Below are 71717 nucleotides of genomic sequence, written 5' to 3'. Positions count from 1 at the left end.
CTCTTCGCCGTCACCATCTTCCGCCAGGAGTTCTCCCTCGCCTTCCTCGCCATGGTCGCCGCGCTGCTCCTCGTCAAGGCGCTGCACTGGCTCGCGCACAAGCGGGTCGAGTACATCGAGACCACGCCCTCGGTGCCGGTGCTGTCGCACGCCAGGATCGTCTCATTCATGGCCTTCCTTCTTGTTGTGGACTGCATCTTCCTGTGGAACTCGCTCGGCTCGCTCATTCAGAAGCGGGAGGCATCTGTTGCGATCTTCTTTTCCTTTGAGTAAGTTCTGAAAACATACTTCTAGTTCAACTTTCAACACTTAACACAAACTCAGGTAGGTAAGTTCATAATTCGAACAAACAGCAAAGCAAAACTTCACATCCAGTTTCAGTGAGGTTTTATTTCATTGATGCAGACTTTTATGATTTTGAGAAATTGAAGGATGCCAATCTGTTTGCAGTTGGTCATATCTGGGCACTTTATAACAATAATCTGGCCTGCCAAGATGTTATGCTACAATAAAACATTTAGATGCCCCTGGCTTCAGAGTTCATCTCACTTGGCATTCATGTTTAGCAGAATGAGTACAATGCTTAGCAACAGAAGCATTATCACTAAACATTTCCTCTTATCATTACAGGAGTCCATGTATATTTTTTTCTCTTATATTTACCGAATCAAGCTTATTATCCCTTTCATTTATATGTTATGGTTGTTTATATGCCAAGATCTGCGTCCATGAACTTGTTAAATTATCTTTGTAATAATTCTAAGCAATACTTGTAAGTGAATGCCACGCAGCTCATTTGCTCTGAGTTGTTTAAACTGCAGTAAAAACTCAGCTATAGAACGTCTTTGCCGAGTATTGCTCTTAAAGCATAGGACATGCCTTTTCAGATAATCTAACAACCATAATGAGTTATTGACTAATGTTGCATTTACCTCAGGTTAAACTTCTATTGTCTACTGTTCTCAATATTTGTAGATGATTCTTGTCAATATTTTATAGATGATTCTTGATGTATTATATTTCTACATATTGAGGTACATGGTAGCTCAAACATGTTTAAATCTTGTTTCAGGTATATGATACTAGCAACATCCACAATATCGACATTCGTAAAGTATGTATTCTATGTCAGCGACATGCTAATGGAAGGTCAATGGGAGAAAAAGGCAGTGTATACGTTTTATTTGGAGCTTATCAGTGACCTTGTGCACTTGTCTTTATATATGCTCTTCTTCATAGCAATCTTCCTGTAAGTTGTTCGAAGATGTTCATTCCCATTAGTATACTGTAGTTTGAACTTCTGTGGGTGATCCTCTATACTGAAATCAGGAACTACGGAGTCCCACTGCACTTGATCCGTGAGCTCTATGAGACCTTTCGCAACTTCAGAATCCGCATATCAGATTATGTACGCTATAGAAAGATAACTTCCAACATGAATGAGCGATTTCCAGATGCTACAACAGATGAACTCACTGCGTGAGTTATTTGATATTTTGATTCCATTGGCACTATTTCAGTTGATTCGGCAAAGAACTTCTCTATAATGTAGATTCTTTATATATTCAGGAGTGATGCCACATGTATTATTTGCCGTGAAGAGATGACCACAGCAAAGAAGTTGCTTTGCGGGCACTTGTTCCATGTACATTGTCTTAGGTCATGGCTAGAGCGCCAACATACTTGCCCCACATGTAGAGCTCCAATTGTCCCTCCGGACAATGGACGTGCAGCATCATCAGCACAGCAACATGGAGCTCAACCTGGTGAGCTTCTGGCCTTTTGAATTTCGCACTTAACCACTTTTATCAGTTAGTACTAGATGAAGGCAGTTCTATATGTCATTCCTGATTCAATACAAGGAAAACAGCTGCAGGCACTGGTACTTCAACTTCAGGAGGAGCACCAAGTGAGAACGTGAACATGCGCCAAGCAAAACTTGAGGCTGCTGCGTCAGCTGCTTCTGTGTATGGGAGATCATTTGCTTATCCTCCAGCAAGCACTTTGAATAGGTATATTTTTCTGGAGTAGCTTAAAAGGCAAAGCTTGTCATGATCCTGTTAGAGATCCATTAGTTATGATAATAAATGATTATTATTTTTGGTTAATTTGAAACTTCCTTAGTTTATAGACATGTCATTTGCAAGCTGGCGACATTGCTAACTTGGAACATATCCCCAAAATTTGCCAGTTTGGTTATGAATTGTTCAGATTTACCTAATCTATGTTGTTGCTGGTTTAATATTCTGCATGAAAATGGCCAAATATGTTGTTTTTCCTTGATAAATGCTCTTGGTCTTTGGAATAATTTTCTTTTTGCCACTAAGCCTTTTGGTCTGGAATAATGTGTGGGTTGTGACATATTTATTTTGTTTCTGCACCGGTTGTCTGATTGATCTGTTGACCCAAACAGTGCAACATGGCAACAATGGGATGAACACTCAGCCTTGTGCTTTTTTTGAACTTGGAACACATATTAACGGTTATGGTATTCAAGATTAAGTTAACATGCTTTATTCAGTTTTGGGCTTTGGTTTTTTTACTAGTTATTATGTGGCATACATAGAATCTGCTAGGACTAGGTGGTTACCATTTTTCTAACTTTTTTTTTTTGATGAAGAACTGTGGGGCAAAACCCCCACAGCATTTTATTAAACCCTCAACTTTACATCAGAAATATGTACAGGAAGAAAGAAAAAGACTATACAAAAATTACAACAGGGTGTCTATCCAGGACTTGAAAGAGTCAGAATGCTTGTCTTTAATCCTGTGAGCATGCAGTGTAACTTCATGCTTGAATTTACTTGTCCATGCCCTGAAAGAAGGTCTCACATGATTGAAAATAAAATCATTTCTCACTTTCCAAATATGCCAGCAGGCCAGAATCACTATCTCAGTGAAGAAAGGTTTGGCAAATGCTGCTCTAGCCCTAATAAACATGAGTTCCACATTATCTGCTTGCTCCCAGTCAATCTGTAAATAAGTCCAAATTCTTCTGCTAAAGTTGCATTCAAAGAAAAGGTGAATCCAGTCCTCAGTGACATGACATGGACATAGCACACAACTGTGATCATTGGTAACATTCCAATGTTTTCTTCTCAACATATCCTTTGTATTCAGTCTATCACTCACCAGAAGCCAGGCAAAAACTTTGATTCTCAAAAGCACTTTGCATTTCCAAATCCATGTGTAAAAGCACTTTGCATTTCCAAATCCATTTTTCTAACTTAGCTACCTGAGTTTGTGTTAGTCACTGTGTTTCAGCTACCTGAGATTGGGTTAGTCACAGTGTTTACCAGTTTTTATTATTTGACTGATAGAGTATGAAACAACGGCATTTACTTTGTACGGTGCATGCTAACACTGATAACACAAATTACTTTTCATTCAATCCTCAGACATTCAGGACCTATGCATGCTGCACCAAGTACTTCACAGTCAGGAGAAGCAAGTAGTTCCACTGGCCATCCTTTAGAACCTCAGCCTTTTTATTCACATGGTCCAGTTGGTTCTACAGCAAGCAGCAGGGACCCTGAAAATGCTCTACAAAAGGCATATGAAAAAGCTATCAGGAGCCAGATAGAGGTAATATATGAGCATCATTTCTTATAGCAATCTTCTGTAACTTGGTATTTGTATAGCCAGTGCTGCATATGAAAATGCTGCAAGGAGCCAGCTAGATTATTTTCTGAATAACACGTATGAGAATGCCCTTCTCCATTTTCTGTTAGAATCCCAGTACAAAGCAACTGTGAATTTGGGATGATTCTTAATTTATTTGATATTCAAACCAAAGTGGCTTTGCTTAATTGCATATAGTAAAAGATTTGCACTAGATATATCCCAACGTTTCTGTTATCTATGGCTTATTACCCATATTTATGTTAGTCAATAGCAGCTGCAACTGTCTGACTTATAATAGTGTGAGATCGATAGGACATCAGCCCATTTATTTTGTTATTCTAGTTATTCAGTTCCATTATTAGATTGAGATATCCTTGATTTTTGTAGAGAATAATGTGCAACATTCCAGTATATCTTATACTTTGTTCACTAATGTAAGACATTTTAGATATTTCAAAGTGAACTAGATACAGACCAATATTTGTGAATCTACACACTAAAACGTGTCTAGATACATGCATTCAAGAAAAAAAGCTGAAAGGTCTTACATTAGTGAACGGAGGGAGTAACATTCTTGATGGGAAACTATAGATCTATAATAATTATGAAACAGCTTTAGAAAGTAAAACATAGTTCATCACCTTCAAAGGATAGTCTTCTTCATTGCTTCATGATTATAATCTGCCACAGTTCTCAAGATATAAATGTTTGTCTAGTGGCAAGAACTAACAAATGCAGTGAAGTAACTAGATCTTGCTCTGTGTAAATGGCGTTGTGTGATATTTATTTCACGTTGATGCTAGCCACATGTCACTTTATCTCCAGGTGTTGCAAATCCAATTGCAAATGGTGCAGCAAAGGGCTACCACATCGGCGGCAACTAACAATTCGAGTGTTGAACATGCCTGAAATAGGTGAAGCGCTAAGTAGGCAAAGAGGGTTCTTGGATATGCAGATAATGTAGATGGAGATTGTGATAGACAAAGGATGTAGATGGAGGTTGTGCAATACCTGATGTGGAACTCTGACGAGATGTCTTGTTTATTTTGGTAGGCTCTGTCTAGTTATTTGTATATTAGCAGCCTCGGTGTCGACATCAATGTCTGTTTGTTCTATCTGGTAATTTATCTTGTTGATGAATCAAGATTATACATATGTTTGCGAGGGATAAAGATGTGATCCTCGACGTGCCATCAGAAGTTTAGACTACTCTGTTTGCCTTCGTTATGCTACTGGAACAGGGAAATTTTGGCTGCTGGGATTGAAAATGGCATTTGGATTGGTCGAGCTCATATGATTATATATGCTAGTGAAATCCTGAAACTATTGTATTGATTGATGAAGAAAATATTTTTTCATCACATGGTGTTACAGCCTAGAATCAGTACCCCTGCTGGGCCTTTTTGAACAGAATCTCACTAGCTGCATTGCGAAGCTGTTTCAGTCTAAATTCGTGTTCTTTACCGCTGAGGTTGATAGGCTAGTAGCTCCGTGTCTCCTGTTCCCTCGAGCCAACTAACTAGTTTGGAAGTTTTCTGTAGTCATGACATATTTGGCAGTAGCAGCAAAGCGTGTTTCAATCATTTGCAGGTCATCTAGCTACGTAGAATTATTTCAACACCGAGCTGCATTACCAACAAGTATAGCTCTGTCGGCAGGGTGTTTCTACATTGTTAAATCTGGAGCGAGGACCCAGCTCAACCAGTAGAACATGTTTATTCCGCGACGTCTCCCACCCCTACTGCACTCAACTTGTGTATTCCGTTCCTACTTAATTTGCTCTCCCGAGAGATAGAAAAAGGAGTATGCCACACAAACCTAAGAATGGATTTGTATGCTCATATATGTAAGGGGTCAAGGGATCGGTAAGTCTAGGTTGGTTAGGGCCCTTGCCCCTTAGTTGTTGAATAATTATGTCACTCAGCGTGGACAAATAATGAATCTTGTAATAGTACGGAACATTTCACCACTAAAGATCTCAGCTATTCATGAATCATAATTCCAGCACATGTGCACTCAATGTGCAATGGAAGAAGATTACATGTGGTAGACACACCTCTTTGAGTCCATGACACATGCCGAAAATCAGGTAAATGCATGGGTAGGTGCGTCAGATGACCCGTGTCCATGTGAAACTGCAGATGTTTGCCTCCCAATGAGGTTTGATAATCTGAACTACTTATTAGAAGTAGATTGTAGACAAACGGAGACAATCGGATTCAACTGTTGTTTATTTCATTGATGAGCATCGCTTATATCCATGGAGAACGGGCGTGAGTGAAAGAGATGTCAGTTCGAGGGGGTGCAAGGTATGACGGTTGCCATATTGCAAACCGACACAGAGAATACATGGGAGGATTATTCCTTTAATCAATCTAGTATTAATTAAATCATAACACTCTCCCTAATCCTTCCATGTCCTCGTGATTGATCATCTTTAGAATCATATTTGGAATTATCTCCTCTAAAACCCTGTGGGGTAAATGTGAGGAGTATGGTAGGATATGTCGTTAAAACTCCTTCAAATCCAGTGTGAAAAAGGAGAAAATGATACTTTGAACATGAGTAATTTAGGAAGATACTTCCCCTGATTCTTGCAAAATTTTGAAGCTGTCACATACCAATTCTACGAAAATACTTCTGGAATGTTGAATCTGGTAGAGACTTCGTGAACAGATAAGCGAGATTATCGCATGATTTGACTTGCAAGATGTTTATTCCCGACTAGAGTTCATAGAGATAAAACAATTTAGAGTCAATATGCTCAGTGATATTGCTTTTGATATATCATGTTTGCATCCATGCAACACAAGCAACATTACTGTGTAGATAATGGTTGATGATTCAAAAAAACCAATACCACGTTTGCGAGGTAGAGGGCCAGGAATCAGTACCCCTGCTGGGCCTTTTTGAACAGGAATCTCACTAGCTGCATTGCAAAGCGGTTTCCGTCTAAATTCGTGTTCTTTAGACCTATCTCCAGCCGTCTGAGGCCTCCGGGCGGAAATCTGAACATAAAATACGTCGAATTGGATAAAAAAAAGGGTGTGGGGGCAATATTTTTCCAGTCGCACCCCGTCATTCGCCTATCAGCGGGGATTAGTTTTAAAAAATAGTCTTCCCGCTACACAAAAGCATTGCTAATAGTTCGGCGATCGGATCAGCCATATTCCAGCGATCGAAACAGAAACTAGAGGACAACAGGCTCATCGGTGGTTCCTTCATGCGCCTTCTTTGCCGCGGAATCGGGCGGCGATGCATCGTCGGCCGCCGGTGTCGCAGCGGCGGGAGTGGACGTCGAAGGGGAGGATGAAGCAGTCGACGGAGGCCGGAGAATGTCTTGGCGATGGGCGTCGTACCAAGCCCTCGTCTCCTCGTCCATCTTGCCGTCGTTGCCGCCGATCAGGAACGTCAGGTCGGTGTTCCTCTTCTTCGCCGTGGAGGTTGCCTTGAGCAAGGCGATCCGGACGTCCTGGTTGGCGAGCATCTCCTTCCACCGCACATCGTACTTGTCGTACCTCCCGGCGGCGTGCGCCCTCGCGTCGGCCCAACACTTGTCGAAGGACGCCAGCAACCTTTCGGCTAGATGGCCCGCCTTCTTCAGTTCTTTTAGCTTCTTCTCGCCGAGCTCGGGGCGGCCCACCAACGCTGCAGGGGCTGGAGCGTCGGGGTTGTACTGCTCGTCCTTGTTATTCGTGAGGTTCCAGCGTATGTCCGCCCACTTCTTGCAATTCTCGATGCGGGCGAACACGTTGAGGAACTTGAACATCTGGCCGTCGGTGTCGTTGATGTACATGTCGAACACCCGCCACATCTGCAAATACAGGCCGGCGAATCAAAATCAAACCTCGGCGATCCAGGGTCCACGGACTAGACACGGCAACTGAGAATACCTTGGCCTCGAAGTCGGCGCCAAATAAACTGGGCGAGCTTCGATCTCCTCCTGTATGCCATGCCACTTGCTGCACGCTGCCTACATGATCCCCCAATGGGTGTCCATGGCCTTGTCGCTGTGTATCATCTAAATCTTGTTGAAGTAGGGATCGACGATTTTGCGCTCGTCGAACGCCAACTTCACCCGCTGCCAATACGTCTCATAGTTTTGATTGGCGCCGGTGATGCCGTTCATGGAAACGGTATTCCAAGCTTCGGCGAGGCACTGCTCTTCTTTACCCGTCCATTTGATCCGCGGCTCGGTCGACGGCGAGTTCTTCTTCCTTTTCTTCCTCCTCTTCGACATCGCCGTGGGCTCAGGCGTGTCGTCCTCCTCGTCGAGGTTGGCCTGCTCTACTTCTTCGTCGACGTCTTGGGTGCCGTCTCCAAACCCGTCGTTCCGATCGTCGATGGCACCCCGCGAGGCGACGGTTTTCGTCGCCCTTGTCTCCTCTTGTGTGAAGAAACCCGGGCTCGACGCGGCGGCCATGGACCCCGACGTGATCATCTCGTGCATCACTCTGTCATTCGGCGGCGGCATCCCGGGGTTGGAGAAGGAGAGCGGCCCACGGCGCAGGGCAGGCGAGATGCCCTCGTACTCCGGCGGCGACAGCGTAAACCTCGACATGCTGGCGATGTAGGTGTCCTAGAACATGGCCGGTGACGCTGGCGAGAAGGTGGAAGGAGAGCCGATCCTACCTTCGGTCAGCCATGGACCGGGGAATCGGCCGACGCGCGGCTGGCCCATGTTCATGGACATGGAGACATCCTCGCCTGTTCGTCCGCCGCCGCCGTCCTCTTCACCACGAGGTTCTTCTCCCTCTCCGCCCAACCGCGAGTTTTGGTCCGCCACCGCTCCACATCCGCAGCCCACCTTGCGTTTGTCCAGCCCAGCGGCCTCTCTTTCGGCGCTCGCGGCTTCCTCGCCTTTGGCACGCCGTCATCGCCGATCTTCTTCGGCGGCATGGTGGTGGAATGGAAGAGGAGGAGCTGCAACTGTGGGGGAATGGCAGTAGCTCCTCCGAATTTCGGCGGGGAAAATGTGTATATACGGCGCATTTTGGAGGAAAAACAAAATAAATGACAACGTGGGCCCGCTCGACGTTTCGCTCGTTTTTGTTTCGTTCGGAGTCCCCGACTGCGCCTCGGGAAGCCGGATGGATGAAAGCCCAAATCCGAGCGAAAACGACGATCCAGGGACGCGACTGGACTGAATAACCTGAATGAAAAAAAAAAAGACTGCCGAGGGCTTCGTCGGGAAGACGGCTGAAGATGCTCTTACATTGAGGTTGATAGACTAGTAGCTCCGTGTCTCCTGTTCCCTCGGAGCAACTACTTTGGAAGTTTTCTGTAGTCATGACATATTTGGCAGTAGCAGCAAAGCGTGTTTCAACCATTTGCTGGTCATCGAGCTACGTAGAATGCTTCAAGATAGAACTGCATTACCAAACAAGTATAGCTCTGTCTGCAGGGGTGTTTCTACATCGTTGAATCTGGAGCGAGGACCCAACTCGGTAGAAGCGTTTTTTTGAGTTATGGGGTGGCTTATCCCGGCCCAATTCAAATCCCCTGGAAACCACGACCAACCCGTTCGGTAGGCCGGTTTCGGTTGGTTTCAGCCCGTTTGACCCGTCGAATACACACCTGGTTAAGCCAGGTTGTCAGGGATCAGAAACGCTCGCCCCATCTAGCTTTTAGGAAAGGGATTGGCGTGGGATAGAATCGGAGGGGATTGGGTGGCTGGAGTGTTTCCACCAAAAACACGGTGGGTAACACTCAACAATACTCGTTGATCCCCTCCCGTCGAACAAGGCCTCAGGTAGTAGAACATGTTTATTCCGCGACGTCTCCCATTCCCACTGCACTCAACCTAGGATTGTGAATATCTCATCTCCGTTATCGTGTATTCCGATGCTACTTAATTTGCTCTCCCGAGAGATAGAAAAAGGAGTATGTCACACAAAACTATGAATGGATTTGTATGCTCATATGCAAGGGGTCAAGGGATCGGTAGGTCTGGTTGGTTAGGGCCCTTGCCCCTTAGTTGTTGGATAATTATGTCACTCGAGCCTGGACAAATAATGAATCTTGTACTAGTACGTAACATTTCATCACTAAAGATCTCAGCTATTCATGAATCGTGATTCCAGCACATGTGCACTCAATGTGCAATGGAACAGGACTAGATGGACCTAGCGCGTTCTGCTGCGCCACCCTCCAATGCCTGCGTTTAGATTTTGTGTCGCGACTCTTCTTAGGCTTGTACAGTTGTAGCTGAAGATGCCCGCCCTCCTCCAATCTAGAGCATCAGATGTGGCTCCATAAACATATCTTTGATGCTAAATAAACAGGGCATGATACTGGGCATTGTCTGCAGCTCTAAGCGTTTCTGTACTCCTGGGCGCGGGCTATCCTCTTCGGGAGAGGCAGGCATCAGATGGTCTTAGGACAGCTGCCAACCTAAGACTAAAGCACTGCGCTGCAAATCCATCGGATCCCTCGACTTCCGCTCAAAAGCTAGGGAGCTTAGAACTCTTCTGAGATTGCAGATTGTTTGATAGCATGTCAAACCTGACAGTTTGAAAAACACTTAATTAATACGTGTGGACAGCACATAGAAATCAATGTGTTCCACAAAATGATTGTTGTAAGAAACAATAACAATAGATCTAGCATCAGGGTACCATCCATACATTCTGGGATGCATGATTTGGTATTTTGACAATTTGATCACAACACATTTGACATTAGCGATTGCAACTGCATCTTTTGTTCGAATACCTATCAGGTCTCACCAGTAATCAATGTTGGTATATCTTATGTTAGTTTTTTTCACTTAAAAGCATTACATCGCCTCTCACATTCAGAATAATATTTAAGCTAAAAAACCACATATGAATTCCATCATTCACAAACAATGTAAGAACTGCAGTCCAGTTCCAGCTATTTTATCAGAGTAATCCTCCAGTGAGTTATGTGTTACCCAAATAAGGAAAACATCTAACCTCGACTATATCAGTACACAAGCTGCTTACTTTTTGTAGTGCTAAGGAACTGTGGATTATAAGCAACAAATAATTGTCTCCTGAACCATGTACCTTTAAAACATACACTGAGTTTCAGTTCTATGCACGCCTTCAAAATGGAAATATGATGCAAGAGGGAATGTGTTGAAACTAATCTAGGTTACCAAATATTATTTAGTTACTTCAGATATATGGGTATCCATCCAATACCCCTTACCTCTCTGATCTTACAGATTCTCAAACTCTTCTTCCAAGTTGTTAGCTAAACCTGGACCTTCATCAAAACAAAAGAATGACCAGTCCTATGTACTTTGTATCCTTTCCATGAGTATATCATGGGTACTTATGGTACTGTTGCTTAAAACAGCCTGTAAACTTATATGAATGGCCTATGCTTAATAAATTGCAGAGGTCGACATCACAAGTACATATACTGATGTTGCTTGAGTAGGGTGTTTTGTGTTCATTAAGAAAAACAAACTAGCACATGGTCGACTGCAGGCAAGATTCGAAATTAGTTGACATATACATTCTAAACTTCATCTACAGTTTTATTTCAGATATAACTCCACTAAGTAGTTAAAGGAAGAGAAATTGATACATTGGAAGGGGACAATGACGACCAGCAAAACATTAAGCAGGTCCTTGATCCTGCCTTAGACCGTTACTTAACCTTCCGCAAGTAGTATCTCGAAATGTTTTTGCATCTGAAAAGGTTGCCTCTGCCATGAAGCTATTTCTATTACAGTATCAGTGTCTGGTGCCCTGATAGCAGTTTTTATTTCAGCCGATATTAACAAGGCGGTATTTACCATTAGCGTTGTTACACACTATATTGTGGGATGAGCTACAACATATTATACCTTGTGGTGCCACTAGAATAATGTCTATGGATCTCATTGTGTAAGTCTTTCAGTAACTAATATAAGAGCTCATCTCCCTAGAAATGATTACTGCTTGAACCAACTTGAGTGCTTTTCTTTAGCACATCAAGATGAAGTGGGTATGCAATCAATCTAACGACTTCAGTCCCCAAAAGGAAAAAAAAATGACTACAACATCATCTGCTTCCTGAGTTCATTATGATGAGCATGATCTAATTCTGCATGTCTTGCATCGTTCAAGAAAATGCCAACAACAAATGAAGAAAATGGCAGCAGTAAATACAAAGCCATACCATGGCTGTAGAACACTGCCTCAGTCTGTGAAGCAAACTACAAAGAAACTGAGGTGTGTTCCCAAATTAATGATTAAATACAATGCACCAAATGTCATAAATTAATTATCAGGTGGGTCCACTCCTCTATACACATAGATAATAAAAAGAAACCAAAGAAATTCTAGATAATGAAGTCATACTGCTGCTAATAGCAATTATGGTATAAGTTTACAATTCATCTCAGCAAATCAACTAACAGGGTACTCACATCACAGATGCACTTGTACAACAAACATTACTTCGTTAGTCGCATGGAAAAGTATATTATCTAGGATTTTTTTGCAACTGGCACAGCTAACGAAAATACAACAAACAGAGACCCTAATATCTAGGATTTTTTTGCAACTGGCACAGCTAACGAAAATACTCCACTCTCCAACATTCCCCTGTCTCCAAACATCCAAAATGAATTAACCCTACAAATTTCCTTTCACCAATGGATGATGGTTAGGGGCAGTGCACGCATTGAGCAGGGACAAAGAAAAATACGGGCAAAAACGCCTACGGTTTCCTGTGAGAGCGAAATCTTGATCTACTTTTTGTAGGGTTCAGCCCGGAGCAAGAAAGGTCAAAATCGAGCTGTGAGTGTGCGGATGGGGTGTGCCATGAACCTTGTTGAAGGTGCTGGCCGAGGAAGGCAACCCTTGAGGCGGTGGACGTCCCGTCCAGCACTGATGCTGCGCTTCCTCATCGGCTGCGCAGGGCGAGGGCTGGCGGCCTCGTGCAGATTCCGCGTCTCGCCTTCGGCAGCCATTTCGAAAAAAAATGGTCATGGATTGTTCCAACATGCATACTTGTCTCATGTTAAAATTATTAATTGTCTTTATTTAGCAGATATTATTACAAGTATTAAATTGAGATTAATTGTCTCTATTAATTGTCTCATGACAAATTGGAGGCCAAATTGGAAGCAGGGGAGGCCGAATTGGAGTGGATAGGAGCGGCTCGCCCGGGATTCCATGGGTTCCCTGCGGCGGACGGGGGAGAAAGGCGGCATCGGTGGTCGATTAAGTGGGCCGCACTAATTCTCCATCGAGCCCGCGTTAGGAGCGCGAGCCACAGGCGAGCCCCTGTACCCCACCGCCAAGGAGGTGGAGGTGGGGCGACGGATGCGGCGACGGCCGACAAGGTAGGGGAGGCCGGGGCAGAGGCTGGTGAGGTAGGGGAGGACGGACGGCGACGCGTCCGTGTTCGCACGATCCTGGCCACGCCATGGACGCAGGTGGATTTCTTTGGGAGGGACGGCGGCTCTCGCGGGCGGTGCCGCAGGACCAACGGCAAGATATGGTGGTGCTCCAGGGGGGTTGAGCTTCAGTGACTGTCAGCTGCCGCATTAGTCGGCTACTTGTCAAGCGCAGTAGGCAATGTGGAACCCTTCATTATATGTGCCCCACATTGCCTTACTTCTAAGTGACACAAAGTCAGTGACTTTGTGGGCTGGCAAAGTCACTGAAGCTCAATCCGCTCCAGGGACGCCGTTGCCGACCAGTAGTATTGCGGCCAGAAAAAGTATGGAGACGCGATGGGGTTGGGAGAGAAATGGTTGATAAGCGTCTGATACAGCTCACAGGTGAGACCACTGATTGGGTTTTCATCTCACGGACAACAAACGTCCGTTAGACACGTGGCAGTTAGTTACCGCGTGCTCACGTATACACCTGATCACCGGGTTTCATTTGACTCGTGTAAATACATCATTCCTTCCTTGAGTCATGTTTCTAAAATTGAAGACATCATCAAGTACAATTTTTTACTTTGGCTTCACATAGAAATCCTACTCAGGCATGAGCAGACCCGCCAAGCTTGTTTACCATGAATGTTTCATACGTCTTAGTTCTTACAGCCAAATGCCTTTGATGTTCGTCAATAAAATACAATGTCTCTTGTTTGCAAGCTAATTCATATAGGCTTTCACATTGATAACTAAGACAAATCCAATATTTCAACGCCTAAACAAACATCTACAGATAAAAAAAAATATATTCTACACCTACAAAAGCTCCGCTAAAATTTTATTCATCATGTTTGCCAAACTTCTTTTGATTTTGCCCATAGGAAAACATAGAGCCCAACAATAACCGTTGTTGTTCCAAGGATGCTGCGGATAAAAAAGAAACAGTTTAATCAAGTTCTTATTCAGTAAAATGCATTATAAGGATAATGAGACTACACATTGCAAAGTACTTACTACACTAAAATATAAAGATATCTTGAAAAATGGGTAGCATTTGATGAGAAGCAAGATACCTTCCTATTGTAATATGATCCCCAATAAAGACAGAGGACAGGACAACAGTGAATACCACTGATAATGGACTGAACATTGGTGGATATGCTGGGCCTCGCTTAGAGCATGTCTAACAGGCCCCGTATATTTTCGCCCCTTAAAACGCGAGTAGAGGGCCATGTATTCACTTTTCGCCGGCCGAAAATTCGTCCAAGCTAGCAGACCCCGTATAACTAAACTGTAAAAGGGAATATTCCCAAATATGCCAAAAAAAAATTCATCTTCTTCATCCTCTCCTTCTTCCTCCTCCGGCCACGGCCACGGCCCCGCCCGGCCCGCCCCGCCCCGTCCCGGCCGGCCCCCGCCGCGCGCGCGCCGCCGGACCACGGCCGCCCGCCGCCGCCCGCCAAGGCCCCGCCCGCGCGCTCGCCCCGCGCCGCGCGCCCGCCGCCGCCGGAGCTCGCCCGCGCCCCCGCGGCCCACGGCCGCCCGCCCCCGCCCGCCGCCGCCCGCCAAGGCCGCGCCCGCGCGCTCGCCCTGCGCCGCGCGCCCGCACCCGCCCCGCGCCCTGCCTACCTCGTGCCGCCGCCGCCCGCCACGGCCGCGCGCGAGCCACGGCCGGCCACGCCCGCTCCCGCCCCGGCCGCCGCCGGCCCCGGCCGCGTGCCCCCACGCCGGCCGCGCCCGCTCCGGCTGCCCGCACGCCGGCCGCGCCCGCTCCCGCTCCGGATGCCCGCCATGGCCGCGCCGGCTCCAATGGACGAAGCGAGTTGCTAGCTGAAATTTCAGCCCGCCAAAGGTGAGGGTTGGCCCCGTATTCCCCTCCCGCCCCGCACAAGTAAGGGGCGACGACCCGCCCCGTACTCGAAAACAGCAAAAATCGAAGCGGGGGCCGATTTTACGGGGTCTGCTAGACGACCGGGTAGAGCTCTACCCCGTATATCGGCGGTTATTATACGGGTTTGGCCCTTTTAAGGGGTCTGTTAGACCTGCTCTTAGCCACAACCCACGAGTTGAGGCTATATCTTGCTGCCGTTGCAAGAGCTCCCTAGATCAACAATAATTCAAACTTGGTGATAGGGAAAAAAGGTTGTGGTGAATTTTCAGGTTTATTGCTTCAAAAACTTCTCACAATATAGTTTATTTTTAGGAATATTTGCGGCATCAGATGACTCACCGAGTACAAAATGGTCACAAGGTTCAGATCCCATCCTAGCTTCCAAGCACTTTTGTCTGTTCTTAATATTATACCAACAAGTGCTGTCTGAAATCCTCCAACTAAGCATGTCAACATGGATGACCAGTATTTGTGCGGATACACCTTGAGAACCTTTGACTGCAACAAGATATTAGAAATGTTACTCTCGCTGTGAGTACAGGATGGGCATAGAAAGAAGGACTGTGTATTTAGGGTTACCTGAATTATGTACCAGCAAGCGAACGCGAAGCTGCTGGCAACCAAGATGATTGTCCCTCTTAGCTGATTGCTTGCCACCTCCAATTGTTTGTCCTTATGGTACTCAAATATTGGACTCCAGAGATGAAGCGTCTTGCCCTTGTAAAGGCTGATAAGCATGGTGCCTCCAACAGAGAGGAAAACACCTACTATCTTAAGCGACCCTGCTGCGCTGCAAATTTGCAAGGTCTCCATTCTGACATGTTCAAACATATTTATGTTTCAGCAAAATAGAACTGGTTTCAAGTTTGTACACTGGAATGCTATGTGGCTTGAAGTTGTCACTTCAAAAAATGAGTCTGAGCATGTCATGAACGTGAAATTTTAGATAAATTATGCACCTGAGAACTAAGGAGATCACAAACGTGACCAGAGGAATTATATTTAGAAAGATGACGGCATAAGATGCCGTGGTATCCCGGAGGCCATAGTAGTATAGACTCAAAGGGACAGAGTACCTGCGTAACATGACGTGACACCACGTGAGAAAAAGCATGATATAATAAGTTCATTTTTTTTAGCAATTACGAGTAGATATCGTGTTTGCCCAAAAAATTTAACAAAAATGTAGAGACAGTCGAGCATCGTGATAAGCCAACCACATTCCAGATATCGTTAAAAGTCAAACTTTTTAAAGTATGTTTGACCAAATATGTAAAACAAATGTCACCATCCACAACATAAATCGAAACTATTAAAATAATGATAAAATATATTCCTACATTATCTGCAAAGTGTTGAGGCATGTTTCTGTACAATTCCAGTACAACCTACTCCCCGCCTAAACTCAAACGCCTTTGGTATTATAGTTGTTCATGCTTGATGAGCAATCCAAACCAACAAAAAATAGTTGTTCATGTTTTCTCTTTTTCTGACTAAACCCAGAACACATGGTACTGTAATTTTTTTTGAAATTGTCACCGGGGGGGAGAGAGTCCCCATCTGAATTTCATTGAAAAAAGGACGTTTTAGTCCTGAGAATTACAAGCTGGTCATCTCATTTAGTCCATAGATATATTTTCCACCAAAAGGATATAATACATGCTAGGTATTAGCTTAACCATACTTTGGTGTTTCTCGAAATTTAAGTTGGTTTTGCTTTTCTGAAAGTTGAACCCGCACTGTTAAAGCTGCAGTCATTTTTCTAAAGACCAGTTGCCTTTTTTTGTAATAAAACCATTGTATATACATACAGTAGACCCTATTATAATCACTACAACATTGCACTATGAATAGCTGGTGAATAATCTAACGAAAATTTAAGCAGGAGATCGACCTGTCCAAACAACATTCTGAACTTGCTCAAAACATGGAGACGCACAATTTCAACAGAAAAGGAAACAGAAAAACCACCATTGTAACAGGAAGTGAAAACATCAAATGATTACGGACGCGTGAACATATACCCGATAAACGCGTTGAAGAATATAAAACCGAACGCTCTCCAGCTCATGTCCCTCCACTTTCCCCTGCAACGAAATGGAATAAACCCATCGTCTTTTCTTGATCCAATGATGCATGAATGGTAGGCGTGAATACCTCTCGTAGACGAGCGCAAAGGGGAGGATGAAGACGGCGCCGAAGAAGCTGCGGTAGGCGAGAAGGCTGAAGATGAACATGCCGCCGCCAATGGACACCTTGGACAGCAGGATCATCCCCGTGTTGAAGAGCTGCACCAGCACCATGGACAAGGGCGTCTTCCACCCCGCCGAGGCCGTCGTCGGGCCAACATTGATGTCCATCCCGATCCAAGGTCCAAGTCGATCGTGTGCAAAGGGTGAGCCTAGCTTACTAGGAGAATGCTACAGGTAACTGACTGAGAAAGTGATCCATATATATATGCCCAATTTTGGGGGTAACGAGTTTGGTGCCTATGTTGTCAGGGGCAACTAGGGCATGCATACATCATGTTGCACATGAGGGGGAAAAATAAAGAATGGTTCTTTGGGAAGGAAAATGAAGGAGTCGGTGCGTGCAAACACGGCTTGGAAGTCCAAACCGTGTCCCCGTGTGCTTCACGTTCTCTATGTTGCTGGATTATTAGAAAATTCGGTGTTAGTTAAGCCACGATGTTGAGCTGAGAAAACCACATCTCTTAATCTACAACCTGCCGTAATCCTTTGACACAGAAATAGCTTTTCTTGGAAAACCATGTATTGGAATGTGGCTTGCATAGAACCTGCTGGCACTTGTTAGTGGTTGACCATGGCCGTCCCGGTTTTGCCCCAATTTGGCGACACGGAGACAAGCTCCATGGCCGACCTGGCCACCATGGAGATGAGCTCTAGGGCCGACGCGACGGAGACAAGAAGAGGCGGCAGAAGTTGACCGGATTCCGGCGAGTCCCACGGTGGAACGGCAACAGGCGGCCTGAAACTTCCCTCCCGCGAAGCACTGACCGGTTTACAGGGCACTGGTGAAATTCCCTCTCAAACTGTGAATACAAAGTTCTAGAGCGTGAATACACACTGCCCTTATAAAAAATTTACAGGTCAGTCGAGTTTTACGGTATCAATTTTTTTACCAAAACTGTAAAAGTTGGTTATTATTGTTGAAAGTAGTATCGAGAAGCAAACCAGAGAGACAACAAATGATTCAACTGATACTTTCCATTGATGATTCTAAGTATATATACACTGGGAAGGGACACGAGTAAGAGTCGCGTCTGTTCGAGGGGGTGCGAGTAGGGTCACGACTGTTGGCGAAGCAACCGTCATAGATAATTACAAGAGGAAGGATTATCCCTTTAATTAACCTATTAATTAATTCCTAACACTCCCCCTAATCCTTCCTTGACCTTGCAATCGATCATCTCTGAAATCATCTTTGGAATCATCTCCTCCAAAAACCCTGTGGGAAAAATATGAGGAGAGTAGGGTGTATGATATGTTGTTAAAACTCCTTTAAACCCAGTGGGAAAATAAGGAGAAAATGGTGCAACATATAATGGTTAGATATGCTGTTAAAACTCCTTCAAACCCTGTAGGAAAATAAGGAGAAAATAACACAACATATTATGGTCATTGCCTCTCTTAACTCAATATGAAGTAGATTCATAGAATACAGAGGATAATGAATATGTCGTATATACTTTCCTAAAAACCCCGGTGGGGAAAACAGAAAGTATGACATATGAACTCATGTAGATATTACCTCATTAAAAACCTTAATGAGAACCTGGATAGTAAACTCATAAAGGGAAAAAAGAGTGTAATATGATGCTTTGAATATGTGTAGTTCGGGAAGATTCCCCCTGATTCTTGCAACTCCCAAAGTCATCATATACCAATTTCATGAAAATATTTCTGGAATGTTGAAGTAGGTAGAGACTTTCTGAATAGACCAGCGAGGTTATCGCATGATTTGACTTGCAAGATGTTTATTCCGCGACTCTTATAGAGTTCATTGAGATAAAACAATTTAGGGGCAATATGCTTATTGATATTGCTCTTGATATACCCTGTTAGCATCCGTGCAACATAAGCAACATTATCAGTGTAGATAATGGTTTATGATTCAAGAGAACCAATACCACATGACTGGTGTATGTGGTTTACCATTCCGTGAAGCCACGCGTGTTAACATGTAGTCTTCTAATTCAGAATGATTGATAGGTATAGTCGCCAGCTGTTGGAAGACGTCAATGGAGTCACAGCTCTACCATGTAGGTACACATTGTGGGATCAGACAAGTAGCCAGTGTTAGTGTCTAATGATATTGGAGTTCAGATTTCTCTGAAATTGAAATAATTGGTCAAGATTTCTAGTGCCTTGGAGATACCGAAAGATATTCTTGATCCCTAACCAGTTGTGTTGGTGGGTCCAATGGTATTGAGATATGAAATTTTTAGTTCCCAACATCTCTTCTACATCTTCCCGTGGTTTGAGTGAATCTTTCTCTACGTCTAGAGATCGAACAACCAGCATGGAAGATGGATATGACTTGTCCATATTAAGTTTATCCAATATTTTCTATCATAGACAACTTTGGTGTACCATGATGATTGAGTGAAGGAGTTCGAGTTGTAGTCTCAAGAACTCTTTGGGTTTATCCAAATACTTCATCGCAAATTCCGTCTTTTAGATGATCACGTGCTTTAGTCATGGTAGGAGTAATCCTTGTGTATGACAAACACACATGGGTAATCATCATTGTAGGAGTAATCCTTGTGTATAAGGAACTCACTACATCGGTTGTACCAAAATATACCGACAACAATAATCCATGTTGTGACTTTTAATTTTACACAATACATGTTGCATTTGCATTTCGATTCGGATTATGGTTCCATCGGGAACCATACATATCCAAATCTAGTGATCCACATCGATATGTTGTCACTACATCTATCGACTGCATAGATAGATGATTTTGTATTGCCGATGATATAATGAGTCGGAAATAGGATTCCACTCGCGTCTGGAGATTAGGTCTCGGATCTCTGCGTAAATCCGACCTTGTGCTACAAGCCTTGCTTTCTCACTGATGACCCACAAGTATAGGGGATCGCAGCAGTCTTCGCGGGTAGTAAAACCCAATTTATTGATTCGACACAAGGGGAGACAAAGAATACTTGAAAGCCTTAACAACGGAGTTGTCAATTCAGCTGCACCTGGAAACAGACTTGCTCGCAAGAGTTTATCAGTAGTAACAGTTTTATAGCAGTAGCAGTAGTGAAATAACAGCAGCAGAGTAACGGAGACAGCAGTAGTGATTATAGTAAACAGCAGGATTAAAATACTGTAGGCACGGGGACGGATAACGGGCGTTGCATGGATGAGAGAAACTCATGTAACAATCAAGCAGGGCATTTGCAGATAATAATAAAACGGTGTCTAAGTACAAAGCAATCAATAGGCATGTGTTCCAATTATAGTCGTACGTGCTCGCAATGAGAAACTTGCACAACATCTTTTGTCCTACCAGCCGGTGGCAGCCGGGCCTCAAGGGAATCTATCGGATATTAAGGTACTCCTTTTAATAGAGTACCGGAGCAAAGCATTAACACTCCGTGAACACATGTGATCCTCACATCACTACCATCCCCTCCGGTTGTCCCGATTTCGTCACTTCGGGGCCATTGGTTCCGGACAGCGACATGTGTATACAACTTGCAGGTAAGACCATAAACAATGAATATCATGATGAAACAATAACATGTTCAGATCTGAGATCATGGCACTCGGGCCCTAGTGACAAGCATTAAGCATAACAAGTTGCAACAATATCATCAAAGTACCAATTACGGACACTAGGCACTATGCCCTAACAATCTTACACTATTACATGACCAATCTCATCCAATCCCTACCATCCCCTTCAGCCTACAGCGGGGGAATTACTCACACATGGATGGGGGAAACATGGCTGGTTGATGAAGAGGCGTCGGTGGTGATGGCGGCGATGATCTCCTCCAATTCCCCGTCCCGGCGGAGTGCCAGAACGGAGACTTCGGCTCCCGAGACGGAGTTTCGCGATGTGGCGGCGTTCGGAGGGTTTCGGCGACTTCGACTTCTCTCCGTGCGTTTTTAGGTCGAGGGCGATAAGTAGTCCGAAGGAGGGCGTCGGAGGCCGGCCGAGGGGGCCACACGCTAGGGCCGCGCGCCCCCCTCCTGGGCCGCGCCGCCCTAGGGTGTGGGGCCCTCGGGCCTCCACCTGACTTGCCCTTCTGGCTCCGTGAGTTTTCTGGGAAAATAGGGCCTTCTGTCATAAATTCCGAGGTTTTTCCTGAAAGTTGGATTTACTGCACAAAAACGAGACACCGGAACGGTTCTGCTGAAAACAGCGTTAGTCCGTGTTAGTTGCATCCAAAATACACAAATTAGAGGCAAAACAATAGCAAAAGTGTTCGGGAAAGTAGATACGTTTTGGACGTATCAACTCCCCCAAGCTTAGCTTATTGCTTGTCCTCAAGCAATTCAGTTAACAACCGAGCGATAAAAGAACTTTCACGAACACATTTGTTCATATGATGTAAATATTCTCATGCTATGGCTAACACTTAGGCAGTTCATAATAAGATACATGCAAATAAGATCATCTAATAGCTATGTCAATCATGGAAAGGTACCAACAATTAATAATAAGCATCATGAATCATGTATATAAGCAGGATTGCAATGTTCATAAAAGAGTATGATAGAGTGGTATCTCGCTTGCCCATATTTGATCAGCAAAACATAAATGCTCGGGCACCTCCGAAGTTCATAGAAAGACTAGAAATAGTGATTGTCAAAGATAAAAGCATCAAAGTTATACCACAATCAATCATATTTTGAGACAAGCATATTACACTAAGAATGACAGTTGTGCTCTCAAGAAAGTGCTCAAAGAAAGGATGGAGACACAACATAAAAGTAAAAGATTGACCCTTCGCAGAGGGAAGCAGGGATTAACATGCGCTAGAGCTTTTCATTTGTAAAGCAGGAGTAAAATTATTTTGAGAGGTGTTTGTTGTTGTCAACGAATGGTAATGGGTACACCAACTACCTCGCCAACCGGACTTCCAAGAGCGGCTCCCATGAAGGACGTTATCTCTACCAGCAAGGTAGATCATCCCTCTTCTCTTTTGTTTACACACGTATTTTAGTTTTATTATGGGTGACACTCCCCCAACCTTTGCTTACACAAGCCATGGCTAACCGAATCCTCGGGTGCCTTCCATCAATCACATACCATGGAGGAGTGTCTATTTGCAAAATTAAGTTGCTTACCGATGAATCGAGCAAAACATGTGAAGAGAATTATTAGTGAAAGTTGATTAATCGGGGCTGGGAACCCCATTGCCAGCTCTTTTTGCAAAATTATTGGATAAGCGGATGTGCCACTAGTCCATATGAAAGTCCGTCAAGAGTAAATGACAAGGTTGAAAGTTAAACACCACATACTTCCTCATGAGCTATGAAACATTAACACAAATTGAGAAGCATTTTGAAGGTTTAAAGGTAGCGCATGAGAATTTACTTGGAATGGTTTGAAATGCCATGCATAGGTATTTATGGTGGACACTCTGGAATAACTTGGTTTTCATGTGTTTGGAAGCACGAGCAGCGTTCCCGCTCAGTACAAGTGAAGGCTAGCAAAAGACTAGGGAGCGACAAATCAAGAGAGCAGTAATCGTCATAATCATGCTTGCGGCAAAATAAATTAACCGAGGCATAAAAGTGATACCAGAACTCGAAGCAATGTAAATCATTGAGGCTTAATTGACTCTTGTTCAGTCATATGCATGCGTGAGCATGTGCCAAGTTAATTCAAACGAATTATTCAGAGGAGGATACCACAATATCATACCTATCTATGAATAAAACAATGCAAGCAAACATCCATGACATGCTACTCATATTAATAAATTGGAGCTAAACATGAGAGATCATGAACTACTAGACTTTCTTAAATGACATATACCTCACATGAACCAACTAAGCATGCTCACATGGATGAGTATATGTACAAAAATGAAAACAAATAGAGTTCATACCAGCCTCTCACCACAATCAGATTGTCGAATATCGTCATTATTGCCTTTTCACTTGTGTAGCTTGGATAATATGAAATGAAAACCACGCTCCAGCCACCGAAGACCATTGAACTCATAATGAACTTTACAAAACCAAAGAAGAACAGCAAATATTTTTGGTGTTTTCGAATTTGAGAACAAGAATAAAAGGAAACAAGCAAACAAAGCAAAATCTTTTTGGGTTTTCTTATAGCAAACTAGCAATAGCAAATAAAGCGAAACAAATGCAAGAAACTAAAGTAAACAAGTGGTGAAGAGAAACAACAGAAATATTTTTGGTCTTTTTGTGTTTTAGGAAAGAAACAAAGCAAAAACAAGAAATGGCAAACTAAAAGAAACACAGAAAAGCGAGATGGCAGAAATCTGCCAAAACTTGACAGCAGTACAGAAATCGATTTTTACAAAAATCTTCCGTTGCTCAGCTCGAAAAGTGTTCAACTAATGAAAGTTAGATAACAACCTGGGGAACATGCACAAAAATTGGCAGCTCAAAATAACGTTCTGGCTGTGCGCACGAATTTTTCTAGTAACAGTCCAGAATCTGTTTTCAGGCAGCACTTCCCCAAATATCATCTCCCTCTCATTAGAAAACCACTCAAAGAAACTAAACAAGTATGTACAAGTATCCAGCAACCATAATATGCAAAGAATGAGTGATGCCGGTATACCTCCCCCAAGCTTAGGCTTTTGGCCTAAGTGGAGATCAACCCCATGGTGCCCATGAAGAAGCACCCTCGTAGTACGAAGATGGATCATATTCCGGGTATGTGCTAGAAGAAGCACCCGGATACGTGACGGTGTAGTCGTAGGAGGGCTCGGCGTCCTCGGAGTCATGCTGCTGGTGGAAGTTGTGTATCTTCAGCTTCTCATCCACCTCCTCCTTAGAGCGCGACCATGGTTTCCTGTTGATACTGAACAAATCTGGTTGGGGCAAAGGGACTTCCCTCTCTTCCCCGTCAGCAAACAACACTCTATAGACAATATTATCTAACCTAGAGTCAGCTGTAACAAATTGATGACTCTTCATAGCAGCAATATCGAGCCTCATAGGAGCTATTTTTACATCACTAGGGTCAAGAGGAAGCTCTAAATATGCTAAAACGCGCGAAGCAATAATTCCTCCAAATATGGGCCCCTTGTTAGACAAGCGGCGAGCAACAAGAGCACCAAGATGATAAGGTGTTTCCCCCGTGAGTGCAGCAATTAAGAAACCAAGGTGATAGCTAGATATGTTGCTAGTGTTCTCCCTACCAAGAATGCTAGTACCAATGTAATAAGCAAAATACTTAATGGCGGGGAGTTGAATGTTTCTTATCTTGCCACGCCGAATGGTGCGACAATCATCATTGGTGATCCCTCGATAGAGCTCCAACAATTCCCTTGGGTTGTCCTCGATCTTCCTTGCTGTACCTACAGGGACAATACCCAATGCAGCACAAAAAATTTCCAACTTCATAGTAATAGGTTTACCATAGATCTTGAATGAAACTGTCGGGTTAAAGTGCTTATTGTTGAACTTGAAGCTCTCCACAAAGATTTTAGTGAGCGTGTAGTATTGCTCACTCTCATCTCCCACATAGGTGGTCAAACTTGCCCTACCGACGAGGGTAAAGAAATCATCCAACAACCCCGCATTACTCAAAAAGTCATAACATGGAAAGGATGCAGCGTTGGGGACTCCATTGTCCTCCTCGGGTGCGAAGCTTGGTGCGATGAGATCCTCATTGTAGGATGGCCTGCATCGGGTGGATGACCTAGAGGGCCTCCCCGTGCTTGTTGTCTCCCCTTGGAACACTTCTCCAAAGTTAAAGTTGTCCATCCCCCTTTTCTGAAATTTTTCAACAAACAATATAAAACTTGATTTGGTGACATATAATCGAGGGAAACTACCATAGGAACTTGCTAGAGTACTAATCATGCATCAAAACTAGTTTCTACCACTTAGAACAAGCATGCAAGCTCACTAAACATGTTACCTACAGCAGCAAAATATGCAAGATATACTCCACCAAACAAAATTCTACTTGGATAATCGAAGGAGTCACATACCGAAGAGCAAATGTGCCAAATTTCAGACAGAAATCTGGGCTGAGCAAAGAGATCGAGAAATCTGGAGTTCTTGAGCAAAAACACGAGTGAGAGGAAGCTGGTGTCGATTTTTTCGGGAGAGAGAAGAGTGTGGGAGGAAGAGATGCTAAAGTGGGGTAAAGGGGGCCCACACACCAGGGTGGCGCGCCAGCCTGTGGGGTGCCACCCTGGGGTGCCCCACTGATCATCCCCTCCGGTTGTCCCAGGTGCCTCGTCGAAAAATAGGACCAACGGTATAATTTTTGTGAATTTTTGAAAACTTTGAAAAATGCACATTTCTGGGTATTAAGTTTATTATTACTGGCCAGGAAAATTTTTGAAATCTCTAAATAACTAAGGAACTTTGCAAAATAAAAGTGCTACAGCAACTAGAGCAAGTGGAGGAAGAAAGAGATGTTGTTTACCTCCTCTATGCATATAAAAAGTATTTGTTAACAAGGTTGATCAAGTCTTGCCACCAAATAAATTTTACATAGCATAAGAAGAAATAAACCTCAAATCAATCATGTTACCTTGAATTGTATTGATATGGATCCAATCACAAGAGTTTGATATTCTTCTTTAGGCTCATATATTGGACAATCAATAGTTCCCACTTTGATAGTTCTCACATTAGAAATAGTATTAACTCCACATGCTTTTTCAATCCTCTTGGGGAAATAGACGGTGTGCTCCTTATCATCAACATTGAAAGTAACCTTTCCTTTATTGCAATCAATAACAGCCCCTGCGGTGTTAAGAAAAGGTCTCCCAAGAATAATAGACATATTATCATCTTCAGGCATTTCCAACACAACAAAATCAGTTAATATCAAGCGGTTATTAGTAACTTGAACAGGAACATCCTCACATATACCAACAGGAATAGCAGTAGATTTATCAGCCATTTGCAAAGATATATCAGTAGGTATCAACTTATCTAAGTAAAGTCTCTTATAAAGAGAAAAAGGCATAACACTAACACCGGCTCCCAAGTCACATAGAGCAGTTTTAACATAATTATTCTTAATAGAACAAGGAATAGTAGGTATACCCGGGTCGCCCAACTTCTTTGGAACTTTGCCATTGAAAGAGTAATTAGCAAGCATAGTGGAAATTTCCTCATTGGGGATTTTCCTTTTGTTAGTAACAATATCTTTCATATACTTTGAATAAGGAGGCAATTTAATAGCATCAGTCAAAGGGATTTGCAAGAATAAAGGTTTCATCCAATCACAAAATTTATTATAGTGTTCTTCTTCCTTTGATTTTAGTTTCTTAGCAGGAAAAGGCATTTGCTTTTGCACCCAAGGTTCCCTTTCATTACCATGTTTCTTAGCAATAAAATCTTCTTTAGTATACTTTTTATTTTTATCTTGCTTTTCAGGTTCATCTTCAACTTCTTCTTTATCAGAAACATCATTCTTATCATTACCATTATTATTATCATGTTCATTACCACTTTCAGTTTCAGCATCGGAAATAGAAATACTATTAGGATCATTAACAGGTTCAGAGGATTCTACAACATTTTTATGTTTCTTCTTCTTTTTCTTAGAAGGAGCTCTAGGTTCAATGCGTTGAGAATCTTGTTCAATTCTTTTGGGATGCCCTTCAGGATATAGAGGATCCTGGGTAGAGACACCACCTCTAGTTGTTACTTCATAAGCATGTTTCTCTTTAGAATTATTTTGTAATAAGTCATTTTGCACTTTAGTGAGTTGATCAATTTGAGTTTGAACCATTTGAAAATGTTTAACAAGCATCTTAACATCATTGGAGGTTCTCTCCACAATATCATGCAAATTGCTAATAGCTTGAGAATTTTCCATTAGATGATTCTCTACTCTCATATTAAAATTTTCTTGCTTAACAATATAATTATCAAACTCATCTAAGCATTGCGCAGGAGGTTTTGAATACGGAATATCTTCCCTAGTAAAGCGTTGAAGGGAGTTTACCTCAATCATGGATGAAGGGGGAATTATCTCACATATATCTTCTATGGGAGGTAGATTCTTCACATCTTCAGATTTAATACCTTTCTCCTTGAGAGACTTCTTGGCTTCCCTCATATCTTCATCATTCAATTTAATTAAACCCCTCTTCTTCAATATTGGCGTTGGAATTGGTTCAGGCGTAGTCCAATCATCATGATTCCGGCCTATTTTAGCCAATAATTCTTCAGCTTCGTCCGGAGTTCTTTTCCGAAAACACAACCAGCACAACTATCCAAATATGCCCTAGACTCAATGGTTAGTCCACTATAAAATATATCAAGTAGATCATTCTTTTCTAAATCATGTCCAGGTCGAGCTCGATAAGAGAACAAAATCTTGCCCAAGCCTCGGGCAATTTCTCTTCATCTCCCTGGTCAAATCTATAAATTCTCCGTAAAGCAATATGTTGAGCACTAGCAGGAAAGTATTTTCGAAAGAAAACATCACGCAAATCAGTTGGATTTTTAATAGAACCAGGAGGCAAATTATTATACCAAGTTTTAGCATCATCCTTTAATGAGAAAGGAAAAATTTTAGCGACAAAGTAAGTACGCATCTTGATATCATCGGAAAACAAACTACTCATAGAAGAAAGTTCAATCATGTGTTCTACAACACTTTCTTTTTCAGTACCACAAAAGGGTGCTTTCTCTACAATAGCTATATGAGATAGATCAAGAGAAAAATCATAATCTTTATCCTTAATGCATATAGGAGATGTGGCAAATTTAGGATCGGGAGATAACTTATGTCTAACAGTATATTGTGTGAGAAACTTTTTAATTTTACTTGCATCAGCAGTAGCATTGCATCTATTAATAAGATCATCATTAAGCTCCACATAATCTTCATCGGGATCATCACTAGAATAATCAAGTTCAGGTGAACTAACAGGTGTAGTAGCATCAGGAGTTTCAGCATTTTCAATTTGTCTAGACCTAGCAATTGTAGCATCTAGAAAGGATCCCAATGAACCACTATCATCAAGCACAGCAGAAATATTATCAATATTATGAGAGTTTTCAGATTCAGCGGAAGTACCAGCATGTGAAGCATGTGGTGGTGAAACAAGTTATCAATCACAGATGGTGAATCAAGAGCAGCAGAGGTACTCCGAGTTGTACCTTTTCTTGTAGTGGATGGTAATATGGCGACTTTAGGATCGCGAGATTTACCCATGATGGAGAATTTGCAGCGAACAATATCAATCCAAGTGAACTTCCAAATAAAGCTATGCTCCCCGGCAACGGCGCCAGAAAACAGTCTTGATGACCCACAAGTATAGGGGATCGCAGCAGTCTTCGCGGGTAGTAAAACCCAATTTATTGATTCGACACAAGGGGAGACAAAGAATACTTGAAAGCCTTAACAGCGGAGTTGTCAATTCAGCTGCACCTGGAAACAGACTTGCTCGCAAGAGTTTATCGATAGTAACAGTTTTATAGCGAGTAGCGATAGTGAAATAACAGCAGCAGAGTAACAGAGACAGCAGTAGTGATTATAGTAAACAGCAGGATTAAAATACCGTAGGCACGGGGACGGATAACGGGCGTTGCATGGATGAGAGAAACTCATGTAACAATCAAGCGGGGCATTTGCGGATAATAATAAAACGGTGTCTAAGTACAAAGCAATCAATAGGCATGTGTTCCAATTATAGTCGTACGTGCTCGCAATGAGAAACTTGCACAACATCTTTTGTCCTACCAGCCGGTGGCAGCCGGGCCTCAAGGGAATCTACTGGATATTAAGGTACTCCTTTTAATAGAGTACCGGAGCAAAGCATTAACACTCCGTGAACACATGTGATCCTCACATCACTACCATCCCCTCCGGTTGTCCCGATTTCTGTCACTTCGGGGCCATTGGTTCCGGACAGCGACATGTGTATACAACTTGCAGGTAAGACCATAAACAATGAATATCATGATGAAATAATAACATGTTCAGATCTGAGATCATGGCACTCGGGCCCTAGTGACAAGCATTAAGCATAACAAGTTGCAACAATATCATCAAAGTACCAATTACGGACACTAGGCACTATGCCCTAACAATCTTACACTATTACATGACCAATCTCATCCAATCCCTACCATCCCCTTCAGCCTACAGCGGGGGAATTACTCACACATGGATGGGGGAAACATGGCTGGTTGATGAAGAGGCGTCGGTGGTGATGGCGGCGATGATCTCCTCCAATTCCCCGTCCCGGCGGAGTGCCAGAACGGAGACTTCTGGCTCCCGAGACGGAGTTTCGCGATGTGGCGGCGTTCTGGAGGGTTTCTGGCGACTTCGACTTCTCTCCGTGCGTTTTTAGGTCGAGGGCGATAAGTAGTCCGAAGGAGGGCGTCGGAGGCCGGCCGAGGGGGCCACACGCTAGGGCCGCGCGCCCCCCTCCTGGGCCGCGCCGCCCTAGGGTGTGGGGCCCTCGGGCCTCCACCTACTTGCCCTTCGGCTCCGTGAGTTTTCCGGGAAAATAGGGCCTTCTGTCAAAATCCCGAGGTTTTTCCCGAAAGTTGGATTTCTGCACAAAAACGAGACACCAGAACAGTTCTGCTGAAAACAGCGTTAGTCCGTGTTAGTTGCATCCAAAATACACAAATTAGAGGCAAAACAATAGCAAAAGTGTTCGGGAAAGTGGATACGTTTTGGACGTATCACTCACCACCTTGTTATCTCATTCCGTTTCTGAAAGAGAACATATTGAACCGCATAGGGAATTCATTTGGAGGAGCGAGGTTAATTCTGCTTGGATTACACCCTTCGATTGTTTCAGTCCAAGCAAGTGGTTTACACTCTGCCATGGCCATGGTCTTTGGATCTGAATCATTATGAAAGATGTTTGCAATCATACAAGTGAAATATTATCGACATTTGTAGGCTTTAATCATATGATTCTCCAGAATCAATATAGTTGGAGGAAATCTCCCAAGCACCCATGATGACTCTTCGTGATTTCCCAATACGAGTGAGTCTGGATGTTCCGATGTCCCAGCCAGTGTGTGCAAGCTGAAGCTGGGTTGTGGAGGTTTCCCTTCCACTGTGTGTATACTACCCATAAGGTGTTAATCAACGCTAGGTTGATATGCATTTACTGATTCAGAGGATTTCTCCTCATCTTTCCTTGTTGCTTGTAGGAAGCTAGATCCTGGTTAGAGGTCGTACTACTCCCCCTCTTTTAAGAAATAGGGAGTTGAGTGGTTTTTATTGGTACCTCCACTCTTTCGGACGCATTTCTAGCCAGATTAAAGGATTATATATCACCTTTTAATCATTAAATGAATCTGGCAGGTTATTTGCAAAGTGTTGCAAATTTGTGAATCGTAGACGTATAGTCCAGATTCTTGAATACGTGGATATGGAGAGGAACGTGGAGTTCCAATGATTTCCTGGCATTCTATTTGGTACTTGAAATCTCCCCCTAATGCCTGGAAATATCCATCCTTCAATATTTGCAATCAGCGTACGAGGCTATGAACAGATCCCTTATGAGGAGTTCAAGGTACTTAGTGATCGACGGAGATCTGTACCCCACATAGATCCCTAATTTATGGTCCTATGATGTACGATGCGGTGGTGAGATCGGTACGCGTGAAGCGATTCCGAACTTACGCAGATGGGAAATGCTCGGAGGATTTCCACATATCAATTGCAGAGGGGAAGTTCTGCGATATGCAGTTACTTAGTCAAGGGTGTGTAAAGTCGCATGACTCCAACGTGAAGTTGGTAAAATTTCAACTCATTAACAAAGGTCGTGCAATGAGCCCGATCCTCTTGCTCAGATATTCAACCAAACCTTCTGTGTATGGACATATGTGACAAAGTGCTGAACTCCTATCTTCGAAAGCCATGCAATAATGATGCACATGAAGAGAATTTTGCATCATTGTCCATTCAAATTGATTATAATTCGATTTTAGTCCACACTATGGTTCGAAGAGGCCACAAATATCACCTCGAATGCATTCGATTGAGGGACTATATGAGAACCTCAAAATGAGCTACATAATATTCAATTATTAAGGAAACTTAGCTTTATGCAAATCATGACCAATGGAATTGATTTATAGGCAACATGTGCTACGGGTTGGATGTACGTGTAGTACAATCCAAACAATAGAGAGGGTACCTTTTTAAATACTTGTTCGTCATCCATTGGATTGAATCCCGTAGAAATCTATATATCGAATTAGAGAGTTTCCATTGTGGAAATCTTTATCAAATATATAGAAGACATTCAATCTTATTCATACCAGAGTGCTGATAATATAAATACAATATATATGTTCTATTACAACAACAAAAATGGACATGAATAAATCGTTCACTAAGGAGATAATGAGACTAGTTAAAGTCTCCAAATATGTCGGTTGAGGCATACTCAATGATCATATTCTCCGTGCCCATAGGGTCATGTGACCGCTAGAGAGTCATGGTGTTGCAATGTCGAAGAGGAACATCTCGCGAACAACCATCTCTATTAATGCAGTCTTTTCTCTTCTGTTAGCGGCGTGAGTCTAGCCGGAGGTGGATCCAGGATGAATTGATCCATATTTGCAAGAAATTAAAATCTCAATTGCAAAGTAATGGATGTAATTAATCTCAACATGTAGGGAATATGGAAATTTATATTACATCTCACATGTATTCTGGAATACATAGTACTCAACACAAATGCCGTGCGGAAAATGCGGACTAAAAGAGTAAGAAACTAGTAAATAGTTCTGTTATAGTTCCTTTAACAGAACTATTCTACAGAAAAAAAAACCAAAAGTATTTCGGTATTTCCGCGGAATAGACAGACCAGATCGGTCTGTAACAACTGTGTTGCTGGTTTTGCTAGTTCTTGCATACACACTTGATGCAAAAATAGCTAAGAGATAAGGTACCCAAATCCCTATTCATTGCCTATGCGGTTCTGCACTGAGGCAGAGCGCCAGCCGCCGCGCCCTGGACAGCCGCACTAGAGGGGTCCTACACGCACAGAGAGATGGCCATCGGCCATGGATGCTGGAGCGCGTTGCCGCACGGCTCGATCGCGATGGGGTCGAGGCCACGTCGACTGTCCTCCAGGTGTGCCACGGAGGGTCGCGGTCGCGGCGCCGGCGCACCGCAAGGATGCGTGTCGGGCATCACCGCGGGCATGGCCACGGCCGAGGCAATTGTGGGCGCAGGGTATTCCGTGTGTTGTGCGAGGCCGGCACAACGGCCGCAGTAGGTGCCGCTCCCGCCGCCGCTGCTCCTGGGCAGAAGGCCGCGGCGTTGAGGCTATGGTTGCAGGCGACGTCACGCCAGTGTGGGCAAGACGGGCTGCGTCCGCCGCTGTCGGCTGTAATAAGAAGCCGTAGAATCGAGGCCGCGCATGGTCCGAGGACCGCTGTGCGCCGTGCCGAAGGTTGCGTCGCTTCCATGGAAAATGATGACATCCGCCGTCTTGTTCCTGAAAACAACCGTCGTGTGCATGCTCGTCATTTTATTGACGTGATCGATGCCGCCGCGCCCGTTCATCCGTTCCGATTAGGAGACAGCGTCAAACAGAGCAATAATTAGTTCACTCGTTTCAGTATAAACAGACGGTAAACTAATTAATATAGATGCGGTAATGATTGAATGGGGGCGAATGCGAATGCGAATGCAAGTGCATGCAAGCAATCATATTCTAATCGATCTATGTAGATCAATTTCCTTCTGCATGTCTACATGCAGTATGGATGTCCTGGTCATTTCTGCTCTAATGTATGAACGAGTGCGTCATGTCAATGGATGTCTTGTTCCGCCGGATATCGTTTCTTAGATTAGGCCAAATGCTCATGGCAGAATCTATGTGCTGATAACCGTGTTGAAAGTAGTATCGAGAAGCAAACCAGAGAGACAACACATGATTTAACTGATACTTTCCATTGATGATTCTGAGTATATATACACTGGGAAGGGACACGAGTAAGAGTCGCGTCTGTTCGAGGGGTGCGAGTAGGGTCGCGACTGTTAGCGAAGCAACCGTCATAGATAATTACAAGAGGAAGGATTATCCCTTTAATTAACCTATTAATTAATTCCTAACAATTTTAAGGGTTTGATCACCTTTGTTAGAGTTGCTCTAGTACCCCTACTTTCTAGATATTCTTTTACTAGTGTGTTGTATGTACTCCATCTATTCTTGATTACAAGAGCATTATTAAAAAAAAATTGCACCTATACAAGGCCACGAACATCAATCGAAAAAACTTGATTAGATCTTTACCTCATAGTATGGTGCTATTAATGTGAATGTTGTATTCATAGAGAAAGAGGCTCACGTGCAATATGTTTAATTATCCCGGAACACAAGACCATATCCATACAATTAATCGTGATATTTATTAGTTGGCTTTGTTTTCTTAGTACCTAAAATACGAGTTTGTGACCTTGTATATAAAAACGGAGGCGGTGTGAACAATCCCTGATACGGAAAGGACCTCAAGTTTAAATGTTTGAATCTCACACAACCTTCAATCTCATAGTGTTAGGGATGTTTCATCTTCCTTGCTCTAAAAAAAAAGATATTTCATCTTCTATTGCCAATTGTATCTTCATCGCTTATGTTGTTGTAGAAACTTGGTCACTAATTTTATCTTATTTGCTAGCCTTTTTGGTGCTAAGCATGGTACAACTGCTTCTATATTTAACTACCTCCTTGTTTTGAAAACGTCATGCTCATATAGCAGTCAAAGATGCATTTTGATCGTCTCCCTCATAAATGCCTAGCTGAAGTTTCTAACTTCGTGAATTGTCACGACCATCACTTCAACAGTAATCCTCTAAATTTGCTTTTCATTAATTATCCATGTTTCATAAGTTGACGTCAGCGCAACTCCCCAGTATGTGACCATCTTGGAGCGGTGCCAGGTCTCGCCCACACCGTCGCTGCTGGCCAAGCAGCCGCAGTGGTCGCTTCGGCTCATGTTCTTGACGGTTGGATCTTGTCTTTCAGGAGCAAGACGACCGCCACCCACATGCTCCCGCGAGCTGCAAGATGAGCCCGAAGTCATGTGCTCGGACAGGGCTCAGCTATGAAGACTTCGGCAACCTCATCGGCTACCATAAGCGCAACACCGTGAGGCTCCATCCACCCCCCCCCCCCCACTGACAAGACATGGGCACCTCGATGACATGTTCCCCCCGCACCGGCATTCTTCATCGGTATGGTGCTGCACCGCACAATAGCAAATGTACCGGAATGTCGTGAACGACGACACTGGCCTCTGAGACACGTTCATCTACCATTGATCTTGAGGCTGTCCAGGTTGGGGAGAAACCTAGAAGGCAGTGCACTTTTCGGTGATGGGTAGGGGACAGGAAAGGGGTCAGTGACGGGTTGTTGGGCATGTTCAATTGCACTGTGGTACCAGTTGAGCTGTTGGGCTTCGTCCAGATAACTGGGCCTCCATCAGTACCACCGAAAAAGAAACGGTCGAGTCAAAATAAATGCCAGGTGTGCCACGAGAACTGTAACATATATTCAGCAGATGTACAACAAATAGGGTGATGCTGCCAATATTGAAGCAAGTGGCCCGTTCAGATAGTGTGAGCATCCAGACCAAGAGCAAAAACGAATTTCAGTCGGTTGGAGTATATGAATATAACCATGGCAAACACTGCACCAAATCCTGCATGGAAAGCGAAGCTCGATATAGACCTAGAACAGAACCAATTTACATCACCTCACAACCTACTAGCCTTACTAGGTACAGTGCTCAGGCCTCCCTGGCAAAAGCATACTAGCCTTACGCTTTCCAAATCTTTTCTGTACAAGGACGCAGGTACAGCCCATACATGGCTCATAACCTGCCATACATTTACTTGTAGCTCAGCAGCACCGAGTTGATCACATGCATCATCAGCCGGATGTCGTTTGCTTCCAGCGGACTGATTCCCGGCAACGACTGCTGGTGGGCCAACACGCCATAGACCTGCTCGAATATCGGCCTCACATGCACGGCAATCGTCTGATCTGCTGGTTGGATCGCCATGCCGACGGCCTTCATCCACTGAAGCTTCACGGGGGTGTCATTGCCTATGTCGCATGCTAGCTGCTGGAGAAGGGCTAGAAGCACCCATTGGTTTAGAGGCACCGGGTTCAGCGTACACAACCCTTGCAAATCAACCTGGTAGAAAGGGTAGTAGAGTATCAGGATCCGCAACTGATGACCTGGTGAAAGTTGCTTCTTCGTGGAATGGAAAACAAGTTTGTACTTTATAGACATGTGTTGATTTGTTCAAGCGACAAGAGAATGAGAAATATTCCTAAAGATGTTTTAAAGTTTAAATGTGGCCGATACCTGAGAGCATAACCAAGACACCATGAAGAGATCACTTCTTTGAAGAGCCATTGTAAACGCTTCGTCAAATTTACGCTCAGATATTAATCTGCTAAGCTCATTCAGCGGGTCAAGTGGAACATCAGCCTGAAAAAGCAATTACAACCAGTAAACCAAATGTTTTGATGTTTCATTCACAAGAACACAGAAAACATCTGAGGGCTGGGATGTTAACACCTATTTACCAGAGATGAATACAAAAGCAAACAGGAAAAACCTAGAGGGTGTGAAAAAATTACTACCTCCGTTCCATAATCCTACCTCCATCCCAAGGCTTAAGGCTTATATTTTTTTGGAAAAGTCAAAGCAAGTAAAGTTTGACCAAAATTTTAGAATAATCTATCGATAAATATGATGTTTTGTAGATAGCACATGAAAATATATTTCATTATCTATCTAATAATATTAATTTTGTATTTGACATGTTAATGATTTTTTTATAAAAACTTAGTCAAACTTAACATAGTTTGACTTTCTGAAAAATATAGGCCTTAGGGCATCTCCAACCGGGCGACCCATCCCGCGCCCGCGCGTCCGGATGGGTCGAAACGGACAAAACCGCGGCCCAGCGCGCGGACCCATCCCTAAAACGGATGGCCGCGGCGTCCGGGATGACCCAAACCCGGCCCAAATCTTGGACGAGTTTGCGTGGCCGCGGACGCGAAAGGCTGGTCGCTCGCATCCTCCCTTGTCCGCCCCTGGTCCGCCTGTCTGCCTCCCAAAACACAAGCCCGTCGCCCACATCTCCCCACCGCTCCGCCGCCACCCACGGACCGGCGATTTGGGAGCGCGTCGCCGCCGGCCATCGTCGTCGAGCCGCCGGCAAGCGGGGCGGAAGCATAGGTCGAGGTCCCGCGCTGCTTTCGCCGCGTCGTAGCAGAGTCGGAGGACGCCGCCGCCGGCGCTGTTGTCCTCTCACCGTCGCGACACCTCCCGCCGTTCGCAGCTGCGCCGTTTCCGCCGGAGGTGAGCTCTCCTGCACTGTGTATCCAGACCGGACGTCGTCTGAGACGGCCGCTTCTGCAGGTCGCTACGAAGCATTTGGATCGCCTCCGCTGCGAGGTGTTCGGTCAAATGCTCGAACTAAAATGTGTCCCTTTTCGAGATCATGGTGGACAGCGACGACGAGTACTACTTCAAGAACTTCATCGACACGTCGTCAGAAGAGGAGTCCGACGACGATTTTTTCACGGATGCTGCGCTGCTCATCCACGAGCACGTCGTCTCGCAAATCCCCGTGCATCGGGGGTCCTTGTCGGGGCGCGCGGCCGCCTTGGACCGCAAAAGAGAACGCGGCCACGACCAGCTCTACAACGACTACTTCAAACCCAAGCCATTGTTCGTGCCGTCCATGTTTCGCCGTCGTTTTCGGATGACCAGGCCGCTGTTCCGCCGGATAATGGATGCCGTGAAGATCTACGACGACTACTTCTGTGCAAAAGTGGATGCAATTGGCAAGGTAGGCCTCTCTTCGTACCAGAAATGCACGGCAGCGATTAGGATGCTCGCATAAGGCGTTGCCGGTGATTTCGTAGATGAGTACACGCGCATGAGTGAGTCAACCGGCTTGGAATCGATGTACAGGTTCTGCGGAGCCGTGATCGGTTCGTTCGGAGAACAGTACCTCCGGCAACCTAATGCGAGAGGACACAGCTCGTCCGTTGTCGATCAACGCTTCCGGGGGTTTTCCTGGGATGCTTGGCAGCATAGACTGCATGCACTCGGGAGTGGAAGAACTGCCCCTTTGGTTGGCAGGGGGCATACAGCGGCCATTCTGAGGGGTGCACGGTCATTCTTGAAGCTGTTGCTTCCCATGACACATGGATTTGGCACTCATTCTTCGGAATGGCTGGCTCGCACAATGACATCAATGTGCTGCAGCGCTCTCCGGTGTTTGATAGGCTAGCGTACGGTCAGTCCCCTGATGTGGATTTTGAGATCAATGGCCACCACTACACGAAGGGGTACTACCTTGCTGATGGTATCTATCCACCTTGGGCTACACTCGTGAAGACAATCCGAAACCCCAACTCGAGAGCAGGAGGCAAGGTTTGCCAAAGAGCGAGGAGGCAGCCCGGAAAGATGTCGAGCGGGCGTTTGGCATCCTCCAAGCTCGTTGGGCTATCGTCGGACACCCTGCCGAGCCTGGGATGTGCAAACTCGTGGGAGGTGATGACCGCTTGTGTAATCATGCATAACATGATTGTTGAGGTAGAGCGGGATGATTCACTCTTTGATAATGACTCGGGAAGGCCAAGGAGAGTTGGTTACTCCTCAGCAAGGTGCTCCGGCATCATTCCGAGACATTCTTCATGCGCACCATGAAATTCGAGATCTAGCTGTACACAACCAGCTTCAGGCTGATTTGGTCGAGCACATGTGGCAGCACGTAGGCAACAATGCTGCAAACAACAATGATGAAGGAAATCCTGAAGCCTAGAGCATTTGTATCGTTTTTTCATTTTATTTCAATAATACTTTATCCTTGATTACATGGACTATGTAATGTGTAATACATTTTGAGCATTTGTACTATTTTACATATTTTATATAATATTTTTTTGCGTTTTTCTAGTGAATTTACAAGAAATACATACCATAGGCCGCCGCGACCCAAATCTGCCGCGTTGGGCGCACCGCGCGACCCAAACGGACGCGCGGACGCGGGGCGCTGTCCGCGCGTCCGCTCGGGCACGCAAACGGCCCAAAACGGACGGCCCAGCGCGTCCGTTTGGGTCGCCCGGTTGGAGATGCCCTTAAGCCTTGGGATGGAGGTAGTATAAGTCATTTTAGCAAACCTAGAGTGACAGTATTTAGTACCTCAGGGAGCTTAGGCGCTGGACCATTAGTAGGCTGCAAAACACTATTATGTGATATTGGGTTCCCCGATGCAACAAGTGCCAAAAGCTTGCGCTGGCCATCAAGTAGCTCTGATGTAAGACCCTGTGTAATTGATGATGCTGAATTGATTGTTTCCTGAAATAATTCAAATGAAAAAGGCAAGCATTAGCATTACTCAGCGTATGGGAAAAATTGTATACTGTAAGTCGGCTTGTGTGTTCCGCATTTCTGTGCCTATGGCACCACGTGCAATAAGAGCACAACAAAAGGCTTGCAAGCATACCCTTAGTGTTTGTGCCAGTGGAGTATGTCCTGCTGCGACCCGCTGCTGGATAGCAGCACCATGCTCGGACATACCCTTCTGGAATGCACCGTCCACTTGCTCGAACATTGTTTTACAAGATTGTTCAAATGCTGGGATAACCGATGACTCAAAGCTTGACCGTAAAGAATCCTGCAGGGATCAAATCGAAAGAATATGTTGATCCTACATATTTTATTGCACCATGATCATGCATAACCCATTCCAGATAGGAGTATGTAGGAAGCTGCTTGGTGCCAGGATGAGATCGCATTTTGTATGTATTATGTTGTATACATTGGGGTTGGATATGCAAGATACATGGGGTTGCTAAAATAGTAAATTTCATTGTTCTTGGCTGACTAAATTAGCTAGGTAAAACATTTTGAGTGAAGGCATGTGTGTCCATGAGGAATAGCCCATGCTACATGGCACCATGCGACCAATCTGCTCACAAAAATCATTATCTTATCCATTGCATGCACATATGATCTTTCCCAACAGAACAACTAAAAGTAACTCCATCATACACAATCCTGCGCATTTATGGGTTCATTCAAGCAACCATACAATCCTAAATATATAACTCAGAAAACAAGTCAAGTCAGCATAAACATATCATGATTACCACATTCCATTTGGCATTACCAGCTTCACTGCTAATGATCTACAAGGATCACATATATGTGCCGAAGATACATACCTGAAGAGCCTGCCTGACTGATGTATGGAACTGTGTTTGGATCTGCTTGGTCACTGTAGCTTCAAGTTTCGTACTTATAGACTTATCCAGCTGATTCACCACCTTTTCACCGAGAACTTTCTGGAATATGGGGGAAATATGAATATAGAGGAAATTAGAATATAAGGAACAGCAAGAAAATAGCCACCACCTGAAGTGAATCAGAAACAGCAGAAGACAATGACTTCTCAATGATAGGTACTGTTGTCCGTGCAACATTGGTTCCCAGTGAAGATATTTCTTTCTTCAATGACTTCTCCAGCATAGCAGGAATATCCTTGTTTATAGAGGTTGTGATTAGAGTAGCAAACTGCTGTGTTCGCTCTTTCTCAGCCTTTTCATGCCTTGCATTTTCCTCCTGGAAACGGGCCCACATGGCATCAACGTTGGCCTTTACGGATTTCTCCAAGTTACGCCCTAGTGATGTCTCGATCCTTTTGCCCTCCTTTGCAATAGGAGCAGACACAATTGTGTTCAGCTGCTTTTGCATGTCAGTTTGCATGGCCATAAGCTGCAATGTGAACAGAAATTGTTAATATCAATGTCTTGCATCACAATTGGTTCAATACCATTTTTGCGCAATAAAAAATTCTGCCGCCCTTACATGGCATCAAGTAATAAAAAAAATATGCCCTTATGGCACAACATGAACACATGAATAATTAAAAATTAATATAAATCTAGGAAGGTGTAAAGTGCGACCAATTAGAGCTTAATATTGGTTAAATAAAGTTTACAGTTTTATTTGATGGACAGTGGCTAACTTAGGAACTAGAATGTTGACTACACAGCCAGGATGTTTAACAACATTTACTAGAATGTTGCTGTATTCAAGCACCACACAATGGCATTGTCCAAAGGTATTATTAGAAGCAATTAAAGAGCAATGGTCCCCAGAAGTTGATACGGCTCAGCAATGTTTTGCAACGCGCAACACAGGTTTAAATCTTTATTCAAGCTTATGAATTGACATGAGGTACACATTTATTTGGGTACATGAAAGAACTGTCATTTCCTTTACTTTAGGGGAGAACCGCATGTAGTTTACGTAACAGTAAGACTGACAGTCTCATCCTCCTAGCTTAACAAAGCCAAACTGACACCTAAGCTACAGCAGTTTAAATTACTTTGACCATAACAGCGAAATGGGTGAGTTGATATAACAACAGCATTTTCCGTACTGATAAATCAGGTATAAATTTTCATCAACCACTACACAATTTATCTAACAATTTTTCCTTTTAATTAAGTTGCAGTATTAGCAAATTTCTAACAACTATTGTGGTACCAGCACCTGCAACGTCAGGCAAGTTTCAACACTAGGGTAAAGAAACTTCTAGTTTAATAACCTGGTGCAATGTTCCTTGAATAGCAGCTACTTGCGAGGCGGAATCAATTGCAGGGTTTGCATTGCTTGGAGAGGAATCATTAGAGTTGAAACTGCTTGTAAGAGGAGACAACTGCCCAGAGACCTGAGGATGCAGAACTTTCTGTATGGTAGCTGCAGGTAACTGCAAGTTCCTTGAAGCAACAGAGACATCAGTTTTCTCAGGAACTTCAGTTGTTCTACTTCGAACATTTCCATCCCCGGCACCGGAATGTTGTTTCAAAAGCATGGGATCTGATCTTCGGGAGTCTTCCACGTTGTACTTGTCAGTTGTTACTGAGCGTTCACTGATTGACTCTACAGATTGCTCCGAAGACATGTTCAGTCTCTCCATTTTCTCATGAACAATTTGGGTCTCCTTAGCAGCCTCAAATTTAACATTTTGATCTGGTTTTTTCTCAACCACATGTTTTGACTCCACTTCAACATTCTGTGGGCTGCCTTTTGCAGTTGTTTCAGCAGATGGGATCACACCTGAAATAATTTCAGATGGGGTTATCAAGTGTGTGGCGTTCCCTCTGCCGTTAAACGTGGAGTGAGCATCCGAAACTGTAGCATCACCTTGGCCTGTTGGGTCTTCCTTCCTGACGCTATCCTCTCTGCCAAATGCTCCTTGCCCACTTGTACCGTCACCATTGATCACTTTCTTACTCGAATAATCAAAAGATGACTGATCCCCATCATGATCACCAAGAGATGGACCTTTTGAAGGATCTGCACTAGATCCGGCATTATTCATGTTTGATGTAGGAGTCAAGGATGGAACATGAGCAGTAGTATCGGCATCTGCATAAACAGATAGCGGAGATGATTAGATCACCACCAACCTCAGAAGCATATGAATTAACTGAACAAATAGTATGCAAAGTTAATATGGCATTACCTGTGCCCTGATGATCACTCAATGGTTTGGTTCCTGAGGATGACTCCACCGATGCCACTTCTAGAGGTCTGTCATATACATGTGAAAGAGCCGGATCCCTACCAAGACTAGTATTATCAGCCGTAGGAGGCAAACAGAGTGATACCTCCAGACCATACTGCTGAATAGCCATTGTCTGGACACAATATACTTGCACTACTTGTTCACCATCTGGTTGGCTTCCGTATGTTCCCGTCAGACTTAAAATAGGCATTGCAACTGTGAAATCCGCTATATAGTCCAACCGAGTAGAAGCAGGATCTGGGCCATATTCAACATGGACAGCATATATAGCATTCTTTTTGGCATTCGCAAGCAAAATAAGGCTAGCTTGTGGCAACACTGCTACTTGGTTGAAAAATGCTTCCTCGTGCTTATGTTCTAGAGAACTCACAAGTTCCAGAGCTTGAGTGCATCTCCAAGTCTCAGACTCACTTGGCAACAACCAACCTTCCTTATCAGAGGAAGCCCAGATTTTTACTTCTCGATTGAGAGGGCCCTGCAATATTACGAAAGTTTAGTATGTTCCCATCACAATGAAGATGTATGCTAAATGAAGATGCATATGCAAGCTTACTTTCCAAGTATGCAATCATAGAAATTGCACACATAGTTTATCATAAAAATATATTGAAAAAATAAAGCCAATGCACATTAAGAAAAAACATTGTTCCGTTTACAATTCGATTGTGAATTATCTTAACAGTTATTAGAAAACAGTGATCCTTTCAGCATTATTTGAACTGGGCAACTGTGTTACATAAGTATACATTGTTTAGCAGAATAACATGTCCGCTGACGGTGATTAATGATGACAGAAAATGTAGTAGTTAAAAATGTGAAGATGTAGAGGAATGCATACCGCTGTAACAAGATTTATATGATTTGGTTGCTCAGGTGCCGTAAGGAAAGAAACTGAGTAAACAGCTTTACCATCATGTGGTTTAATCACAGATAGAGGCAATGCTCTGCGATCATCCCAGATTTTTACCTGCCAAAAAATAAACAGTACAGATTATAAATTGCATTTACAAATTCAGAGTGTGTTTCTGTTGATTACATGGTATCAACAAGAAAACAGGTAAGCTGTCCCCTGATCGTTCATCCTCAAAGAAAAAATTTATGAGACAGCAGTTTTGTCCATGTCCAGCAGGATAACAAAAGTAACTTAACTAAGCTCAGAAATCGTAGCATGCATTAGTAGCATACAGCTTGCAGTGGAGCATGGAAGGCTGACAGCATATTCAGACATTTTGGACACTATAGAAGTGAAAAATAAATGGAATGCGAATTTGACTGCAATTGTACATAATTTTAAGAAGAATGTGCATGATCATTTGATTTGTAAAGCATTTCTTTCCTGTGCTATTGCCTATGATGGGGTATAGGTTTCTTAACCAAGAACAGGATATATTGCACAAACCGTGCCATCTGTTGATGCTGAAGCCAGACGGGTAGTCATCCACTGAGATAAAGACAGATCAGTGACATCCCCGTCATGTTTACCAACCAAGTACACACCATCAATCAGCTTGTCAAGTGTGCATTTAAGAGGCTCTTCTACATTGAAGTCTCTTCCTCTTCCCACTTTAGTTGTATCTATTCTTAAGACGCAGTTCCCAATTCCAATAAACAGAATTTCCTACAGGATAGTTGCATGAGTCATTAACAGAAAATCAGTGAAGACACTGAAAGTGACAGGCGATGAGGCTCTACTTGCTTATGGGAGTGCCAGCATATTCTTGGATGGTAAATTTCAGCATCTCCTATCTGGATGGCAATTTCAATCTTTCCTGTGATTTGTGGTTTATTTTCATCATCTGGTCCCTCGTCGATCTTCCAGACATATATACGCCCATCCACACTTGCACTGCAGGCAAACAAAACGAAATCTTAATTGTGTGTGTGTGTGAGAGAGAGAGAGATAGAGAGAAAGAGAGGAAACCAAAGTTATGGTGGGAGGCCACTACACCCGCTAGATGTTCATTTTAATCCAATTAAAATGCCAGCACAGCCACACAGCAATCCAACAGAACTACCCTAAAAGTAAAAGTACCTTGCTAAACGATGGACATCTTCTGCAAAGAAAGCCATGTCTGTCACCCTCTGCAGCAAACAAAATAAGGATGCTAAACATAACAAAGAAATGCACCTTCACGCTAAATAGAATCAACAAAATATGGAACGAACAAAAAATCAGATATGATTAGCTTCAGATTCTAAGTGTGATGAAAAATGCTCTCCATCAGTACAAGAAATAAGAATGAATTCAGTGAGCTATAAAAATGACTAATTAATAACATCGGACCTGATTTATGTAGCAACTACATTCACTATTCCCTTTGGCTTTCTGTTGTATGTACTGACCACATTATTTCATTTGACAATATAACCTTCCAATTCATACTTCACCCACGCATAGTTAATACTTAAGCCTTTGCCCTGAAGTATAACAGACTGTAATCATAAGACACAACCCTAGATCCAGCGCCGGTTCGTGCTTTGAGATTCACATATTTTGTGAGGTACCTATGCAACTGTGGGCGTTTTCTGATGAAAATATCTGTATCTAGTTTTTTTTTTGAACATCTGTATCCAGTTTATGCTTGCGGAGATGAATATACAGTCAATACGATAACATAGCAACACAAGGGTTCCTCGCAGGTACTAATTAATGCTTGCGGAGCTCAGGCATAAAGCAACAAATCTGGGGAAAATCTACCTTAACCCACTAATAACATCGCCGACTCCAGCAAACACTTGAACGCTCAAAACTAAGCGACATCAAATCAAATTCTCCTCGCATGATCAATCCACAGCAGCAGACATACCTGTGTGTGCCCACGGAGGAGCGAGCGGAGCGCGGTGTTGATGTTGAGCACGCGTATGTTCCCCATCTTGAGGCCGTACACGATGTAGTTCCGGTTCACGGCGATCTGCCGGCCCAGCACTAACCCCGGGTCGGACGTGTACTTGGTGATGGGCGTCACCTCCAGCTGCGGCGGCCGGGCCTCCCCGGGCAGCCGAGAGTCGACGTCATGCACGGCGCTGTCCCCGGGCCCCAGCAGCCTGCCCCGGGGCATCTTGCTGCTGGCCATCCTCGCCGGCGGCGCGGACGGCATCCTCGCGGTCGGCGCGGACGGCATCCCCGCCGGCACCCCGGAGGAGAAGTCTGAAGGCGACGACGTGGGCTCGAGGTGGGCGTTGCCCAGCAGCTGCATGAGCCGGGCGCTCGGGTTGGGTCCGGGGTTGGGGATAGGGAGAGGGTTTGGAGTGGGGTTAGGGTTCGTGTAGGCGGCGGCTGGGAAGTGGACGGCGCTGGTGGGATCGGGCGGGTAGGGGAGGTAGGGGTTGCGGTGGAAGGGCGGCGTCGCCGGCGGGTAGGAGTAGGGTCCTGGCGGGCCAGAGGTCATCGGAGCGCCGGGCGGGGCCCCCGGGAAGATGCCGGTGGGACTCGGGACGGTTGTGGGGTTTGCGGGAGGGTTGAAAAGCCTGGCGAGCTCGAAGGGGGCGCTGGAGGTAGGGTTAGGGTTTCCCGACGGCGACGCCATGGGAGGCCGCTCGAAGGGGAGATGGATCTGGAGTAGGCGATGAAGGAGGAAGACGGCTCCTCTTCCTGGTGGTTTTTGCGGTTTACTGGGATTTTGGGGAAGAATGGTCAATAACATAGACTACTAGTTTCCTCAGCAAAATGGTTTAAAAATGTGGACTCTTTTTCGAAAAAGGTTATAATCAAAAGTTTTAATGTAATACACCCGCCCTCTGCATAGATAGGATGCACACAGCCGTTCAAAAAATTTACAACTTAAGTTCTTAATGAAATGTAACGAGAAACAAAAGTCTATCATGGAATAGGAGCCGCAATCCGCAGACTATGCAGTCATCCATGTTGGGTAATAAACTCCTTGGAAGAATTCTCCAATCGTGTAGACACCTCCGTAAATAGGTCGTGGTTCTCCACGCTTTGAAGCGACGACCATGAACGGAGTGTAGCCGTAGACCGGTAAATTACCTGCATAAGAGAAAAGTTTTTGTCATTAAAAACCTTTCTATTTCCACATAGGCATAGCGACCAAATAACGCGATCGCTCCTACTCTGATAAGATTTTTAAACCTAACCTCTACCCCATTTACCCAATTGCCAAAAATATTTACAATACTTCGAGGTGGATGTAAGCTAGATCCTATCTGAATGATTGACCATATAGCTTTAGCGAACCGGTAATGGAAGAAGAGATGTTTTATTGTCTCATCTTCGTGACGGAAAACACATTTTTTACAGCCATGCCAATTGTGTTTGCAAGGTTATCTTTGGTGAGGATAACACCACGACGTAGGTACCAAGCAAATACCTTCGTTTTCAGTGGTATCCTCAGCCTCCAAATGCATTTATTATTATAGACCGGTTGAAAGAACATCTCTCATATTATGTTTTGTGTGTTTGATGTCAATGTATGTGATACACTAATGGTTGTTTAAGTGGTACAGGAATTACATAGATATATTTGTATGCGTGTTGGATGTGCTCAGTTTTGTCAAAATGCTGTTGCAAAAATATTCATCAGGCCGGATAATCCGGGCCGGATATTTGCAAAATATCCGGCCCCCAGAAATTCGGCTAAGGACTTGGGGAAATGCAGCTCAGTATAGGGGCCGGACATTTGCCCGGATATTGTCCCGGTTTTGTACCAGGGCCGGATTATCCGGGCCGGATATTTCAAGAATATACGGCCCCCTCGAAAATGACTAAGGACTTGAAGAATTGCCTCTGCAGACGGGGCCCGGATATTTGCCCGGACATTGTCATGGTTTTGTTCCTGGAGGGCGGATTATCCGGGGGCGGATTATCCGGCCCTTACTTAGGGCGGATTATCCGGCCCCCCGAAATGCACAACGGCTAGATTTTGGGGAGGGGTATTTATACCCCTCTTCTTCTTCCTTACCCCTTTGCTCAATCATTGCACAAGAAATCGCCAAGCTTCACCTCCATTAGAGCCACCTCAAGAAACACAAGATTTGCAAGATCTCCTTCCTCCCCCAACCAAATCTCTTGATCTTTGGAGATTCGAAGGAGAAGCCACCGATCTACATCCTCACCGAAGCGTTTTTTATTTCCCCTCATTTGTTTGAGGGATCTCATGCTAGTGTTCCTATTTGGTTCCCTAGTTGATTTGTTGTTGATGTGTTGTTGTTGATTGTTGTATTGTTACAGATTTGGGAGCCTCCAATTTGGTTGTGGATGTGTGCCCCAAGAACTTTGTAAAGGCCCGGTTTCCGCCTCGAGGAAATCCCTTAGTGGAAGTGGGCTAGGCCTTCGTGGCGTTGCTCACAGGAGATCCGAGTGAAGCCTTCGTGGTCTGTTGGTTTGGCTTGCGTAGCAACCACACTCCTCCAAACGTAGACGTACCTTCTTGCAAAGGAAGGGAACTACGGGAATCACCTCCGTGTCATCGCGTGCTCCACTCTCGGTTACCTCTATCCCATTCTATCTCCTATATTGCGTAGATATATCTTGCTTAGTTGATATCCTTGTCATATAGGTAAATTCACTTAGTTGCATATCTAGAGAATTTACCTTTTGTGTCAAGCCTAAATTTAAAAAGAACTAAAAATTGGTTAGCACCTATTCACCCCCCCCCTCTAGGTGCGGCATACGATCCTTTCAATTGGTATCAGAGCCTCGGCTCTTATTTCGAGCTTAACCGCCTAAGAGTATGCCGAACGAGGATCCCACGGAAGAGGCCACCAAGACGGTCTCCATGGAAGACTTCAATTCGTTGAAGTCCTCCATGGAAGCCCAAATGAAAAGCATGAAAAAGATGATTGCCGAGCTTTTGGCTCCGGCCCTTCCCAAGGCTCCTAGTGTAGAGGTAAAGGACACGGGTGCTTTAGAAGAGGGTGAGGCTTCGGAATTACCCTCCTCTACCAAACCCGTGGAAGGTGATAACTTAAACACTTTAAAAAATCCCATTGCATCTCCTAGGACAACTAGTGGAGGTGAGAGCTACAATCGTGTAGCTCCACCTTTTCTATCTCCCGATATACCGGTTCCCCTTCCCCATATGAACATTCGGGGCGACCCCCCTAAGTTTTCCATTGAGAATTTCGATACTTGGCAATTTGAGTTTCGCTCTCATGTTTGCAAGGTGCCTCCAATGAACTTTGGAGAATCATCTTGGAAGGCTTCAAGCCATACAACCCCGACAAGTTGACTAGAAGAGAGGCGGTTGATAGTCAACTCAACAATACCGCCTTGCACATGATTCAAACTAGTGTGGGGACAAAGGAATTGCATCGTGTTCGGAACTACACCACCGCCAAGGAAGCTTGGGATGGTTTGGCCGCGAGTTGCATTGGAAGTGAGAGCACAAGGAGGAACAAGTATAATGCTCTTAAGAATAAAGCCGAAGGGTTCATGAGGCTACCGGATGAAGATCATGAAGTCATGTATGGAAGACTTCTCACCGTTGCCGATGCCTTCCGGCTTATCGGTGCCACCCACATCAATGACTCTTGGATCAAGGAGAAGTACATTGAATGCATGATGCCATTTGTACCCATCGATGTCAAGACTCTTGTGGGGAGGGAATGCTATTCCTCTCTCACCTCTCAACAAGTCGTGCACGAGATGCAAGCTCTCAAAGTGCTTGAGGAAACCTCTCATGATTCTCGCAATCGAGCTCTTGGGATGGCAAAAGGTTCCAACCTTGCCTTGGTGGTCAACTCCGTTGAAGAAGTGATTCCTCAAGAATCTTATAGGGCATCTTGGAGTATGTCCTATCCGGAAGATTTGCAATGCCACTACCATGATCACATGGCCTTCCATGCAAAATCCTTTTGGGTTGATCCCTCCAAGGCCAAGGAAGACAACATCAAGAGGAACAACAAAAGTGGGTTCACTAGCTTTGGTCCAAAGACAAGATCATGCTACAATTGTGATGACAAGCGCCACTTCATTGCCGAATGCCCCTATGAGAATAGAGAGCTTCATAATGGGAGGCTCATTCCCAAGGACAAGAGCAAAGACACAAAGGGCAAATATTCAAAAGCCCCCAACAAGAAATTCTACAACAACAAAACCAAGAAGGGCTAGAGGCCCTCAAGAGTTGTGCTAGTAACAAGGGAAGAATATTCTTCCGATGAAGTGGAAAGCTCTAGTAGTGAGGAAGATGAAGAAAGCTCAAAGGAATTGGCCGCCATCGTCACCACCAACATTCCCTCTTCATCACTCTTTGACTCTCCCAATGAGAATTCTCATATCAAGAATGCACATTGCTTCATGGCAAGGTCCTCTTTGGACACATCTATTGTGCTATCAACTCAAGAAGAGTATACCTCCGGAGATGATGATGTTGATGATGAAGAAGATGCAACCTCTAATGGATTGGTCGCTCTTGCCTCCCTCTCCACTAACTCTTCATCACCAAGTGAATCCCCCAATGAGGTCATTCATGTGGAGGAAGAAAGTTGCCTCATGGCTAAATCCTCCGAGGTATCATCTCCTAGCCCCTCTATGCCTAACATATCTAGTGATCTAGGGGTTGATGATGCTAGTCTAAAAGTGAAACAAGAAATGCTAGATTTTGATGATTTCATTCTCAACCTACAAGGTAACACTAAAAAGCATGTTTCAAACCTCATGGTTCGTATAGCTCAACAAAGTGATATGCTTGAGAAAAAGGGTCAAATAGAGAGAGAAGACTCTCTTGAAATCCATGCTCTTAAAAATGCTCTTGAGGAAAGTCAAGAAACTATAGCTTCTCTTGAGGAGAGGCTAGAAACTCTTGAAGAGCCTCAAGATAAAATTAACAAGCTCACAAAAGCTAGAGATCTTGCTAGGGCTAAGACTAAAGTGCTTAAAAGGGAAAAGGCCCAATTTGAGGTTGATCATGAGAAACTTGTGAAGGATCTAGATGAACTAGACAAAGCTCACAAAGCTTTGAAGAGTGAATTCACTCTCCTATCCAAGTCCTATGAGCAACTTCAAATTAGGCTTGCTACATATGATGTGCCTAGTTCCTCTACTCCTCTATGTGATCATGCAAATATTGTTGAGGAAAATGCTAGGTTTAAGGATGAACTTGCTAAGGCCTCCTCTCCCCAAAGTAAACTTTCTTTGGATGATCTTTTGAGTAAGCAAAGATCAAACAATGGGAAGGAGGGCCTTGGTTATAATGCCAAGGCAAAGAAGGCAAACAAGCAAAAGGCCAAGCCCGCACAAGAGAAGAAGAAAGATATCACTAATGGTGAAGCCCCTAAGGGCAAAACCATTAATGATGATGATGCAGGAAATGCTAACCCTCACTATGTTTTATTTAAAGATTACTATGGTGATGTTTATGCTAAATATGTTGGCCCATATGATGGGTATGTTGCTTGGTCTATTTGGGTCCCAAAGACCCTTGTTGCTAACAAAAGAGGACCCATTGCAAAATGGGTACCTAAATCCAAGAATTGATCTCATGTAGGACTATGCCGTCGGAGGTTCAAAATGGGTACTTGATAGTGGATGTACAAGTCATATGACCGGCGGCAAGAACCTCGTCAAGGAGTTGAGGCCTAACATAAATGATATCACCGTCTCCTTTGGCGATAATTCTACATCCGAGGTATTGGGTTTTGGCAAGGTTGTGGTTGCACACAACATTACTCTTGTGGATGTCATGCTTGTCAAAACCCTTGGTTACAATTTGCTTTCCGTTTCCGCCCTTGGCAAGATGGGTTTCGCCATCTTTATTGATAATGATATTGTGGTCCTCTTGTGGAGCAAGACTCTAAAAGTCGCTTTCGTTGGGTATCGCGAACACAACTTGTATGTGGTGGACTTTTCGGGGATCACCACGACAAGTGCGATGTGCCTATTCGGAAAGGCGGACGTGGGTTGGTTGTGGCATCGCCGCCTAGCCCATGTCAACATGAGAACTTTGCAAAGTCTTCACAAGGGGAACCATATTGTGGAGCTAATGGAAAATGTGTCTTTTGCCAAAGATCGTGTTTGTAGGGCTTGTGTTGAAGGAAAAATGCATGACTCTCCGCATCCAAGCAAGACTATTATCTCTTCCAAGAGGATCTTGGAGCTCCTTCATGTGGATCTCTTTGGTCCCGTTACTCATGCAAGTCTTGGTGCGAAGAAACATTGCTTGGTGATTGTTGATGATTACTCAAGATACACTTGGGTCTACTTTCTCAAGACGAAAGATGAGACTCAACAAATATTCATTGACTTTGCTACCGAGGTGCAACGCCAACACAACCTCCTCATTATGGCAATAAGAAGTGACAACGGCTCCGAGTTCAAGAACTATACACTCAATGATTTTCTTAGTGATGAGGGGATTCGACATCAATATTCCGCTGCTTACACCCCTCAACAAAATGGTGTTGCGGAGAGGAAGAACCGGACTCTTATGGATATGGCAAGATCTATGATGGCGGAGTATAAATCCCGCTATAAATTTTGGGCGGAATCCATCTCCACCGCTTGCCACTCCTCTAACCGACTCTATCTCCGCAAGGGCTTGAACAAGACTCCATATGAAATACTCACCGGGAACAAGCCTAATATCTCATACTTCAAGGTGTTCGGGTGTAAGTGTTTCTACAAAATCAAAGGAGTTCGTTTATCTAAATTTGCTCCTAAAGCTTTGGAGGGTATATTTGTTGGTTACGGTGCCGAATCTCACACTTATAGAGTCTTTGATATAGCCTCCGGGATTATCATCGAATCTTGTAGTGTGAGGTTCGAAGAAAATGATGGCTCCCAAGTGGGGCAAGTTGATGTATGTGCAGGTGATGAAATACCTCAAGATGCCATAGTAATAATGGGTGTGGGATTTTTCCGCCCCGTTGAGGGACACAGTGTGGCGTCTCGGGAAGAACTATGCTCTACCACGGTGGAGCCCTCATCCTCTCAACATCAACAAACCCCATCTCTTGAAGCTAATGATGCACCAACCCAAGAACAAGAAGAAAACCCTCTCCCTCATGAACAAGATCAAGGACAAGATCAACCAAGAATTCATGATGGCTCCGATGAGTATCCATTTGATATTTGCGCTTCACCAAATATTGTCCAAGATCAAGCACATGAGGATGAGCAACCCCAAGTAATTGAGGAAGCTCAAGTTGAAGGTCAAGACGGGGACCCAAATGATCAAGTTGATCAAGTGACACCTCCAAGGCCAAGAAGAACCAAGGAGGAGATCCAGGCCCGTCGTCTAGCAAGAAGAGAAAGGCAACTTGAGCGTCTTGAACACACACATGACAAGGTTCTTGGTGACGTAAGGGCAAAGGTTTCCACAAGAAGACAATTGGCTAACTTTAGCAATCATCATGCTTATATCTCCTTAGTGGAACCCAAGAAAGTATTTGAAGCCCTTGAAGATTCGGATTGGTTGGAAGCTATGCATGAAGAACTCAACAACTTCAAGCGCAACAAAGTGTGGACTTTAGTAAAGAAGCCAAAGGAGTGCCGCAATGTTATAGGCACTAAATGGATTTTCAAGAACAAGCAAGATGAGTTTAGAAATGTTGTAAGGAACAAGGCAAGATTGGTGGCTCAAGGGTTCTCTCAAGTTGAGGGAATTGACTTTGGAGAAACCTATGCTCCCGTGGCTCGCCTTGAGTCCATCCGTATCCTTCTTGCTTATGCCTCGCATCATAACTTTAAGTTACAACAAATGGATGTGAAAAGTGCTTTTCTTAATGGTCCTTTGCATGAAGAGGTTTATGTTAAGCAACCCCGGGGTTCGAGGATCTCAACTTTCCTAACCATGTCTACAAGCTTGATAAAGCACTTTATGGTCTCAAACAAGCTCCTAGAGCTTGGTACGAGCACCTTAAGGAATTGTTGGTAGACCGTGGGTTTGATGTTGGGCTAATCGACCCCACTCTTTTTACTAAGAGGGTCAATGGGGAGCTTTTCGTTTGCCAATTATATGTTGATGATATTATATTTGGCTCTACTAACAAAGCTTTCAATGATGAATTCTCAAAGCTTATGACCGATAGGTTTGAGATGTCTATGATGGGAGAGATGAAGTTCTTCCTTGGTTTCGAGATCAAGCAATTGAGGGAAGAAACCTTCATCAACCAAGCAAACTATCTCCAAGACATGCTCAAGAGGTTCAAGATGACCGAGATGAAAGGTGTGGCCACTCCTGTGGTTACCAAATGTCATCTTGCACTAGATCCCAATGGTAAAGAGGTGGATCAAAAGGTATATCGCTCCATGATTGGATCCTTGCTTTACCTTTGTGCATCTAGACCGGACATAGTGTTGAGTGTTGGTGTGTGTGCAAGGTATCAAGCTTCTCCTAAGGAGAGCCACATGATGGCTCTCAAAAGAATCTTTCGATATTTGGTTGATACCCCAAGATATGGTATTTGGTACCCCAAAGGCTCAAGTTTTATTCTCAATGGTTATACCGATGCGGATTGGGCGGGTGACAAGGATGATAGGAAATCAACTTCCGGGGCTTGCCAATTCCTTGGTAGGTCCTTGGTGTGTTGGTCTTCTAAGAAGCAAAATTGTATATCTCTCTCCACCGCCGAAGCCGAATATGTTGCCGCCGCAAGTGGATGCACTCAATTGTTATGGATGAGGCAAACTTTAAAGGAATATGGTGTCATTTGTGACAAAGTGCCTCTATTGTGTGACAATGAAAGTGCCATCAAGATTGCCTATAATCCGGTGCAACATTCAAGAACGAAGCATATTGAGATCCGGAATCATTTCATTAGGGATCATGTTGCCCGTGGTGATATTGAGCTTATCTATGTTCCAACCAAAGATCAACTTGCCGATATATTCACGAAGCCTCTTGATGAAGCAAGGTTCACTTATTTGAGGAATGAGCTAAATATCATTAATTCAAGGAGTATAGCTTGACCATCTTGCAAACACACCTTTGTCTCAAAACTTTATTTGGTTTATATGTGGGCATGGAAATAGGGGGAGTGCGGTTTAAATTATTGAGCTATCCCTCCCCCCATAATGCCAACATTAAGAAATCATTCTCTTTATATCATATGTTGATATGTGAGCGTCAATGATGAGTAGTGGCTTGGACCCAAGATATATCTTCGCGGTGCCATGCCACAACACTCATATATGGTGGCCTAGGCCACCACACCCTTCTTTGTGAAGAGTTGGAGTTATTTGGATCTTATTGCATTTTATTTGACAACTCCTTGTTCTTATGGGAAATCACTCTAGTTTGGCCTTATTTGCTCATATCTTGCAAACTTGAGTGATCATGTACCATTAACAGTTTGAGTCTTCTAAACCCAAGCCTACACTCATCTATAAGCCATTTCCATCTTGCTCATTTGTCATGTTTGGTAAAAACTTGGAGTTGGAGGTTTTTCGGACGGATGATCTAGGTTGCCCCATCTTATTGGTAAATTTGCATCTTATATGTGAGGTGATAGTTTATTGCACCACATATGGGTACGCAAATAACCAACTAAAGATAGGCGGGATTGACGGTGTTCTGAAAATCTCCAGAACACCGGATAATCCGCCCCCCTGGCGACCCGGAAAATCCGGCCCGGCCGGATTATCCGCCCTAAACTAGGGCCGGATTATCCGGCCTGGGCGGATCTTGAAAGGGCTGAGGACGAGGCCACGGGGGGGAAACGGTTTATTCCCCCCCCCACGCGCCTCTCTCTCCTCTCTCTCCTCTCAAGGTCGCCGGAGACTCCCCTCCTCGCCGGAGTTGCCCCGTCCACTCCCTCCCGGAGTTTTTGGGTGGATCGGGTGCTCCTCCCTCCTAGCTACCTTCTCCTCCAAGCGGCTCTCGCAATGGATGCGGGTATGATTCACAATCCCTAACCCTAGGTGTTGTGTTTTATATGTGCTATTTTCTTGGTGGATCTGGTGTCTAGTTGTTCCAAATCGCTTGTAGTGTACTCCTCTTGCATGCTATTAGGCCGATCTGTTCCAAGACAAGTTGTTGATTGCAAAATCTGCTAGAATCGCAGGGCCGGATTATCCGGCCCCCGCGAGGACCGGATTATCCGGTCCGGCCGGATTATCCGCCCCTTGGGGCACCGGATTATCCGGCCCGGAGCTTCATCGCCACTCGCAGTTTTGATTCAATCTATCTTGTTTTAGACTTGTACCAGCTTATAGTATGTTTCTAGAGTGCATTACTCGTATCATACATGACTCATGAGCATTATCTTCTCTTTGCTATCCATCTTTGCTATTCACGGTCGTTCTTCTCGGGGTACCTCTCGGAGACGCGCAAGAGCTGATCGTTCAAGTGATGAGTTCGTGTCCAACGCTCCTCGCAAGTCAACCTCATCTAGGCACAAGAACAAGGCCTCAAGGGAAAATTACAAGTCTATGGACATTATCTCTTATCAAGCAATCCGTATGAAGAACTGGTATGAAGACCTCCCAAGGGATGAAGAGACAGAGGGCGAGAAATACTTGGTGCATGGAGCAGGAGTTCATCTATAAAGATATCTATGAGCCCATGAGGAAAGTTCGTCCCATGCAAGTTATCGATGTGGACATTCGGCGAGTCAACAATCACTTTGAGGATGCCATTTGGGTGGCTGGAAGGTTGGGGTTGAAGGACTTGATGAAGATTCAATGTGACTATAGTCCGGAATTGTTGAAGCAGTTCTTTGCTACGTTGGCCATCAAGACTGATGAGGACCGTACTATGGAATGGATGTCTGGCTCCACTCACTGTAGTGCCCCCTTGCACCGTTTTGCTGCTATTCTTGGAATTCCTGCAGAAGGTGGTAGTCGTCTCCATGGACCTCAGAGGACAGATAAGAATCAGCTGCATGATCTCTATACATCTGCTGGAAAAGTGGGAGAGTCCAAGGGGCTGCTTACCATCTATGGTCAGTTGCTTAGGTTCTTTCGAGGCACCATCGCTCCTAGTGGTGGTAACAATGATGCTCTCCGGGGAACTCTTGTGGACCTCATGTACCTCAGCTTTCGGTGTGCTCGTGATGAGAATGAGGAACAAAACTTCACTATTGATATCATGGACTACATCTTCCATGAGATTCATGATGCCATGATCTCCCGGACCACCATACCTTATGCGCCTTACATCCAGCTCCTCATCAACAACACTGCGGGCGTGCGTGGTGAAGACTTGAGCGGGTACTCTTATTTGAAGCACTATGTCAAGAAGGCCTACAAGCTTAAGCTTGTCTCTTCTGTTGTACCTCCACCTGACTCCTTCATGGGTGATGCTCGTTCTAGTGGTTTTGCTCTTGCTCGCCATTCTGACCTCCCTGCTACGAAGAAACAAGTGAACAAGCTCAGTTGGTTTCAGCGTTACATCCTTTGCATGAACATTGAGATCCATAAGGAGAACTATGCGGCCAGCCGGGAGCGTTCTGAGATTAAGTATACTTAGGCGGTTATTCTGCACAAGCTCAGTGGTGAGCAAGGACCCCCTCCTCGGCCTCCGGTTCACCCGGGTTACGGTGGGTGGCATTACGCACAGGTTCGGTGGAGTGATCTTGATAGTTGCATTCAAAGGTCCAGCCTCACTCGCCGCTCTCCGGATGCACTCGACACGATGAAGAAGAAGAAGAAGAAGAAGAAGAAGAAGAAGAGGCGCAAGATTCCGATTATGATGATGCCTCCGAGTGATCCCCATGGGGCGAGTAGCATCGCGCTTGTCCCCTTTTTGGCGTCTCGATGCCAAAGGGGGGGAAGCGTTCTATTAGGAACTCTCTCGGGGATTTGCATGGTTTGGGCACAAGCATATGCGTTTATCATTCCTTTATTGCTTGTGTTCCATCTTATTTGAACTATTTGCTTTGGTTGTGTTCCGTCTAAAACTATGTGCTATGTGGTGTGAAACATTGTTATGGCTTTCGGATTTCTATATGTTGAGATCAAGACTATTATATCATGTGTGATGCTATATCTCCGTATCATATATCTACACATGGGTATGACTTCTAGCATCCTATCTCAACTTCATATTTGTATATGTCTCTTGTTAGAGCTCATGATGGATACCTCTAGTGTTGAGGCACCTCAATCCTATGTGCTGTGTATTTGTATTCAAATGCAAATTACTTATATGCACACATGTAGGGGGAGTGCCTCTATGTTTTTACCATCATGCTTGCCTCTATAGTTATTCTCTTGCAAATCTGTATATTGTCATCAAACACCAAAAAGGGGGAGATTGAAAGAACATCTCTCATATTATGTTTTGTGTGTTTGATGTCAATGTATGTGATACACTAATGGTTGTTTAAGTGGTACAGGAATTACATAGATACATTTGTATGCGTGTTGGATGTGCTCAGTTTTGTCAAAATGTTGTTGCAAAAATATTCATCGGGCCGGATAATCCGGGCCGGATATTTCCAAAATATCCGGCCCCCGGAATTCGGCTAAGGACTTGGGGAAATGCAGCTCAGTATAGGGGCCGGACATTTGCCCGGATATTGTCCCGGTTTTGTACCAGGGCCGGATTATCCGGGCCGGATATTTCAAGAATATCCGGCCCCCTCGAAAATGACTAAGGACTTGAAGAATTGCCTCTCTGGACAGGGCCCGGATATTTGCCCGGACATTGTCATGGTTTTGTTCCTGGAGGGCGGATTATCCGGGGGGGCGGATTATCCGGCCCTTACTTAGGGCGGATTATCCGGCCCCCCGAAATGCAACAATGGCTGGATTTTGGGGAGGGGTATTTATACCCCTCTTCTTCTTCCTTACCCCTTTGCTCAATCATTGCACAAGAAATCTGCCAAGCTTCACCTCCATTAGAGCCACCTCAAGAAACACAAGATTTGCAAGATCTCCTTCCTCCCCCAACCAAATCTCTTGATCTTTGGAGATTCGAAGGAGAAGCCACCGATCTACATCCTCACCGAAGCGTTTTTCATTTCCCCCTCATTTGTTTGAGGGATCTCATGCTAGTGTTCCTATTTGGTTCCCTAGTTGATTTGTTGTTGATGTGTTGTTGTTGATTGTTGTATTGTTACAGATTTGGGAGCCTCCAATTTGGTTGTGGATGTGTGCCCCAAGAACTTTGTAAAGGCCCGGTTTCCGCCTCGAGGAAATCCCTTAGTGGAAGTGGGCTAGGCCTTCGTGGCGTTGCTCACAGGAGATCTGAGTGAAGCCTTCGTGGCTGTTGGTTTGACTTGCGTAGCAACCACACTCCTCCAAACGTAGACGTACCTTCTTGCAAAGGAAGGGAACTACGGGAATCACCTCTGTGTCATCGCGTGCTCCACTCTCGGTTACCTCTATCCCATTCTATCTCCTATATTGCGTAGATATATCTTGCTTAGTTGATATCCTTGTCATATAGGTAAATTCACTTAGTTGCATATCTAGAGAATTTACCTTTTGTGTCAAGCCTAAATTTAAAAAGAACTAAAAATTGGTTAGCACCTATTCACCCCCCCTCTAGGTGCGGTATACAATCCTTTCACCGGTGGTATAGGTTATATTAACGCTTCGTACATGGATTTTACCGAGAATATGCCATTCTTGGTGAGTTCCTAGCGAAATATATCCTTCCCTTGAACCAGTTGGATTGAAGCTAATTTTTGTAGTAATTTGTTCCAAGAGGTTAAACGGGGACCAACTACATCACGTCTGAATGTCATAGATGGTGGGGAGGTTTCCATCACTCCCTGAAGGGTAACATCCTTATGACGTACTATCATGTGCAAGGCTAGATATTGTTCCCGGAGTGTGGTTGCATCCAACCATCTATCCTCCCAGAACCGTATCTCCGACCCATCCCTATTGAGATACTCCTATGCTACTCAGGGTTTAAAATGTAGATCTTTTGAAAGATTTGAGCTAGAACCAGTAATTTCACCTCACATGTTGTTATTATTGAGGCAGATTTCAACTTTGGATGTTTATATTTGAACTACCACATATATAAGGGTGAAAGTAGTCCGGCATAATATGAGTAAAGTACAAGTTCTTTGTTATATGTTCTAACACATACGATTTGAATTGGTCCGTGTTTGTTATCTATCTGTTGATAAAATCAATTAATTCTTCAATCTAAATACTAAAACCTATGGAGTTAGGAAGTTCACGGATATGCCGACACGCTCTTCCTCACCTTCTATGTTGTTGCGGCATCATGGCGCTACGTGTCTTACCCGCACCCTTTATTGTCAAGTCGGAGTGGGCTTCTTTGTCCTTGTGAGCTTGTGTGAACTCTCAACACCATTAGACCCTCGTCACTCTATCTGATGGCACTCCCTTTGTAGACCAAGCTATGAAACAACATTGGGCATTGACTCCTTCATCTTGAAGCCTCTCCCCACCTTCCCTTGAGAGTCCACCGGAGAGAGCCGGGCCGATCCTATGTCCTCTCTGCCGGGTCGGAGATGGGCTAAGAGAGGCGTCATGTGTAGGGATGTTAATAGTAGTTCCTCTAGAAGTAGTAGGTTGTGGTTTTGGTGACATATCAGACTGTAGCTTGATGGTGTGAAGTGGCTAGATGTCACATCCGTTCTTGTCACAAAGCTCTGGTGGTCAGGGGTGGAGGTGATGGGAAAGGAGGACGCGACAACCTCTACAAATAAAAGCCTTTCTTTTTGCAGATCTGATGCACCTGGTTTTGGCGTGGTGATGGTGAGAAGGGTGTTATGTAGGCTATGCTCGGTTGTGGGGCAGATCTATGGCAAGGGAGTTCGGAAGCTACTCCCGGGAGTTCATCCACGATAGACATGAGTTTGTTGTCGTCTCATATGGAAGAAGGGCGGCCACTCCCACCTCAATCGCGGGCTTCGGTGTCCTCTGGCCGACTCCTGTCGTCTCCTCCCAAGTGGCTTCGTCCCCGATGATGTCTCGGTTGGCTGCTTGGTCATGCTTCAGCTAGGTGGAGAAGGAGCAAGACTCGATTGTGTTTTGCAGTTTTATTTTACGGTCCTTTGTGCAAGAAAGGTGGACTTGGTTGTAGTTTTTCATTTTCTCCTGTCCTTGATGTAAGTTGTACTCCACCGTTGATGAAATGAAGCTTCTACCTTGTAAAAAACAACATTAAGCAACTTCGTAAGTGGAGGGACATAAAGTGTTTCCTAATGGAGTATAGTGCTACTTGGGCTACACAAATATGTGGTCTTTCTCTGGTGCGCGGAAGGGCGCACAATGGAATATGAAATATAGAAGAGTAGTGCAATAGGGTTGAGATATGAGAGGGACCGCACGAGTAAGATGAATGCCTAGAGGAGGACACCTTCCTTGTATTTTTGGTATTTTTTGTTTTTTAGAACAATAACGAGAAACTATGGTATGTTTCCTTTATAAAAAAGGTATAGTTTCTAGGGCTTAAATATAGTGAATTTAATAGAGTTTTAAGTCAAATCCAACAACTTTATTGCACTTGGATATGTCTTATCGTCCATGCAATTTGACAATCTACACGAGTAATTTCTAGTCAGTGAGTATATAATATCCTAGTTTGGATGATGAATTCCTACACATGAGTTGTCAAAGCCCTCATTTTCTTATTCCCCGGGCCGAACAATGACCCTCCTAGGTGATGGATGCTCCAACGCCTCTCGCGGGACCCTGTCATGGTATTTAGCATTGTGAGGCTATGGGTGAATGTAACTCTAGATTTTAATGATGTGTGACCGAACTTGTGATGCTCTTGTCCTTACAATACACGCCCATACTAAGGATACTCCTCATCAGACATGGCAATGACCATGGTTAAATATAGTTAGCATGCACAGTGGGACCTTCGAGGATTGGGTTGTTCCTGGACTGAACACATGACACACTTGACACAAAAAGTTTTCAATCATGATTGCCAATGGTTGGCAAATGTTACTTTTTTTATTTCTTTCTCAACCTCGCCTGCCCAACCAGAGGTCGTTAAGTGACTTGGCGGGAGTTGTCAATGCCTAAGGGCGGAGCTTTTTATGCTCTCCCTCATGCATCAGCGTCTAAGATTCTTTTTACTAGGTATCTGTGAGCTCAAGGTACATTAAGTTAGAAAAGGGTGCAAGCTTGATGATGCATCAGGGGAAATTTTACTCCAGCTCCGCCCTGCCAATGCCTAGCCCGTGCGCGCCACCTGGCTATAGTGGATAGCCCTAGATCACGTCTCACTCCCTCACACTTACTTGTTCTTAATACCCGTTTCTCATGTATAGCTCAATCATTTCTAATGAAAATCAGTATTTGTCTTTGCACAAAGGGACATAACAAAATTCAACACATTTGAAGAAGTGATATTTGGGAGGGGCCTTCTTCTAGACTACCTTCTCGAATGAGCAAGAGGTGGAACCCAGAAATTGAGCCTTATATGTGGAAGAACCTGAGTAGCGACTGCTTATCGTGAGGGTCCAAATGATAGTCCTCCACACCTTATGAAAGGTGAATGTCTGATGAGGCCATAAAGATGAGCGAACTGCTCGATATGCTCCACAATGAAGTCGTCGTTGTTGTTGTCCCAGACCCATTTGAGGCCGTATCATGAACCGAATGTTTCTTGCGCTTAGAAGTCCCGAAATTTTTGGAAGTAATCGAATGAGGCGTGCAACCGTTAAGCTAGGATGAAGACTAGAAGGATGCTTTCATGCCATCCCTAATGGTAACCCTGGTTGCTGCATTGAAGAGCTGCCTATCAGATTCATCGTTTTGAGTTTCCATGGAGACGGGGCCACCCGTTTCAAAATTTGTGACATGGTATCCACATATTGCATGAATAATTTGAAGCTTTCTACACTTTCACACACAAGTTACCAGCGCGCTGTGACATGTAGACAACTTTGAGGACATCACCAAACATGCTTCACCGTTCCTTTTTTAATTGAATCAAATTTAGTATAAAGTTATACTAAATCTAAGTCAACTAAAAGAGACCGGAGGGAGTACAAAGTATCATATACTTACCTGGTAACTACACCTAGGCATTTCTCGGGCCGGGCCGGGCCCGAAAAAGCCCGAACTGAAATTCCCAGGCCCGAGCCCGGCCCGGCCCAACCTTTGGGCTTACAAATTAGGCCCGAACCCGGCCCGAACTGCCAAAAGCCCGGCCCAGCCTGACAAGCCCGACCCGAACTAGGCTTAAGCTGTGTTTTATGCAAGCCCGAGCCCGATCCGGCCCGACGTTCGGGCTCGAAAATCAGGCCCGAACCCGGCCCGATGTGCAAGCCCGACCCGGCCCAGCCCGGGATTTTCGGGCCGGGCCGTTCGGGCCGGGCTGCCTACTGGTAACCATGATTAGAGCATCTCCAGCCGCATCCCTCTAATGACGTTTGGGGGACCACATACAAGAAATGGAGAAAAAAGGTGTTCAGTCGCGTCCCCCAAAGCTAAACAGAATCTATACACAGATTCTCTACCGGAAACGACGGACACAAAAACAGCGTCCACATGCATGCATGCAGTCTCTAGTCCCCACATATCATTCTCTCACCTACTTTTTCCACATGGGGTGGTCCCCTCCATTAAAATGTATGCATCCGAACAACGCTATTTGAGAGACACGGCTAGGAAGGGCTTCTTTTTTTGTACAGATTTTTAGTCTCTTTTCATCCGGCGCTGTCTCCAAACGTGCCCCAAATCGTTATGCCGGACGTTTTTTGAGGGACGCGAGTGGAGATGCTCCTAGGACTAGAGGTGCACCTTTCAACACAAGTGCCAAAAACAAGACAATGTTCATGTCAACGCCGAAACCTCCACTCAGATCTCTAGTGACCAAATCAGACAACAGACCAATCCAAGACCAACACGAGCCATGTTCTGTGTCACCACTCAACAGCAACACTAACATTAAGTGTCGGAACAGCCCTGCAAGGATCAATGAGGATAGCTGCTTGGAATGGCCGGGGGATGGGGAACGGCCCGGCCATTCGTGGACTTCTGGAGTTCCAGAAGAAGGTGGACCCTGATGTGATTTTTCTCTCTGAAACAAAGTTGTGTGGGAAAAGGCTAGAGTGGTTGAGGTGGAAGATGGGGCTAACAAACATGGTGACAAAGGATAGTGATGGCCAGAGCGGCGGGCTCGCTCTGTTCTGGCGTAGCTCGGTGAACCTGAGTGCGGGCCTGAAATCAAAATACCACATTGATGCGGTGATAACCGAGGAGGATGGTTTCAAATGGAGGTTTACTGGAATATATGGCGAATCAAAAGCTAGTGAAAAGGAGGCGACGTGGAAGTTGATGAGGACAATCAAGCATCATAGTGACCACCCTTGGTCGTAGTGCGGGGGACTTTAACGAGATTTTGTTTGAATGGGAGAAGGTGGGCGGGGCGGCTCGGCCCCAAGGATGCATGGATCGTTTCAGGGAGGCGTTGGAGGATTGCAATTTGCATGATATTGGCTTTGAAGGCGATGCCTACACGTGGAGAAATAATAGCCATGAGCCAGGAAGATACATAAAGGAGAGATTAGACCGGGCGGTGGCGACGGATGGGTGGTGTGACCGGTTCCCAGGGTTTAGGGTGATCAATGGAGACCCTTACCACTCTGATCACAGACCCATAATTATCGAGCTTGAGGGAAATAGTAGATACAACGAGTGAGCGAAGAGGGCCTCAACCATTTCGATTTGAAGCCCACTGGTTAGAAGAGGAAAATTGTAAAGAGGTGGTAAGGAATGCGTGGGAGAGGGAGGTGCATGGAAGGGGCGGCAATGTTAGGGAGGCTCTCAAAGGTGTTGCTTCAGATCTAACCGATTGGAATAAAAGCTCTCTTGGACAGATAGAAAAAGGTATAGCTCGCGTTAAAAAGGACCTGGAAGTTTGTAGGCGTGGAGCGATAACTCCTGAAGCTGTCCGTAAGGAGCATCTGCTACGGTTCAGATTGGACCGGCTTGAATCTCAGCGGGATACCTTCTGGAAGCAGCGTGCCCATGTAAACTGGCTGCAAAAGGGTGACCGGAACTCCAAATATTTTCATGCTTATGCCACACAAAGGAGGAGACAAAACCGAATAAAAAAGCTGAAAAATGATAATGGGGAGATGGTGGAGAGTGAGGGGGAGATGGCGGCGGTGATTACTAATTACTTCCAACAACTCTTTACTTCCCATGCAGGTACTCGGACCCAGGAATTACTTGCTCATGTGACCCCGAAAGTTACAGCAGAAATGAATGATTGTTTGCTAAAAGCTTTTACTGAAGCTGAAGTCTAGAAGGCGTTGGAGGGGATTGGTGACCTGAAAGCCCCGGGTCCAGATGGTATGCCAGCTATCTTTTACAAAAAGAATTGGGAAGTGGTCGGCCCACATGTGGTGAAGGAGGTACTGGGAGTGCTAAATGGTGGTCCTATTCCAGATGATTGGAATGATACATGGGTGACACTTATCCCCAAAGTAAAAAATCCAGAATCTATGAAGGAGGTTCGGCCCATTAGTCTTTGCAATGTCGTCTATAAGCTGATTTCCAAGGTGTTAGCCCTTCGACTGAAAGGGATCTTAAATGAAATCATTGCCCCTAATCAAAGCGCCTTTGTTCCCGGAAGGTTGATTACAGACAATATACTGCTAGCATATGAAGTCACTCATCATATGAAAAACAAGAGATCAGGGGCGATTGGTTTGGCGGCATTGAAACTTGATATGAGCAAGGCATACGATCGGGTGGAATGGGATTTTTGGAGCAAATGATGAGGAAGTTGGGATTTGATGAGAAATGGATTGCTCTGGTTATGAAATGCTGCAATTCAGTCAAGTACCGGTTTAAGATCAATGGTTCGTTAACGGATGAGGTGATTCCTTGTCGTGGCCTTCGACAAGGAGATCCTATTTCTCCATACTTGTTCTTAATTTGCACTGAAGCTTTCTCTTGTCTCCTCAATTCTGCAGAGGAGGATGGACGTCTTGAAGGGGTGTGTGTTGCGCCTAATGCTCCAAGGTTTAATCACTTGCTATTCGCAGATGACTCTTTGATACTAATGACTGTTACGGAGAAAAGTGTTAACCAGCTGCAACATATCCTTTCTCTCTATGATGCTGAAATGGCAGCTGTCTTATGGGCAAGTTACAGGGATAGAATGGGATGTTCTGAGGGTATAGATATGCAGTTTGACCTGCACAGGCTTATAAAGAAAGTAGAGGGGCTTGAAGAGATTTCTCGACCTTTTTTGCAAGAGGAGATTGATTTGGTTCTTAAGCAAATGCCACCGAGATAAGTCCCCTGGGCCGGATGGTTTCACTCGGTTTGTTTTCGAAGAAATGTTGGCCTATAATAAAACAAGATTTATGCAAGTCTGGTGCATGATTTTCATGAGGGAAGTTTACGACTACGGAATATAAATGAGTCTTTCATTACTCTTGTTCCTAAGGTGCATAGCCACGAGAGTGTAAATGACTTTAGGCCTATCTCTCTCACAAATGCTTGTCTCAAATTTTTGACAAAACTGGTGGCTAATAGATTTCAACGAGAGGATTACGTCACTGTGTGCATAAGAATCAATATGGCTTTATCAAGAGCGAGAACAATTCAGGATTGTGTTGCATGGACTTTTGAATATTTATATCAGTGTCATGCTTCCAAAAAACCTATGGTGATCATGAAGCTTGACTTTGCTAAAGCTTTTGATACTATTGAACATGAGGCAATTATTCAAGTGATGTCACATATGGGTTTTGATTGTAAGACTATAAAGTGGGTAAAGGATATTCTCTCTTCTGGAACTTCTAAGATTTTGTTGAATGGTGTTCCAGGAAAGCAATTTTCATGTAAGAGGGGTGTTAGGCGAGGGTGACCCTCTCGTCTCCAATTTTGTATGTGCTTGGGTCTGAATTGTTGCAATTGGTGATCAATGATGCTCTTAGAGCTGGTTTACTGTCATTGCCTATTGAGGTGGGTGACCCTGATTATCCAGTGGTGCAGTATGCAGATGACACTTTACTCATTATTCCTGCTGATATGAATCAAGTTCTGGCTTTAAAGGATATTTTGCATAAGTTTTACGTTTCTACTCGGTCCGAAGGTTAACTATCATAAATCCGAGTATGGTTCCAATTAATGTGGCAAGTGAGGAGATTGAGCTGCTGGCCATCGCCTTTGGTTGTCAAGTTGCAACTCTCCCATTCACTTACTTGGGGTTACCTCTCGGGAACAACTAGACCAAAGATTCAGACATTTGACTCCAATTGTTACTAGATTGGAGAGAAAGCTTACAAGCATTTCTAGTTTCTTGTCTCAAGGAGCTAGACTGCGACTGGTGGATTCTCGCTCTGTCTTCCATGTCCACATTCTTTTTGTGTTCTATTCAAATTCCACCCGGCATTTTAAATCAGTCGAATAGGATTCTAAGGCAGTGCTTATGGAGGGATAATATTGATACACCAAAGCAGTCTTTGGCGGCTTGGGAGATGATATGCAAGCCTAAGAATAAAGGTGGGGTTGGTATTGTTAATTTTCAAAAACATAATGAGGCCTTGTTGTTGAAATTTCTGGATAAATTTTATAATAAAGCAGATACCCCTTGGGTCAGTCTTGTATGGAGAACTTACTACCAGGAATCTGTACCTCATGCTGAACATCTTTGTGGCTCCTTTTGGTGGAAAGATGTGTGTAAATACTTGGAAAAGTATAGGCAGGTGACCACTGTCTTGCCTGGCAAAGGAGATTCTTTTTTATTCTGGTTAGATAATTGGAAATTTGAGAATTCAACAACTCCTCTTAGTGAGAGATATCCAAGGATTTTTTCTTATGCTTTGAATGATAAACTTACGGCCAAGGAGGTATATGAAGTTGATGATATTGCGCAGCTTTTTCACTTACCTTTATCATCTCAAGCCTATGAGGAATGGAGGGAGCTAAGTTCTCAGATGAGGCGCAATCCTTTGTCAGTGGGAAATGATTCTTGGGTTTATGTATGGGGGAGTACATATACTGCATCGAAATATTACAAGTACCGCATCAAGCACATTCGGGTCATTGGCATTTATAGATGGATTTGGAGGTCCTCCTCGTATTATGAAGCATAAATTTTTTGCATGGCTCCTGGTTAGTGATCGTTTGAATACTAGGGACATGTTGAAGAGACGACATTGGAAGGTTACGGATGATACTCACTCGTGAGTTGTGTTTTGCTAGAGCATATGAGGACAGTAATGCACTTGTTCTTTGAGTGTCAATTCAGTCGGAGGATTTGGGCATATTTACTGATTGATTGGCAACGGGGGCAAGATATTCAGGAGGCTGCAACTAGGGCAAGAGCTGGTTTTGCTAAGCCTTTCTTCATGGAAGTGGTTATTTTAGCTTGTTGGAATATATGGAAGCAACGCAATGACAAAATATTTCAGTATATTAGGCCTTCCTTTCAAGGGTGGAAGAAGGGGTTTGTGCATGATATATCCATGCTTGAGCATAGGATAAAAAGGAAACACTTACAAGCTTTAGTTGCCTGGATAGGCAGTCTGTTTTAGTTTTACTACCCTCTTTAGTGTTGTACAGTTAGGTCTTTCTTTTTCTTTCTCTTTCTTCTTTCTGCTTTGTACATATGTTTTTTGATTATAATAAATAACTGTGGGGTTTTTTCCCCACAGTCTCAAGGTTCAAAAAAAAAAGAATGCTCAGGACAGACTGTCAATATTGATAAGAGCGCTATTGTGTTCAGCAAAAACACGAAAGAGCGGGATAAGAGGAAGATCATGGACATGTTGGGTATTAGAGGAGAATCAGAGAATGAAAAATACCTTGGGCTACCAGTATATGTGGGGAGATCAAAAACCAAAATTTTTGGTTATCTGAAAGATAGAATGTGGAGTAAGATCACGGGATGGATGGAAAAATGGCTCTCAAAAATGGGGAAGGAGGTGTTGATTAAGGCCTGCGCTCAAGCTATTCCCATCTTTGCAATGTCATGTTTTGACATCACAAAAGAGCTCGTGACCAAATGAGTGCGATGGTGTGCCGGTTCCGGTGGGCCCAACAAGACAAAGAAAATAAGGTCCATTGGATGAGTTGGGACAAACTCTCTTTGCCAAAAAAATGGGGTGGCACGGGGTATAAGGATCCGCATTCCTTCAACTTGGCGATGCTTGCGAAGCAAGCTTGGAGGCTTCTTTCGGACCCATCTTCGTTATGTGCAAGAGTTCTAAAGGCCAAGTATTTTCCGCATACTGAAGTTCCGCAGCGGAACCAATAGAGGGGATGTCATACACTTGGAGAAGCATCCTCAAAGGAGTCCAACTTCTCAAGGAAGGGGTGATCAAACGGGTGGGGGACGGATCTTCGATCAATGTCTGGCAAGACCCATGGATTCCTAGAGAGGGGTGCCCTTTCTTGATCACTCGAAGAGGAAACACTATGATTGATCGAGTTAGTGAGTTCCCGGATCCGGTTTCGGATTGTGGGATTATGATCTCGTGGACGATTGTCTTTGGCCTGCTGACGCAATCCATGTGAAAAAAATTCCAGTTTGCATGGAGATGGAGGATTCCTGGGCTTGGCGCCTAGACCCAAAGGGGAACTTCAGTGTTAAATCAGCCTATAAACTGCATAGAACCCTGGTGGAGCCTGGAGGTAGCGCTTCAGGCCTTTCCTCTAATGCAAATGAAAAGCAATTTTCCTGGAATATAATTTGGTCCTGCCCTTGTCCGCCAAACGTGAAGCAGTTCCTGTGGCGCCTGGCACATGATAGCCTCCCACATAGATGTAATATTGAGAGAAGAGGCATTGAGATCAATACTCTCTGCCGTGTGTGCAACAGGTTGAACGAGGATGGAGCACATGTCTTTCTTCGCTGCAAAGGTGTCAGGCAAGTCTGGGCTAGGATGAACCTAGAAGAGGTGAGAAATGAGCTCCTGCTATGTGTTGGTCCTAAAGATATGCTGGAACACGTTCTTCATCTGCCGCAGGAAAAACAAATTAGGTGTGTTGCTTTGCTCTGGACGTGGTGGAAGCATCGAAACAAAATTAATGCTGGAGAGGGGAAGCTGGACCCTGATGAAGTGACCATTCTTGCTTCTAGATGTGTTGCTGATTATGTACAGTTTTGTACTCCTGCTCTTAAGCTGCAGGTGACTGCTACAGCTTCTTGGCAAAAACCTGAAAACGGCTGTCTAAAAATCAATACTGATGGGAGTTTTCTTTCTTCATCCCAGACTGGTGGCTGGGGATTTGTGATAAGGGACTGTAACGGAGGTACAGTGTACTCTGCTGCCGGCAGAGTGGATTATGCAAGCAGCGCACTCCAGACTGAGGCCATGGCATGTTTGAAAGCCCTGCAAATTGGCTTAGATTTGGGCGTGCAACGTGTGGAGGTGGAGTCTGATGCTTTGGTGCTGATTCAAGCAGTCGAGTTCGACCGTGCTCCAAATGGTGTTTTATTTAGGGAGATTAAATCATTTGCTTTAGCAAACTTTAATTCCTGTGTTTTTAAGTACTGCCCCAGGGCTTGTAATTCTGTTGCGAACGCTTTAGCGTCGTATGGTTCGAAGTTGGTCCATCTGCCCCAAGCCGTATGGCCGGGTGATGCTCCAGGCTTCGTTCGTTCGTTTGTAGCCAGCGATCTTGCTGTGCTATCTGGTTGAATGAAAGTGAGCTTCCAGATCAAAAAAAAAAAAAAAACATTAAGTGTCACATCTTCAGTTCCAATCGACCAATAAGACAGTGTGCACTCATAAACAACCTCAAATGACAGTTTGAGGGCGGTGCAAACAAAGAAACAACACTATCGAGGTTAATTGCTTCGCGGTAAAATCAGGGCAGGAAAGAAGTGTAGTACTTTCTCATTATGAATAAGTTCACTACATTGCAAGTTGCAAAAAATTAAAGATAGCCAAGTGTCCATCTGAGTAACATTTGGTGCGTCATAACCTTTCAGCGTGTGACAACTAACAAAAATGTATTATGGTCATTCTGAGCACATTTTTCCTTGGAGAATCTCAGTCGTTTTAGCCATGGTAACGCATGCAGGTCCATCGACGGCTTACTACACCTCAAGATCACATATCATGATCAGCTAATCATATCACGTATACACATGAACCAAGAGAGAATCAAATAGCACAACGAGCTAATCACGAGGGTTATAGCAATATCCAGATAGCTAAACAGAACTGCACTAGGTCATTTGGCCTTTGTTGCATGCAAAATCAGCTCTGCGGCTCCAGAGATTGTTCACTGCTACCGACCGTTCCACAAGTAGCAGCCACGCCTGAGCTGGTATGGGAGTCGACACCTGCCATATGATGATCAGGCTTCTCCTCCTGCATCTCGACATCATCATGGCTACCGGGCCCTGCCTCGGCTTCTGCGTCAGCCATCTCTTCATCACCATCACCTCCTGCATGTTCTGTTCCGTTGGAAACCGCTGCAGGATGTTCCGGCAGCTTTTCAGGTTTTGCATCGACAGGATCTGTGATTTTTGTGATTGCTGTTGCTTCGGAATTTGGACCGTGGGCAACTGGGTATGGGTCGGTACACTTGGTTATAGTAGACGTGACTAGAAGGGTCTGCAAATAAGAAAGCTTAAAGTTGGCAACAAAGATCTATTGTAGTTTACAAAGAACCACTTGTAATCTATTAGACAGCATTTCAAGTTGTAGTGCAATAAGCAGAAAAGTTGATGCTCTAGATAAAGAAGTTAAACTCATACATTGCAGGTTACAGAGTAACATAAGAACCATGTAGTTTTGATATGCTCTACGTGATGGTGAAAGTTCATGTAACAAACCTTCTCCAAGGCCAAAGCGAGCTTCGACAATTTCTTGTATGTTCCTTTTGGATCCAACAGAATCTGTCAACAGAAAGTTAGTATAAGGCTCCTTTCGAAACAACACCAATGCAACACACAAATGGAACCACATCACCTTCCTTTCGTGAGTAACTGCTTTACCGACATTATATCATTATTAAGGAAATTTTAGAATCAAACTAAAAGGGAAAAATCATCACCTCACAAAGTCTTTGCAGTGTAAATGGAGGACCTTCTTCAAACCTCAAGAGGGCTGCAATGATGTGCAAACAAATGATCAGGATCTGTTCATGCTCCACACAAAGTATGTCAGACATCACCTCCTATCATATCGATAATCTGATCTGGTACAATCAACTTAGGATATTTTGGTATCTGGCAAGCTGCTTTTTTTTTTACAGAAAATCCGGTCACAAACAGATATTTCATTCGAAATAACATGACAAACGAGTGCAAATGTCAGAAGGATAACTACCACACAATTTGGCTTAACCTAAATCCGATTTGTGAAAGAACCGATAGTATTTTTCACAACTATTTTTCCACATCAGCTCCGAAAAACAGAACAACACCATAACACCAAAAGTATTCTAAGTGTTGAGTTGAATAAACATACTCCCTCCGTTCCAAAAAAAGCTTCTCAACTTTTTCTAGATACGGATGTACCTATAGCTAAAACATGTCTATATACCTCCGTATCTAGACAAAGTTGAGAAGCTTTTTTAGGAACGGAGGGAATACATTTCGACTCTGTTATGAAGTGCAACACCAACAAACAATTCAAAACCCACCAAATGATGATGTCATTTTAAGTTTTTAACTGCAGGCTATTTTTCAAAAATAGAAGTAACAGAAAGTCATGTAACAGAATTGTGAAACAACAAACCAACGTATTAGTGCCTTGACTTATTCATGTTCCTAAAGGTAGATATCCAGCTGCATATTAGTGCCTTGACTTCAATTGCATTAAAGTGTGCAGTTCATATTCTTGACAGTCAACATGAGTTATGACAATTCACAAACTACATACCCAAATCAATGGCTGATTACTAAGTATGCCAAAGTTAACAAAGCTGCACTAAGTGAGGAGATATGAGGAGTCTAGGACCTTATCAGAATTTAAGGGGGCGAGAGAAACATGTATATCGAAACTAATGTGAATTTTGTTAAAACCTTCATATCGCAACAGCAAAATGTGAAGGCATACAGCAACTTGAAGTCTTAAAACAGTACCATCATTTAGCTGGCTAAACAGCTCTGAGTGTGCCTCTGCAGACAAAGAATTCTGTTGCTGCCCATCTTCTCGCATCACCATTTGAACCTCAGAATATTCACCCAAGACCTATATATGTGAAATGATGAAAATCAGCTTAGAAAGTAAAGCTACTATATTCTGACAAAACATAGCCAATAAAATAATCTACAAATATTGTGAAACTCTTTTCATGGC

At 44.2% G+C, this 71717-nt stretch overlaps 4 protein-coding genes across 6 annotated transcripts in view; 1 reads left to right on the top strand and 3 right to left on the bottom strand.

Moving 5' to 3' along the window:
• The window catches only part of LOC124683293 (ERAD-associated E3 ubiquitin-protein ligase HRD1-like), a 5546-nt gene extending 773 nt beyond the window's left edge, over nt 1-4773 (top strand). The window contains exons 2-8 of one of the 2 annotated variants that reach the window (XM_047217916.1): nt 1-269; nt 1073-1249; nt 1330-1479; nt 1570-1766; nt 1877-2012; nt 3399-3585; nt 4450-4773. The exon at nt 1-269 is cut by the window's left edge and continues 289 nt beyond it. In XM_047217916.1, the coding sequence (XP_047073872.1) occupies nt 1-269; nt 1073-1249; nt 1330-1479; nt 1570-1766; nt 1877-2012; nt 3399-3585; nt 4450-4533 (1200 nt within the window). In that variant the 3' untranslated portion in view covers nt 4534-4773. Of the gene's footprint in view, nt 270-1072; nt 1250-1329; nt 1480-1569; nt 1767-1870; nt 2013-3398; nt 3586-4449 lie in introns of both variants that reach the window. The other variant, XM_047217869.1, reaches the window with a different exon arrangement.
• Nucleotides 4774-13789: 9016 nt separating this feature from the next.
• Nucleotides 13790-17227, bottom strand: LOC124647959 (WAT1-related protein At5g64700-like). Its single transcript, XM_047187800.1, has 8 exons — nt 17025-17227; nt 16892-16954; nt 15827-15943; nt 15447-15681; nt 15207-15365; nt 15036-15077; nt 14050-14159; nt 13790-13900 (listed from the first exon to the last, which is right to left on the bottom strand). The coding sequence occupies exons 1-8, from the start codon at nt 17225-17227 to the stop codon at nt 13822-13824; spliced, it is 1008 nt and encodes a 335-aa protein (XP_047043756.1). The 3' UTR covers nt 13790-13821.
• Nucleotides 17228-34652: 17425 nt separating this feature from the next.
• On the bottom strand, nt 34653-45232 carry LOC124683124 (enhancer of mRNA-decapping protein 4-like). Of its 2 annotated transcripts, XM_047217782.1 has the most exons (14): nt 44456-45232; nt 43681-43730; nt 43341-43494; nt 43048-43266; nt 42487-42615; nt 41586-42123; nt 41264-41488; nt 40665-41176; nt 39467-39826; nt 39277-39396; nt 38556-38726; nt 38252-38407; nt 35393-35518; nt 34653-35218 (listed from the first exon to the last, which is right to left on the bottom strand). In XM_047217782.1, exons 1-14 carry the CDS (start codon nt 45173-45175, stop codon nt 34910-34912), a joined length of 3789 nt encoding a protein of 1262 aa, XP_047073738.1. In that variant the 5' UTR covers nt 45176-45232; the 3' UTR covers nt 34653-34909. The 2 variants fall into 2 exon arrangements, with proteins under 2 accessions (XP_047073738.1, XP_047073681.1); XM_047217725.1 differs by having other exon boundaries at nt 40665-41488.
• Nucleotides 45233-69278: 24046 nt separating this feature from the next.
• LOC124683016 overlaps nt 69279-71717 on the bottom strand; it is a 5120-nt gene continuing 2681 nt past the window's right edge. The window contains exons 5-8 of the mRNA XM_047217629.1: nt 71501-71609; nt 70468-70520; nt 70247-70309; nt 69279-70025 (exon numbers count right to left, since the gene is read on the bottom strand). Of these exons, the coding sequence (XP_047073585.1) occupies nt 69666-70025; nt 70247-70309; nt 70468-70520; nt 71501-71609 (585 nt within the window). The 3' untranslated portion in view covers nt 69279-69665. The remainder of the gene's footprint in view (nt 70026-70246; nt 70310-70467; nt 70521-71500; nt 71610-71717) is intronic.

This window comes from Lolium rigidum, chromosome 1 (genome assembly GCF_022539505.1).
Source record: "Lolium rigidum isolate FL_2022 chromosome 1, APGP_CSIRO_Lrig_0.1, whole genome shotgun sequence".
NCBI classification, from domain to species: domain Eukaryota; kingdom Viridiplantae; phylum Streptophyta; class Magnoliopsida; order Poales; family Poaceae; genus Lolium; species Lolium rigidum.
Note: the sequence above shows the minus strand (reverse complement) of the source record. Positions and strands in the feature narration are given on the sequence as shown.

Coding starts and splice junctions, on each gene's coding strand:
- LOC124683124 (XM_047217725.1), bottom strand. CDS start 45,175: ATGGCGTCGCCGTCGGGAAACCCTAACCCTACCTCCAGCGCCCCCTTC. Junction 43,495..43,680: donor GATGTCCATCGTTTAGCAAG/GTACTTTTACTT, acceptor GTTTGCCTGCAG/TGCAAGTGTGGATGGGCGTA. Junction 38,408..38,555: donor CACTGGCACAAACACTAAGG/GTATGCTTGCAA, acceptor GAATTATTTCAG/GAAACAATCAATTCAGCATC.
- LOC124647959 (XM_047187800.1), bottom strand. CDS start 17,227: ATGGACATCAATGTTGGCCCGACGACGGCCTCGGCGGGGTGGAAGACG. Junction 15,366..15,446: donor CTTGCTGGTACATAATTCAG/GTAACCCTAAAT, acceptor ATCTTGTTGCAG/TCAAAGGTTCTCAAGGTGTA. Junction 13,901..14,049: donor GATCATATTACAATAGGAAG/GTATCTTGCTTC, acceptor TTTTATCCGCAG/CATCCTTGGAACAACAACGG.